Source organism: Rhipicephalus microplus, unplaced genomic scaffold, assembly GCF_043290135.1.
Source record: "Rhipicephalus microplus isolate Deutch F79 unplaced genomic scaffold, USDA_Rmic scaffold_26, whole genome shotgun sequence".
Lineage (NCBI taxonomy): Eukaryota > Metazoa > Arthropoda > Arachnida > Ixodida > Ixodidae > Rhipicephalus > Rhipicephalus microplus.
Window position 1 is genome coordinate 5,415,150 of NW_027464599.1, and position 65,629 is coordinate 5,480,778.

Consider the following 65,629-nt stretch of genomic DNA (forward strand, 5'->3'; position numbering starts at 1 on the left):
TTTGTTGAGTTTGTTGTTGTGGAGTTTCTAGTTGTAGAGTTTTTAGTTGTGGAGTCTCTAGTTGCGGAGATTATAGTTGTGGAGTTTCTAGTTGTGGAGTTTCTAGTTGTACAGTTTCTGGTTGTGGAGTTTCTAGTTGTGGAGTTTCATGTTGTGGAGTTTCTAGTTGTGGAGTCTCAAGCTGTGGAGTTTAAAGTTGGGGAGTTTAAAGTTGGGGAGTCTCTAGTTGTGGAGTTTCTAGTTGTGGAGTATCTAGTTGTGGAGTTTCCAGTTGTGGAGTTTCTATTTGTGGAGTTGCGGAGTCTTTAGTTGTGGAGGTTCTAGTTGTGGAGTTTCGAGTTGTGGAGTTTCTAGGTGCAGAGTCTCTGGTTGTGGAGTTTCTATTTGCGGAGTTTCTAGTTGTAGATTTTCTGGTTGTGGAGTTTCTAGTTGCGAAGTTTAAAGTTGTGGAGTTTCTAGTTGTGGAGTATCAAGTTGTGGAGTTCAAAGTTGTGGAGTTTCAAGTTGGGGAGTCTCTAGTTGTGGAGTTTCTAGTTGTGGAGTATCTAGTTGTGGAGTTTCCAGTTGTGGAGTTTCTAGTTGTGGAAATGCGGAGTCTCTAGTTGTGGAGTTTCTAGTTGTGGAGTTTCTAGTTGTGGAGTTTCGAGTTGCGGAGTTTCTAGTTGCAGAGTCTCTGTTTGTGGAGTTTCCAGTTGTGGAGTATCTAGTTGTGGAGTTTCCGGTTGTGAAGTTTCTAGTTGTGGAGTTTCCAGTTGGAGTATCTAGTTGTGGAGTTTCTAGTTGCGGAGTTTTTAATAGCTGAGTTTTCTAGTTGTGGAGTTTGAAGTTGCGGAGTCTCAAGTTGTGGAGTTTGCAGTTGTGGCGTTTTTAGTTGTGGAGTTTCTAGTTGTTGAGTTTTTAGTTGTGAAGTCTCTAGTTTTGCAGATTCTAGTTGTAAAGTTTTTAGTTGTGGAGTTTCTAGATATGGAATTTCTAGTTGCCGAGTCACTATTTCTGGAGTTTGTAGTTGTGGAGTTTCTAGTTGTGGTGTTTCAAGTTGTGGAGTTTCTAGTTGTGGAGTCTCTAGCTGCGGAGTTTCTAGTTGTGGAGTTTCTAGTTGTGGAGTTTCTAGTTATGGAGTTTCTAGTTGCGGAATCTCTGGCTGTGGATTGTCTAGTTGCGTAACTTAAGGTTGGGAGGTTTCAAGTTGTGGAGTTTCTAGTTGTGGAGTTTCTAGTTGTGGAGTTTCTAGTTGTGGAGTCTCTAGTTGTGTAGTTTCTAGCTGTGCAGTTTCTAGTTGCGGAGTTTCTATTTGTGGAGTTTCTAGCGGTGGAGTTTCTAGTTGCAGAGTCTCTGGTTGTGTAGTTTCTAGTTGTGGAGTTTCTAGTTGTTGAGTTTCTAGTTGTGGAGTTTCTAGTTGCGGAATCTCTAGCTGTGGATTTTCTAGTTGCGTAACTTAAGGTTGTCAGGTTTCAAGTTGTGGAGTTTCTAGTTGTGGAGTTTCTAGTTGTGGAGTTTCTAGTTGTTCAGTTTGTAGTTTTGGTGTTTCTAGTTGTGGAGTTTCTATTTGTGGAGTCTCTAGTTGCAGTTTCTAGTTGTGGAGTTTCCAGTTGTGGAGTTTCTGGTTGTGGAGTTTCTAGTTGTGGAGTCTCAAGTTGTGGAGTTTCAAGTTGTGGAGTTTAAAGTTGTGGAGTCTCTAGTTGTGGAGTTTCTAGTTGCGCAGTATCTAGTTGTGGAGTTTCCAGTTGTGGAGTTTCTAGTTGTGAAGTTGCGGAGTCTCTGGTTGTGGAGTTTCTAGTTTTGGAGTTTCGAGTTGTGGAGTCTTTAGTTGTAGTTGCGGAGTTTCTAGTTGTGGAGTATCTAGTTGTGGTGTTTCCAGTTGTGTAGTTGCTAGCTGCGGAGTTTCTAGTTGCGGAGTTTCTATTTGTGGAGTTTCTAGCTGCGGAGTTTCTAGTTGCAGAGTCTCTGGTTGTGGAGTTTCTAGTTGCGGAGTCTCTAGTTGTGGAGTTTCTAGTTGTGGAGTTTCTAGATATGGAATTTCTAGTTGCCGAGTCTCTATTTGTGGAGTTTGTAGTTGTGGAGTTTCTCGTTGTGGAGTTTCAGGTTGTGGAGTTTCTAGTTGTGGAGTCTCTAGTTCCGGAGTTTCTAGTTGTTGAGTTTCTAGTTGTGGAGTTTCTAGATGTGGAGTTTCTAGTTGCGGAATCTCTAGCTGTGGATTTTCTAGTTGCGTAATTTAAGGTTGTGAGGTTTCAAGTTGTGGAGTTTCTAGTTGTGGAGTCTCTAGTTGTGTAGTTTCTAGCTGCGGAGTTTCTAGTTGCGGAGTTTCTATTTGTGGAGTTTCTAGTTGCAGAATCTCTGGTTGTGGAGTTTCTAGTTGCGGAGTCTCTAGTTGTGGTATTTCTAGTTGTGGGGTTTCTAGTTGTGGAGTTTCCAGTTGTGGAGTTTTTAGTTGTGGACTTTCGAGACATAAAATTTCTTGTAGCCGAGTCTCCATTTGTGGAGTTTGTAGTTGTGGAGTTTCAAGTTGTGGAGTTTCTACTCGTGGAGTTTCTAGCTGTGGAGTTTCTAGTTCAGAGTCTCTAGTTTTGGAGTTTCTAGTTGCGAATTCTCTAGTTGAAGAGTCTCTAGTTGTAGAGTTTCTAGAGTTGGAGTTTCTAGTTTTGGAGTTTCAAGTTGTGGAGTTTCTAGTTGTTGAGTTTCTAGTTTGAAGTCTCTAGTTGTAGTCTCTAGTTGTGGAGTCTCTAGTTTAGGAGTTTCTGGTTGTAGAGTTTTTAGTTGTGGAGTGTCTAGTTGTGGAGTTTCCAGTTGTGGAGTTTCCAGTTGTGGAGTTTCGAGTTGTGGAGTATTGAGTTCTGGAGTTTCTAGTTGTGGAGTTTCTAGTTGCGGAATCTCTAGCTGTGAATTTTCTAGTTGCGGAACTTATGGTTGTGAGGTTTCAAGTTGTGGAGTTTCTAGTTGTGGAGTTTCTAGTTGTGGAGTCTCTAGTTGTGGAGTTTCTAGCTGCGGAGTTTCTAATTGTGGAGTTTCTGTTTGTGGAGTTTCTAGCTGCAGAGTTTCTAGTTGCAGAGTCTCTGGCTGGGGAGTTTCTAGTTGCGGAGTCTCTAGTTGTAGAGTTTCTAGTTGTGGAGTTTCTAGTTGGGGAGTTTTTAGTTGTGGGATTCTTAGTTGTGAAGTTTCTAGATATGAAATTTTTTCTAGTTGCCGAGTCTCTATTTGTAGAGTTTGTTGTTGTGGAGTTTCTAGTTGTGGAGTTTTTAGTTGTGGAGTCTCTAGATGTGGAGTTTCTTGTTGTGGAGTTTCTAGTTGTAGAGTTTCTGGTTGTGGAGTTTCGAGTTTTGGAGTTTCTAGTTGTGGAGTCTCTAGTTATGTAGTTTCTAGCTGCGGAGTTTCTAGTTGCGGAGTTTTCATTTGTTGAGTTTCTAGTTGTGGAGTCTCAAGTTGTGGAGTTTAAAGTTGTGGAGTTTCAAGTTGTGGAGTCTCTAGTTGTAGAGTTACTAGTTGCGGAGTATCTAGTTGTGGAGTTTCCAGTTGTGGAGTTTCTTGTTGTGGAGTGGCGGAGTCTCTGGTTGTGGAGTTTCTAGTTGTTGAGTTTCGAGTTGTGGAGTCTCTAGTTGTGGAGTTTCTAGTTGTGGAGTTTCCAGTTGTGGGGTATCTAGTAGCGGAGTTTTAGGTTGTGGAGTTTCTAGTTGCGGAGTTTCTAGTTGCGGAGTATTTAATAGCGGAGTTTCTACTTGTGAAGTTTCAAGTTGCGGAGTCTCAAGTTGTGGCGTTTCCAGTTGTGGAGTTTTTAGTTGTGGAGTTTCTAGTTGTTGAGTTTCTAGTTGTGAAGTCTCTAGTTTTGCAGTTTCTAGTTGTGGAGTTTCTAGATATAGAATTTCTAGTTGCCGAGTCTCTATTTGTGGAATTTCTAGTTGCCGAGTCTCTAGTTGTGGAGTTTCTAGTTGCAGAGTCGCTAGTTGTGGAATTTCTTGTTGCCGAGTCTCTATTTGTGGAATTTCTAGTTGCCGAGTCTCCATTTGTGGAGTTTGTAGTTGTGGAGTTTCAAGTTGTGGAGTTTCTATTTGCAGAGTTTCTAGTTGTGGAGTTTCAAGTTGTGGAGTCTCTAGATGTGGAGTTTCTAGTTGTCGAGTTTCCAGTTGTGGCGTATCTAGTAGTGGAGTTTCCAGTTGTGGAGTTTCTAGTTGTGGAGTTTCTAGTTGCGGAGTCCCTAGTTGTGGAGTTTCTAATTGCGGAGTTTCTAGTTGTGGAGTTTCAAGTTGTGGAGTTTCAAGTTGCGGAGTCTCAAGCTGTGCAGTTTCTAGTTGTTGAGTTTTTAGTTGTGGAGTTTTTAGTTGTTGAGTTTCTAGTTTGAAGTCTCTACTTGTAGATTCTCTAGTTGTGGAGTCTCAAGTTTAGGAGTTTCTAGTTGAAGAGTTTTTAGTTTTGGAGTGTCTAGTTGTGGAGTTTCCAGTTGTGGAGTTTCGAGTTTTGGAGTTTCTAGTTGTGGAGTCTCTATTTGTGTAGTTTCTAGCTGCGGAGTTTCTAGTTGTGGAGTTTTCATTTGTTGAGTTTCTAGTTGTGGAGTCTCAAGTTGTGGAGTTTAAAGTTGTGGAGTTTCAAGTTGTGGAGTCTCTAGTTGTAGAGTTACTAGTAGCGGACTATCTAGTTGTGGAGTTTCCAGTTGTGGAGTTTCTTGTTGTGGAGTTGCGGAGTCTCTGGTTGTGGAGTTTCTTGTAGTTGAGTTTCGAGTTGTGGAGTCTCTAGTTGTGGAGTTTCTAGTTGCGGAGTTTCCAGTTGTGGAGTATCTAGTTGTGGAGTTTCCAGTTGTGAAGTATCTAGTTGTGGAGTTTCCAGTTGTGGAGTATCTAGTTGTGGAGTTTTAAGTTGTAGAGTTTCTATTTGCGGAGTTTCTAGTTGCGGAGTATTTAATAGCGGAGTTTCTAGTTGTGAAGTTTCAAGTTGCGGAGTCTCAAGTTGTGGAGTTTCCAGTTGCGGAGTTTTTAGTTGTGGAGTTTCTAGTTGTTGAGTTTCAAGTTGTGTAGTTCCTATTTGCGCAGTTCCTAGTTGCGGAGTTTCTATCTGTGGAGTTTCTAGCTGCGGAGTTTCTAGTTGCAGAGTCTCTGGTTGTGGAGTTTCTAGTTGCGGAGTTTCTAGTTGTTGAGTTTCTAGTTGTGGAGTTTCTAGTTGCGGAATCTCTAGCTGTGGATTTTCTAGTTGCGTAACTTAAGGTTGTGAGGTTTCAAGTTGTGGAGTTTCTAGTTGTGGAGTTTCTAGTTGTGGAGTTTCTAGTCGTGGAGTTTCTATTTGTGGAGTCTCTAGTTGCAGAGTTTCTAGTTGTGGAGTTTCAAGTTGTGGAGTTTCTAGTTGTGGAGTTTCAAGTTGTGGAGTTTCTATTTGTGGAGTTGCGGAGTCTCTAGTTGTGGAGTTTCTAGTTGTGGAGTTTCGAGTTGTGGAGTTTCTAGGTGCAGAGTCTCTGGTTGTGGAGTTTCTAGTTGCGGAGTTTCTAGTTGTAGATTTTCTGGTTGTGGAGTTTCTAGTTGCGAAGTTTAAAGTTGTGGAGTTTCTAGTTGTGGAGTATCAAGTTGTGGAGTTCAAAGTTGTGGAGTTTCAAGTTGGGGAGTCTCTAGTTGTGGAGTTTCTAGTTGTGGAGTTTCTAGTTGTGGAGTATCTAGTTGTGGAGTTTCCAGTTGTGGAGTTTCTAGTTGTGGAAATGCGGAGTCTCTAGTTGTGGAGTTTCTAGTTGTGGAGTTTCTAGTTGTGGAGTTTCGAGTTGCGGAGTTTCTAGTTGCAGAGTCTCTGTTTGTGGAGTTTCCAGTTGTGGAGTATCTAGTTGTGGAGTTTCCAGTTGTGAAGTTTCTAGTTGTGGAGTTTCCAGTTGGAGTATCTAGTTGTGGAGTTTCTAGTTGCGGAGTTTTTAATAGCTGAGTTTTCTAGTTGTGGAGTTTGAAGTTGCGGAGTCTCAAGTTGTGGAGTTTGCAGTTGTGGCGTTTTTAGTTGTGGAGTTTCTAGTTGTTGAGTTTTTAGTTGTGAAGTCTCTAGTTTTGCAGATTCTAGTTGTAAAGTTTTTAGTTGTGGAGTTTCTAGATATGGAATTTCTAGTTGCCGAGTCTCTATTTCTGGAGTTTGTAGTTGTGGAGTTTCTAGTTGTGGAGTTTCAAGTTGTGGAGTTTCTAGTTGTGGAGTCTCTAGCTGCGGAGTTTCTAGTTGTGGAGTTTCTAGTTGTGGAGATTCTAGTTATGGAGTTTCTAGTTGCGGAATCTCTGGCTGTGGATTTTCTAGTTGCGTAACTTAAGGTTGGGAGGTTTCAAGTTGTGGAGTTTCTAGTTGTGGAGTTTCTAGTTGTGGAGTCTCTAGTTGTGTAGTTTCTAGCTGCGGAGTTTCTAGTTGCGGAGTTTCTATTTGTGGAGTTTCTAGCTGCGGAGTTTCTAGTTGCAGAGTCTCTGGTTGTGGAGTTTCTAGTTGCGGAGTCTCTAGTTGTGGAGTTTCTAGTTGCGGAATCTCTAGCTGTGGATTTTCTAGTTGCGTAACTTAAGGTTGTGAGGTTTCAAGTTGTGGAGTTTCTAGTTGTGGAGTTTCTAGTTGTGGAGTTTCTAGTTGTGGAGTCTCTAGTTGTGTAGTTTCTAGCTGCGCAGTTTCTAGTTGCGGAGTTTCTATTTGTGGAGTTTCTAGCGGTGGAGTTTCTAGTTGCAGAGTCTCTGGTTGTGTAGTTTCTAGTTGCGGAGTTTCTAGTTGTTGAGTTTCTAGTTGTGGAGTTTCTAGTTGCGGAATCTCTAGCTGTGGATTTTCTAGTTGCGTAACTTAAGGTTGTGAGGTTTCAAGTTGTGGAGTTTCTAGTTGTGGAGTTTCTAGTTGTTCAGTTTGTAGTTGTGGTGTTTCTAGTTGTGGAGTTTTTATTTGTGGAGTCTCTAGTTGCAGAGTTTCTAGTTGTGGAGTTTCCAGTTGTGGAGTTTCTGGTTGTGGAGTTTCTAGTTGTGGAGTCTCAAGTTGTGGAGTTTCAAGTTGTGGAGTTTAAAGTTGTGGAGTCTCTAGTTGTGGAGTTTCTAGTTGCGCAGTATCTAGTTGTGGAGTTTCCAGTTGTGGAGTTTCTAGTTGTGAAGTTGCGGAGTCTCTGGTTGTGGAGTTTCTAGTTTTGGAGTTTCGAGTTGTGGAGTCTTTAGTTGTAGTTGTGGAGTTTCTAGTTGTGGAGTATCTAGTTGTGGTGTTTCCAGTTGTGTAGTTCCTAGCTGCGGAGTTTCTAGTTGCGGAGTTTCTATTTGTGGAGTTTCTAGCTGCGGAGTTTCTAGTTGCAGAGTTCTGGTTGTGGAGTTTCTAGTTGCGGAGTCTCTAGTTGTGGAGTTTCTAGTTGTGGAGTTTCTAGATATGGAATTTCTAGTTGCCGAGTCTCTATTTGTGGAGTTTGTAGTTGTGGAGTTTCTCGTTGTGGAGTTTCTAGTTGTGGAGTTGCGGAGTCTCTGGTTGTGGAGTTTCTAGTTTTGGAGTTTCGAGTTGTGGAGTCTTTAGTTGTAGTTGTGGAGTTTCTAGTCGTGGAGTTTCCAGTTGTGGAGTATCTAGTTGTGGAGTTTTCAGTTGTGTAGTTTCTAGCTGGGGAGTTTCTAGTTGCGGAGTTTCTATTTGTGGAGTTTCTAGCTGCGGAGTTTCTAGTTGCAGAGTCTCTGGTTGTGGACTTTCCAGTTGTGGAGTATCTGGTTGTGGAGTTTCCGGTTGTGAAGTTTCTAGTTGTGGAGTTTCCAGTTGGAGTATCTAGTTGTGGAGTTTCTAGTTGTTGAGTTTCTAGTTGTGAAGTCTCTAGTTTTTCAGATTCTAGTTGTAAAGTTTTTAGTTGTGGAGTTTCTAGTAATGGAATATCTAGTTGCCGAGTCTCTATTTGTGGAGTTTGTAGTTGTGGAGTTTCTAGTTGTGGAGTCTCTAGTTGAGGAGTTTCTAGTTGTGGAGTTTCTAGTTGTGGAGTTTCTAGTTATGGAGTTTCTAGTTGCGGAATCTCTAGCTGTGGATTTTCTAGTTGCGTAACTTAAGGTTGGGATGTTTAAAGTTGTGGAGTTTCTAGTTGTGGAGTTTCTATTTGTGGATTTTCTAGTTGTGGAGTCTCTAGTTGTGTAGTTTCTAGCTGCGGAGTTTCTAGTTGCGGAGTTTCTATTTGTGGAGTTTCTAGCTGCGGAGTATCTAGTTGCAGAGTCTCTGGTTGTGGAGTTTCTAGTTGCGGAGTCTCTAGTTGTGGAGTTTTTAGTTGTGAAGTTTAGAGATATGGAATTTCTAGTTGCCGAGTCTCTATTTGTGGAGTTTGTAGTTGTGGACTATCTAGTTGTGGAGTTTCAAGTTGTGGAGTTTGAAGTTGTGGAGTCTCAAGTTGCGGAGTTTCTAGTTGTTGAGTTTCTAGTTGTGGAGTTTCTAGTTGTGGAGTTTCTAGTTGCGGAATCTCTAGCTGAGGATTTTCTAGTTGCGTAACTTAAGGTTTTGAGGTTTCAAGTTGTGGAGTTGCTAGTTGTGGAGTTTCTAGTTGTGGAGTTTCTAGTTGTGGAGTCTCTAGTTGTGTAGTTTCTAGCTGCGCAGTTTCTAGTTGTGGAGTTTCTATTTGTGGAGTTTCTAGTTGTTGAGTTTCTAGTTGTGGAGTTTCTAGTTGTGGAGTTTCTAGTTGCGGAATCTCTAGCTGTGGATTTTCTAGTTGTGGAACTTAAGGTTGTGAGGTTTCAAGTTGTGGAGTTTCTAGTTGTGGAGTTTCTAGTTGTGGAGTTTCTAGTTGTGAAGTTTCTAGCTGTGGAGTGTCTAGTTGAGGAGTTTCTAGCTTCGGAGTTTCTAATTGTGGAGTTTCTGTTTGTAGAGTTTCTAGCTGCAGAGATTCTAGTTGCAGAGTCTCTGGCTGTGGAGTTTCTAGTTGCGGAGTCTCTAGTTGTAGAGTTTCTAGTTGTGGAGTTTCTAGTTGTGGAGTTTTTAGTTGCGGGGTTTTTATTTGAGGAGTTTCTAGATATGGAATTTCTAGTTGCCCAATCTATATTTGTTGAGTTTGTTGTTGTGGAGTTTCTAGTTGTAGAGTTTTTAGTTGTGGAGTCTCTAGTTGCGGAGATTATAGTTGTGGAGTTTCTAGTTGTGGAGTTTCTAGTTGTACAGTTTCTGGTTGTGGAGTTTCTAGTTGTGGAGTTTCATGTTGTGGAGTTTCTAGTTGTGGAGTCTCAAGCTGTGGAGTTTAAAGTTGGGGAGTTTAAAGTTGGGGAGTCTCTAGTTGTGGAGTTTCTAGTTGTGGAGTATCTAGTTGTGGAGTTTCCAGTTGTGGAGTTTCTATTTGTGGAGTTGCGGAGTCTTTAGTTGTGGAGGTTCTAGTTGTGGAGTTTCGAGTTGTGGAGTTTCTAGGTGCAGAGTCTCTGGTTGTGGAGTTTCTATTTGCGGAGTTTCTAGTTGTAGATTTTCTGGTTGTGGAGTTTCTAGTTGCGAAGTTTAAAGTTGTGGAGTTTCTAGTTGTGGAGTATCAAGTTGTGGAGTTCAAAGTTGTGGAGTTTCAAGTTGGGGAGTCTCTAGTTGTGGAGTTTCTAGTTGTGGAGTATCTAGTTGTGGAGTTTCCAGTTGTGGAGTTTCTAGTTGTGGAAATGCGGAGTCTCTAGTTGTGGAGTTTCTAGTTGTGGAGTTTCTAGTTGTGGAGTTTCGAGTTGCGGAGTTTCTAGTTGCAGAGTCTCTGTTTGTGGAGTTTCCAGTTGTGGAGTATCTAGTTGTGGAGTTTTCGGTTGTGAAGTTTCTAGTTGTGGAGTTTCCAGTTGGAGTATCTAGTTGTGGAGTTTCTAGTTGCGGAGTTTTTAATAGCTGAGTTTTCTAGTTGTGGAGTTTGAAGTTGCGGAGTCTCAAGTTGTGGAGTTTGCAGTTGTGGCGTTTTTAGTTGTGGAGTTTCTAGTTGTTGAGTTTTTAGTTGTGAAGTCTCTAGTTTTGCAGATTCTAGTTGTAAAGTTTTTAGTTGTGGAGTTTCTAGATATGGAATTTCTAGTTGCCGAGTCACTATTTCTGGAGTTTGTAGTTGTGGAGTTTCTAGTTGTGGTGTTTCAAGTTGTGGAGTTTCTAGTTGTGGAGTCTCTAGCTGCGGAGTTTCTAGTTGTGGAGTTTCTAGTTGTGGAGTTTCTAGTTATGGAGTTTCTAGTTGCGGAATCTCTGGCTGTGGATTGTCTAGTTGCGTAACTTAAGGTTGGGAGGTTTCAAGTTGTGGAGTTTCTAGTTGTGGAGTTTCTAGTTGTGGAGTTTCTAGTTGTGGAGTCTCTAGTTGTGTAGTTTCTAGCTGTGCAGTTTCTAGTTGCGGAGTTTCTATTTGTGGAGTTTCTAGCGGTGGAGTTTCTAGTTGCAGAGTCTCTGGTTGTGTAGTTTCTAGTTGTGGAGTTTCTAGTTGTTGAGTTTCTAGTTGTGGAGTTTCTAGTTGCGGAATCTCTAGCTGTGGATTTTCTAGTTGCGTAACTTAAGGTTGTGAGGTTTCAAGTTGTGGAGTTTCTAGTTGTGGAGTTTCTAGTTGTGGAGTTTCTAGTTGTTCAGTTTGTAGTTTTGGTGTTTCTAGTTGTGGAGTTTCTATTTGTGGAGTCTCTAGTTGCAGTTTCTAGTTGTGGAGTTTCCAGTTGTGGAGTTTCTGGTTGTGGAGTTTCTAGTTGTGGAGTCTCAAGTTGTGGAGTTTCAAGTTGTGGAGTTTAAAGTTGTGGAGTCTCTAGTTGTGGAGTTTCTAGTTGCGCAGTATCTAGTTGTGGAGTTTCCAGTTGTGGAGTTTCTAGTTGTGAAGTTGCGGAGTCTCTGGTTGTGGAGTTTCTAGTTTTGGAGTTTCGAGTTGTGGAGTCTTTAGTTGTAGTTGCGGAGTTTCTAGTTGTGGAGTATCTAGTTGTGGTGTTTCCAGTTGTGTAGTTGCTAGCTGCGGAGTTTCTAGTTGCGGAGTTTCTATTTGTGGAGTTTCTAGCTGCGGAGTTTCTAGTTGCAGAGTCTCTGGTTGTGGAGTTTCTAGTTGCGGAGTCTCTAGTTGTGGAGTTTCTAGTTGTGGAGTTTCTAGATATGGAATTTCTAGTTGCCGAGTCTCTATTTGTGGAGTTTGTAGTTGTGGAGTTTCTCGTTGTGGAGTTTCAGGTTGTGGAGTTTCTAGTTGTGGAGTCTCTAGTTCCGGAGTTTCTAGTTGTTGAGTTTCTAGTTGTGGAGTTTCTAGATGTGGAGTTTCTAGTTGCGGAATCTCTAGCTGTGGATTTTCTAGTTGCGTAATTTAAGGTTGTGAGGTTTCAAGTTGTGGAGTTTCTAGTTGTGGAGTCTCTAGTTGTGTAGTTTCTAGCTGCGGAGTTTCTAGTTGCGGAGTTTCTATTTGTGGAGTTTCTAGTTGCAGAATCTCTGGTTGTGGAGTTTCTAGTTGCGGAGTCTCTAGTTGTGGTATTTCTAGTTGTGGGGTTTCTAGTTGTGGAGTTTCCAGTTGTGGAGTTTTTAGTTGTGGACTTTCGAGACATAAAATTTCTTGTAGCCGAGTCTCCATTTGTGGAGTTTGTAGTTGTGGAGTTTCAAGTTGTGGAGTTTCTACTCGTGGAGTTTCTAGCTGTGGAGTTTCTAGTTCAGAGTCTCTAGTTTTGGAGTTTCTAGTTGCGAATTCTCTAGTTGAAGAGTCTCTAGTTGTAGAGTTTCTAGAGTTGGAGTTTCTAGTTTTGGAGTTTCAAGTTGTGGAGTTTCTAGTTGTTGAGTTTCTAGTTTGAAGTCTCTAGTTGTAGTCTCTAGTTGTGGAGTCTCTAGTTTAGGAGTTTCTGGTTGTAGAGTTTTTAGTTGTGGAGTGTCTAGTTGTGGAGTTTCCAGTTGTGGAGTTTCCAGTTGTGGAGTTTCGAGTTGTGGAGTATTGAGTTCTGGAGTTTCTAGTTGTGGAGTTTCTAGTTGCGGAATCTCTAGCTGTGAATTTTCTAGTTGCGGAACTTATGGTTGTGAGGTTTCAAGTTGTGGAGTTTCTAGTTGTGGAGTTTCTAGTTGTGGAGTCTCTAGTTGTGGAGTTTCTAGCTGCGGAGTTTCTAATTGTGGAGTTTCTGTTTGTGGAGTTTCTAGCTGCAGAGTTTCTAGTTGCAGAGTCTCTGGCTGGGGAGTTTCTAGTTGCGGAGTCTCTAGTTGTAGAGTTTCTAGTTGTGGAGTTTCTAGTTGGGGAGTTTTTAGTTGTGGGATTCTTAGTTGTGAAGTTTCTAGATATGAAATTTTTTCTAGTTGCCGAGTCTCTATTTGTAGAGTTTCTTGTTGTGGAGTTTCTAGTTGTAGAGTTTCTGGTTGTGGAGTTTCGAGTTTTGGAGTTTCTAGTTGTGGAGTCTCTAGTTATGTAGTTTCTAGCTGCGGAGTTTCTAGTTGCGGAGTTTTCATTTGTTGAGTTTCTAGTTGTGGAGTCTCAAGTTGTGGAGTTTAAAGTTGTGGAGTTTCAAGTTGTGGAGTCTCTAGTTGTAGAGTTACTAGTTGCGGAGTATCTAGTTGTGGAGTTTCCAGTTGTGGAGTTTCTTGTTGTGGAGTGGCGGAGTCTCTGGTTGTGGAGTTTCTAGTTGTTGAGTTTCGAGTTGTGGAGTCTCTAGTTGTGGAGTTTCTAGTTGTGGAGTTTCCAGTTGTGGGGTATCTAGTAGCGGAGTTTTAGGTTGTGGAGTTTCTAGTTGCGGAGTTTCTAGTTGCGGAGTATTTAATAGCGGAGTTTCTACTTGTGAAGTTTCAAGTTGCGGAGTCTCAAGTTGTGGCGTTTCCAGTTGTGGAGTTTTTAGTTGTGGAGTTTCTAGTTGTTGAGTTTCTAGTTGTGAAGTCTCTAGTTTTGCAGTTTCTAGTTGTGGAGTTTCTAGATATAGAATTTCTAGTTGCCGAGTCTCTATTTGTGGAATTTCTAGTTGCCGAGTCTCTAGTTGTGGAGTTTCTAGTTGCAGAGTCGCTAGTTGTGGAATTTCTTGTTGCCGAGTCTCTATTTGTGGAATTTCTAGTTGCCGAGTCTCCATTTGTGGAGTTTGTAGTTGTGGAGTTTCAAGTTGTGGAGTTTCTATTTGCAGAGTTTCTAGTTGTGGAGTTTCAAGTTGTGGAGTCTCTAGATGTGGAGTTTCTAGTTGTCGAGTTTCCAGTTGTGGCGTATCTAGTAGTGGAGTTTCCAGTTGTGGAGTTTCTAGTTGTGGAGTTTCTAGTTGCGGAGTCCCTAGTTGTGGAGTTTCTAATTGCGGAGTTTCTAGTTGTGGAGTTTCAAGTTGTGGAGTTTCAAGTTGCGGAGTCTCAAGCTGTGCAGTTTCTAGTTGTTGAGTTTTTAGTTGTGGAGTTTTTAGTTGTTGAGTTTCTAGTTTGAAGTCTCTACTTGTAGATTCTCTAGTTGTGGAGTCTCAAGTTTAGGAGTTTCTAGTTGAAGAGTTTTTAGTTTTGGAGTGTCTAGTTGTGGAGTTTCCAGTTGTGGAGTTTCGAGTTTTGGAGTTTCTAGTTGTGGAGTCTCTATTTGTGTAGTTTCTAGCTGCGGAGTTTCTAGTTGTGGAGTTTTCATTTGTTGAGTTTCTAGTTGTGGAGTCTCAAGTTGTGGAGTTTAAAGTTGTGGAGTTTCAAGTTGTGGAGTCTCTAGTTGTAGAGTTACTAGTAGCGGACTATCTAGTTGTGGAGTTTCCAGTTGTGGAGTTTCTTGTTGTGGAGTTGCGGAGTCTCTGGTTGTGGAGTTTCTTGTAGTTGAGTTTCGAGTTGTGGAGTCTCTAGTTGTGGAGTTTCTAGTTGCGGAGTTTCCAGTTGTGGAGTATCTAGTTGTGGAGTTTCCAGTTGTGAAGTATCTAGTTGTGGAGTTTCCAGTTGTGGAGTATCTAGTTGTGGAGTTTTAAGTTGTAGAGTTTCTATTTGCGGAGTTTCTAGTTGCGGAGTATTTAATAGCGGAGTTTCTAGTTGTGAAGTTTCAAGTTGCGGAGTCTCAAGTTGTGGAGTTTCCAGTTGCGGAGTTTTTAGTTGTGGAGTTTCTAGTTGTTGAGTTTCAAGTTGTGTAGTTCCTATTTGCGCAGTTCCTAGTTGCGGAGTTTCTATCTGTGGAGTTTCTAGCTGCGGAGTTTCTAGTTGCAGAGTCTCTGGTTGTGGAGTTTCTAGTTGCGGAGTTTCTAGTTGTTGAGTTTCTAGTTGTGGAGTTTCTAGTTGCGGAATCTCTAGCTGTGGATTTTCTAGTTGCGTAACTTAAGGTTGTGAGGTTTCAAGTTGTGGAGTTTCTAGTTGTGGAGTTTCTAGTTGTGGAGTTTCTAGTCGTGGAGTTTCTATTTGTGGAGTCTCTAGTTGCAGAGTTTCTAGTTGTGGAGTTTCAAGTTGTGGAGTTTCTAGTTGTGGAGTTTCAAGTTGTGGAGTTTCAAGTTGTGGAGTCTCAAGTTGTGGAGTTTCTAGTTGCGCAGTATCTAGTTGTGGAGTTTCCAGTTGTGGAGTTTCTAGTTGTGGAGTTGCGGAGTCTCTGGTTGTGGAGTTTCTAGTTTTAGAGTTTCGAGTTGTGGAGTCTTTAGTTGTAGTTGTGGAGTTTCTAGTTGTGGAGTTTCCAGTTGTGGAGTATCTAGTTGTGGAGTTTTCAGTTGTGTAGTTTCTAGCTGGGGAGTTTCTAGTTGCGGAGTTTCTATTTGTGGAGTTTCTAGCTGCGGAGTTTCTAGTTGCAGAGTCTCTGGTTGTGGAGTTTCTAGTTGCGGAGTCTCTAGTTGTGGAGTTTTTTAGTTGTGGAGTTTCTAGATATGGAATTTCTAGTTGCCGAGTCTCTATTTGTGGAGTTTGTAGTTGTGGAGTTTCTATTTGTGGAGTTTCAAGTTGTGGAGTTTCTAGTTGTGGAGTTTCTAGTTCCGGAGTTTCTAGTTGTTGAGTTTCTAGTTGTGGAGTTTCTAGTTGTGAAGTTTCTAGTTGCGGAATCTCTAGCTGTGGATTTTCTAGTTGCGTAACTTAAGGTTGTGAGGTTTCAAGTTGTGGAGTTTCTAGTTGTGGAGTTTCTAGTTGTGGAGTCTCTAGTTGTGTAGTTTCTAGCTGCGGAGTTTCTAGTTGCAGAGTTTCTATTTGTGGAGTTTCTAGCTGCGGAGTTTCTAGTTGCAGTCTCTGGTTGTGGAGTTTCTAGTTGCGGAGTCTCTAGTTGTGGTATTTCTAGTTGTGGGGTTTCTAGTTGTGGAGTTTCCAGTTGTGGAGTTCTTAGTTGTGGACTTTCGATACATGAAATTTCTTGTAGCCGAGTCTCTAGTTGAACAGTCTCTAGTTGTAGAGTTTCTAGTTGTGGAGTTTCTAGTTGTGGAGTTTCAAGTTGTGGAGTTTCTAGTTGTTGAGTTTCTAGTTTGAAGTCTCTAGTTGTAGTCTCTAGTTGTGGAGTCTCTAGTTTAGGAGTTTCTGGTTGTAGAGTTTTTAGTTGTGGAGTGTCTAGTTGTGGAGTTTCCAGTTGTGGAGTTTCCAGTTGTGGAGTTTCGAGTTGTGGAGTTTTGAGTTCTGGAGTTTCTAGTTGTGGAGTTTCCAGTTGTGGAGTTTCTGGTTGTGGAGTTTCTAGTTGTGGAGTCTCAAGTTGTGGTGTTTCAAGTTGTGGAGTTTAAAGTTGTGGAGTCTCTAGTTGTGGAGTTTCTAGTTGCGCAGTATCTAGTTGTGGAGTTTCCAGTTGTGGAGTTTCTAGTTGTGAAGTTGCGGAGTCTCTGGTTGTGGAGTTTCTAGTTTTGGAGTTTCGAGTTGTGGAGTCTTTAGTTGTAGTTGCGGAGTTTCTAGTTGTGGAGTATCTAGTTGTGGTGTTTCCAGTTGTGTAGTTGCTAGCTGCGGAGTTTCTAGTTGCGGAGTTTCTATTTGTGGAGTTTCTAGCTGCGGAGTTTCTAGTTGCAGAGTCTCTGGTTGTGGAGTTTCTAGTTGCGGAGTCTCTAGTTGTGGAGTTTCTAGTTGTGGAGTTTCTAGATATGGAATTTCTAGTTGCCGAGTCTCTATTTGTGGAGTTTGTAGTTGTGGAGTTTCTCGTTGTGGAGTTTCAGGTTGTGGAGTTTCTAGTTGTGGAGTCTCTAGTTCCGGAGTTTCTAGTTGTTGAGTTTCTAGTTGTGGAGTTTCTAGATGTGGAGTTTCTAGTTGCGGAATCTCTAGCTGTGGATTTTCTAGTTGCGTAATTTAAGGTTGTGAGGTTTCAAGTTGTGGAGTTTCTAGTTGTGGAGTCTCTAGTTGTGTAGTTTCTAGCTGCGGAGTTTCTAGTTGCGGAGTTTCTATTTGTGGAGTTTCTAGTTGCAGAATCTCTGGTTGTGGAGTTTCTAGTTGCGGAGTCTCTAGTTGTGGTATTTCTAGTTGTGGGGTTTCTAGTTGTGGAGTTTCCAGTTGTGGAGTTTTTAGTTGTGGACTTTCGAGACATGAAATTTCTTGTAGCCGAGTCTCCATTTGTGGAGTTTGTAGTTGTGGAGTTTCAAGTTGTGGAGTTTCTACTCGTGGAGTTTCTAGCTGTGGAGTTTCTAGTTCAGAGTCTCTAGTTTTGGAGTTTCTAGTTGCGAATTCTCTAGTTGAAGAGTCTCTAGTTGTAGAGTTTCTAGAGTTGGAGTTTCTAGTTTTGGAGTTTCAAGTTGTGGAGTTTCTAGTTGTTGAGTTTCTAGTTTGAAGTCTCTAGTTGTAGTCTCTAGTTGTGGAGTCTCTAGTTTAGGAGTTTCTGGTTGTAGAGTTTTTAGTTGTGGAGTGTCTAGTTGTGGAGTTTCCAGTTGTGGAGTTTCCAGTTGTGGAGTTTCGAGTTGTGGAGTATTGAGTTCTGGAGTTTCTAGTTGTGGAGTTTCTAGTTGCGGAATCTCTAGCTGTGGATTTTCTAGTTGCGGAACTTATGGTTGTGAGGTTTCAAGTTGTGGAGTTTCTAGTTGTGGAGTTTCTAGTTGTGGAGTCTCTAGTTGTGGAGTTTCTAGCTGCGGAGTTTCTAATTGTGGAGTTTCTGTTTGTGGAGTTTCTAGCTGCAGAGTTTCTAGTTGCAGAGTCTCTGGCTGGGGAGTTTCTAGTTGCGGAGTCTCTAGTTGTAGAGTTTCTAGTTGTGGAGTTTCTAGTTGGGGAGTTTTTAGTTGTGGGATTCTTAGTTGTGAAGTTTCTAGATATGAAATTTTTTCTAGTTGCCGAGTCTCTATTTGTAGAGTTTGTTGTTGTGGAGTTTCTAGTTGTGGAGTTTTTAGTTGTGGAGTCTCTAGATGTGGAGTTTCTTGTTGTGGAGTTTCTAGTTGTAGAGTTTCTGGTTGTGGAGTTTCGAGTTTTGGAGTTTCTAGTTGTGGAGTCTCTAGTTATGTAGTTTCTAGCTGCGGAGTTTCTAGTTGCGGAGTTTTCATTTGTTGAGTTTCTAGTTGTGGAGTCTCAAGTTGTGGAGTTTAAAGTTGTGGAGTTTCAAGTTGTGGAGTCTCTAGTTGTAGAGTTACTAGTTGCGGAGTATCTAGTTGTGGAGTTTCCAGTTGTGGAGTTTCTTGTTGTGGAGTGGCGGAGTCTCTGGTTGTGGAGTTTCTAGTTGTTGAGTTTCGAGTTGTGGAGTCTCTAGTTGTGGAGTTTCTAGTTGTGGAGTTTCCAGTTGTGGAGTATCTAGTTGGGGAGTTTACAGTTGTGAAGTATCTAGTTGTGGAGTTTCCAGTTGTGGGGTATCTAGTAGTGGAGTTTTAGGTTGTGGAGTTTCTAGTTGCGGAGTTTCTAGTTGCGGAGTATTTAATAGCGGAGTTTCTACTTGTGAAGTTTCAAGTTGCGGAGTCTCAAGTTGTGGCGTTTCCAGTTGTGGAGTTTTTAGTTGTGGAGTTTCTAGTTGTTGAGTTTCTAGTTGTGAACTCTCTAGTTTTGCAGTTTCTAGTTGTGGAGTTTCTAGATATAGAATTTCTAGTTGCCGAGTCTCTATTTGTGGAATTTCTAGTTGCCGAGTCTCTAGTTGTGGAGTTTCTAGTTGCAGAGTCGCTAGTTGTGGAATTTCTTGTTGCCGAGTCTCTATTTGTGGAATTTCTAGTTGCCGAGTCTCCATTTGTGGAGTTTGTAGTTGTGGAGTTTCAAGTTGTGGAGTTTCTATTTGCAGAGTTTCTAGTTGTGGAGTTTCAAGTTGTGGAGTCTCTAGATGTGGAGTTTCTAGTTGTCGAGTTTCCAGTTGTGGCGTATCTAGTAGTGGAGTTTCCAGTTGTGGAGTTTCTAGTTGTGGAGTTTCTAGTTGCGGAGTCCCTAGTTGTGGAGTTTCTAATTGCGGAGTTTCTAGTTGTGGAGTTTCAAGTTGTGGAGTTTCAAGTTGCGGAGTCTCAAGCTGTGCAGTTTCTAGTTGCTGAGTTTTTAGTTGTGGAGTTTTTAGTTGTTGAGTTTCTAGTTTGAAGTCTCTACTTGTAGATTCTCTAAATGTGGAGTCTCAAGTTTAGGAGTTTCTAGTTGAAGAGTTTTTAGTTTTGGAGTGTCTAGTTGTGGAGTTTCCAGTTGTGGAGTTTCGAGTTTTGGAGTTTCTAGTTGTGGAGTCTCTATTTGTGTAGTTTCTAGCTGCGGAGTTTCTAGTTGTGGAGTTTTCATTTGTTGAGTTTCTAGTTGTGGAGTCTCAAGTTGTGGAGTTTAAAGTTGTGGAGTTTCAAGTTGTGGAGTCTCTAGTTGTAGAGTTACTAGTAGTGGACTATCTAGTTGTGGAGTTTCCAGTTGTGGAGTTTCTTGTTGTGGAGTTGCGGAGTCTCTGGTTGTGGAGTTTCTTGTAGTTGAGTTTCGAGTTGTGGAGTCTCTAGTTGTGGAGTTTCTAGTTGCGGAGTTTCCAGTTGTGGAGTATCTAGTTGTGGAGTTTCCAGTTGTGAAGTATCTAGTTGTGGAGTTTCCAGTTGTGGAGTATCTAGTTGTGGAGTTTTAAGTTGTAGAGTTTCTATTTGCGGAGTTTCTAGTTGCGGAGTATTTAATAGCGGAGTTTCTAGTTGTGAAGTTTCAAGTTGCGGAGTCTCAAGTTGTGGAGTTTCCAGTTGCGGAGTTTTTAGTTGTGGAGTTTCTAGTTGTTGAGTTTCAAGTTGTGTAGTTCCTATTTGCGCAGTTCCTAGTTGCGGAGTTTCTATCTGTGGAGTTTCTAGCTGTGGAGTTTCTAGTTGCAGAGTCTCTGGTTGTGGAGTTTCTAGTTGCGGAGTTTCTAGTTGTTGAGTTTCTAGTTGTGGAGTTTCTAGTTGCGGAATCTCTAGCTGTGGATTTTCTAGTTGCGTAACTTAAGGTTGTGAGGTTTCAAGTTGTGGAGTTTCTAGTTGTGGAGTTTCTAGTTGTGGAGTTTCTAGTCGTGGAGTTTCTATTTGTGGAGTCTCTAGTTGCAGAGTTTCTAGTTGTGGAGTTTCAAGTTGTGGAGTTTCTAGTTGTGGAGTTTCAAGTTGTGGAGTTTCAAGTTGTGGAGTCTTAAGTTGTGGAGTTTCTAGTTGCGCAGTATCTAGTTGTGGAGTTTCCAGTTGTGGAGTTTCTAGTTGTGGAGTTGCGGAGTCTCTGGTTGTGGAGTTTCTAGTTTTAGAGTTTCGAGTTGTGGAGTCTTTAGTTGTAGTTGTGGAGTTTCTAGTTGTGGAGTTTCCAGTTGTGGAGTATCTAGTTGTGGAGTTTTCAGTTGTGTAGTTTCTAGCTGGGGAGTTTCTAGTTGCGGAGTTTCTATTTGTGGAGTTTCTAGCTGCGGAGTTTCTAGTTGCAGAGTCTCTGGTTGTGGAGTTTCTAGTTGCGGAGTCTCTAGTTGTGGAGTTTTTAGTTGTGGAGTTTCTAGATATGGAATTTCTAGTTGCCGAGTCTCTATTTGTGGAGTTTGTAGTTGTGGAGTTTCTATTTGTGGAGTTTCAAGTTGTGGAGTTTCTAGTTGTGGAGTTTCTAGTTCCGGAGTTTCTAGTTGTTGAGTTTCTAGTTGTGGAGTTTCTAGTTGTGAAGTTTCTAGTTGCGGAATCTCTAGCTGTGGATTTTCTAGTTGCGTAACTTAAGGTTGTGAGGTTTCAAGTTGTGGAGTTTCTAGTTGTGGAGTTTCTAGTTGTGGAGTCTCTAGTTGTGTAGTTTCTAGCTGCGGAGTTTCTAGTTGCAGAGTTTCTATTTGTGGAGTTTCTAGCTGCGGAGTTTCTAGTTGCAGTCTCTGGTTGTGGAGTTTCTAGTTGCGGAGTCTCTAGTTGTGGTATTTCTAGTTGTGGGGTTTCTAGTTGTGGAGTTTCCAGTTGTGGAGTTCTTAGTTGTGGACTTTCGATACATGAAATTTCTTGTAGCCGAGTCTCTAGTTGAACAGTCTCTAGTTGTAGAGTTTCTAGTTGTGGAGTTTCTAGTTGTGGAGTTTCAAGTTGTGGAGTTTCTAGTTGTTGAGTTTCTAGTTTGAAGTCTCTAGTTGTAGTCTCTAGTTGTGGAGTCTCTAGTTTAGGAGTTTCTGGTTGTAGAGTTTTTAGTTGTGGAGTGTCTAGTTGTGGAGTTTCCAGTTGTGGAGTTTCCAGTTGTGGAGTTTCGAGTTGTGGAGTTTTGAGTTCTGGAGTTTCTAGTTGTGGAGTTTCTAGTTGCGGAATCTCTAACTGTGGATTTTCTAGTTGCGGAACTTAAGGTTGTGAGGTTTCAAGTTGTGGAGTTTCTAGTTGTGGTGTTTCTAGTTGTGGAGTTTCTAGTTGTGGAGTCTCTAGTTGTAGAGTTTCTAGCTGCAGAGTTTCTAATTGTGGAGTTTCTGTTTGTGGAGTTTCTAGCTGCAAAGTTTCTAATTGTGGAGTTTCTGTTTGTGGAGTTTCTAGCTGCAGAGTTTCTAGTTGCAGAGTCTCTGGCTGTGGAGTTTCTAGTGGCGGAGTCTCTAGTTGTAGAGTTTCTAGTTGTGGAGTTTCTAGTTGTGGAGTTTTTAGTTGTGGGGTTTTTAGTTGTGAAGTTTCTAGATATGGAATTTTTTGTAGTTGCCGAGCCTCTATTTGTGGAGTTTGTTGTTGTGGAGTTTCCAGTTGTGGAGTTTCTTGTTGTGGAGTTGCGGAGTCTCTGGTTGTGGAGTTTCTAGTTGTTGAGCTTCGAGTTGTGGAGTCTCTAGTTGTGGAGTTTCTAGTTGTGGAGTTTCCAGTTGTGGAGTATCTAGTTGTGGAGTTTACAGTTGTGAAGTATCTAGTTGTGGAGTTTCCAGTTGTGGAGTATCTAGTTGTGGAGTTTTAAGTTGTGGAGTTTCTAGTTGCGCAGTTTCTAGTTGCGGAGTATTTAATAGCGGAGTTTCTACTTGTGAAGTTTCAAGTTTCGGAGTCTCAAGTTGTGGAGTTTCCAGTTGTGGAGTTTCTAGTTGTTGATTTTCTAGTTGTGAAGTCTCTAGTTTTGCAGTTTCTAGTTGTGCAGTTTCTAGATATAGAATTTCTAGTTGCCGAGTCTCTATTTGTGGAATTTCTAGTTGCCGAATCTCTAGTTGTGGAGTTTATAGTTGCAGAGTCTCTAGTTGTGGAGTTTGTAGTTGTGGAGTTTCTAGTTGTGGAGATTTAGTTGTTGAGCTTCTAGTTTGAAGTCTCTACTTGTAGATTCTCTCGTTGTGGATTCTCAAGTTTAGGAGTTTCTAGTTGAAGAGTTTTTAGTTGTGGAGTGTCTAGTTGTGGAGTTTCTAGTTGTGGAGTTTCTAGTTTTGGAGTTTCAAGTTGTGGAGTCTCTAGTTGTAGAGTTACTAGTTGCGGAGTATCTAGTTGTGCAGTTTCCAGTTGTGGAGTTTCTAGTTGTGAAGTCTCTAGTTTTGCAGTTTCTAGTTGTGGAGTTTCTAGATATAGAATTGCTAGTTGCCGAGTCTCTATTTGTGGTATTTCTAGTTCCCGAGTATCTAGTTGTGGAGTTTCTAGTTGCAGAGTCTCTAGTTGTGGAATTTCTAGTTGCCGAGTCTCTAGTTGTGTTGTTTCTAGCTGCAACGTTTCTAGTTGCGGAGTTTCTATTTGTGGAGTTTCTAGCTGCGGAGTTTCTAGTTGCGGAGTTTCTAGTTGTTGAGTTTCTAGTTGTGGAGTTTCTAGTTGTGGAGTTTCTAGTTGCGGAATCTCTAGCTGGGGATTTTCTAGTTGCGTAACTTAAGGTTGTCAGGTTTCAAGTTGTGGAGTTTCTAGTTGTGGAGTTTCTAGTTGTGGATTTTCTAGTTGTGGAGTCTCAAGTTGTGTAGTTTCTAGCTGTGCAGTTTCTAGTTGCGGAGTTTCTATTTGTGGAGTTTCTAGCTGCGGAGTTTCTAGTTGCAGAGTCTCTGGTTGTGGAGTTTCTAGTTGCGGAGTTTCTAGTTGTTGAGTTTCTAGTTGTGGTGTTTCTAGTTGTGGAGTTTCTAGTTGCGGAATTTCTAGCTGTGGATTTTCTAGTTGCGTAACTTAAGGTTGTGAGGTTTCAAGTTGTGGAGTTTCTAGTTGTGGAGTTTCTAGTTGTGGACTTTCTAGTTGTGGAGTTTGTAGTTGTGGAGTTTCTAGTTGTGGAGTTTCTATTTGTGGAGTCTCTAGTTGCAGAGTTTCTAGTTGTGGAGTTTCTAGTTGGGGAGTTTCTGGTTGTGGAGTTTCTAGTTGTGGATTTTCAAGTTGTGGAGTTTCTAGTTGTGGAGTCTCTGGTTGTGGAGTTTGTAGTTGCGGAGTCTCTAGTTGTGGAGTTTTTAGTTGTGGAGTTTCTAGATATGAAATTTCCAGTTGCCGAGTCTCTATTTGTGGAGTTTCTATTTGTGGAGTTTCTAGTTGTGGAGTTTCTAGTTGCGGAATCTCTAGCTGTGGATTTTCTAGTTGCGTAACTTAAGGTTGTGAGGTTTCAAGTTGTGGAGTTTCTAGTTGTGGAGTTTCTAGTTGTGGAGTCTCTAGTTGTGTAGTTTCTAGCTGCGGAGTTTCTAGTTGCGGAGTTTCTATTTGTGGAGTTTCTAGCTGCAAAGTTTCTAGTTGCAGAGTCTCTAGTTGTTGGGTTTCTAGTTGTGGAGTTTCTAGTTGTGGAGTTTCAAGTTGTGGAGTTTCTAGTTATTGAGTTTCTAGTTTGAAGTCTCTAGTTGTAGTGTCTAGTTGTGGAGTCTCTAGTTTAGGAGTTTCTGGTTGTAGAGTTCTTAGTTGTGGAGTGTCTGGTTGTGGAGTTTCCAGTTGTGGAGTTTCGAGTTGTGGAGTTTTGAGTTGTGGAGTTTCTAGTTGTGGAGTTTCTAGTTGCGGAATCTCTAGCTGTGGATTTTCTAGTTGCGGAACTTAAGGTTGTGAGGTTTCAAGTTGTGGAGTTTCTAGTTGGGGAGTTTCTAGTTGTGGAGTTTCTAGTTGTGGAGTTTCTAGCTGCGGAGTTTTTAATTGTGGAGTTTCTGTTTGTGGAGTTTCTAGCTGCAGAGTTTCTAGTTGCAGAGTCTCTGGCTGTGGAGTTTCTAGTGGCGGAGTCTCTAGTTGTAGAGTTTCTAGTTGTGGAGTTTCTAGTTGTGGAGTTTTTAGTTGTGGGGTTTTTAGTTGTGAAGTTTCTAGATATGGAATTTTTTGTAGTTGCCGAGCCTCTATTTGTGGAGTTTGTTGTTGTGGAGTTTCTAGTTGTGGAGTCTCTAGTTGTAGAGTTACTTGTTGCGGAGTATCTAGTTGTGGAGTTTCCAGTTGTGGAGTTTCTTGTTGTGGAGTTGCGGAGTCTCTGGTTGTGGAGTTTCTAGTTGTTGAGCTTCGAGTTGTGGAGTCTCTAGTTGTGGAGTTTCTAGTTGTGGAGTTTCCAGTTGTGGAGTATCTAGTTGTGGAGTTTACAGTTGTGAAGTATCTAGTTGTGGAGTTTCCAGTTGTGGAGTATCTAGTTGTGGAGTTTTAAGTTGTGGAGTTTCTAGTTGCGCAGTTTCTAGTTGCGGAGTATTTAATAGCGGAGTTTCTACTTGTGAAGTTTCAAGTTTCGGAGTCTCAAGTTGTGGAGTTTCCAGTTGTGGAGTTTTTAGTTGTGGAGTTTCTAGTTGTTGATTTTCTAGTTGTGAAGTCTCTAGTTTTGCAGTTTCTAGTTGTGCAGTTTCTAGATATAGAATTTCTAGTTGCCGAGTCTCTATTTGTGGAATTTCTAGTTGCCGAATCTCTAGTTGTGGAGTTTCTAGTTGCAGAGTCTCTAGTTGTGGAATTTCTAGTTGCCGAGTCTCTATTTGTGGAATTTCTAGTTGCCGAGTCTCTATTTGTGGAGTTTGTAGTTGTGGAGTTTCTAGTTGTGGAGATTTAGTTGTTGAGCTTCTAGTTTGAAGTCTCTACTTGTAGATTCTCTCGTTGTGGATTCTCAAGTTTAGGAGTTTCTAGTTGAAGAGTTTTTAGTTGTGGAGTGTCTAGTTGTGGAGTTTCTAGTTGTGGAGTTTCTAGTTTTGGAGTTTCAAGTTGTGGAGTCTCTAGTTGTAGAGTTACTAGTTGCGGAGTATCTAGTTGTGCAGTTTCCAGTTGTGGAGTTTCTAGTTGTGAAGTCTCTAGTTTTGCAGTTTCTAGTTGTGGAGTTTCTAGATATAGAATTGCTAGTTGCCGAGTCTCTATTTGTGGAATTTCTAGTTGCCGAGTATCTAGTTGTGGAGTTTCTAGTTGCAGAGTCTCTAGTTGTGGAATTTCTAGTTGCCGAGTCTCTAGTTGTGTTGTTTCTAGCTGCAACGTTTCTAGTTGCGGAGTTTCTATTTGTGGAGTTTCTAGCTGCGGAGTTTCTAGTTGCGGAGTTTCTAGTTGTTGAGTTTCTAGTTGTGGAGTTTCTAGTTGTGGAGTTTCTAGTTGCGGAATCTCTAGCTGGGGATTTTCTAGTTGCGTAACTTAAGGTTGTCAGGTTTCAAGTTGTGGAGTTTCTAGTTGTGGAGTTTCTAGTTGTGGATTTTCTAGTTGTGGAGTCTCAAGTTGTGTAGTTTCTAGCTGTGCAGTTTCTAGTTGCGGAGTTTCTATTTGTGGAGTTTCTAGCTGCGGAGTTTCTAGTTGCAGAGTCTCTGGTTGTGGAGTTTCTAGTTGCGGAGTTTCTAGTTGTTGAGTTTCTAGTTGTGGTGTTTCTAGTTGTGGAGTTTCTAGTTGCGGAATTTCTAGCTGTGGATTTTCTAGTTGCGTAACTTAAGGTTGTGAGGTTTCAAGTTGTGGAGTTTCTAGTTGTGGAGTTTCTAGTTGTGGACTTTCTAGTTGTGGAGTTTGTAGTTGTGGAGTTTCTAGTTGTGGAGTTTCTATTTGTGGAGTCTCTAGTTGCAGAGTTTCTAGTTGTGGAGTTTCTAGTTGGGGAGTTTCTGGTTGTGGAGTTTCTAGTTGTGGATTTTCAAGTTGTGGAGTTTCTAGTTGTGGAGTCTCTGGTTGTGGAGTTTGTAGTTGCGGAGTCTCTAGTTGTGGAGTTTTTAGTTGTGGAGTTTCTAGATATGAAATTTCCAGTTGCCGAGTCTCTATTTGTGGAGTTTCTAGTTGTGGAGTTTCTAGTTGTGGAGTTTCTAGTTGCGGAATCTCTAGCTGTGGATTTTCTAGTTGCGTAACTTAAGGTTGTGAGGTTTCAAGTTGTGGAGTTTCTAGTTGTGGAGTTTCTAGTTGTGGAGTCTCTAGTTGTGTAGTTTCTAGCTGCGGAGTTTCTAGTTGCGGAGTTTCTATTTGTGGAGTTTCTAGCTGCAAAGTTTCTAGTTGCAGAGTCTCTAGTTGTTGGGTTTCTAGTTGTGGAGTTTCTAGTTGTGGAGTTTCAAGTTGTGGAGTTTCTAGTTATTGAGTTTCTAGTTTGAAGTCTCTAGTTGTAGTGTCTAGTTGTGGAGTCTCTAGTTTAGGAGTTTCTGGTTGTAGAGTTTTTAGTTGTGGAGTGTCTGGTTGTGGAGTTTCCAGTTGTGGAGTTTCGAGTTGTGGAGTTTTGAGTTCTGGAGTTTCTAGTTGTGGAGTTTCTAGTTGCGGAATCTCTAGCTGTGGATTTTCTAGTTGCGGAACTTAAGGTTGTGAGGTTTCAAGTTGTGGAGTTTCTAGTTGGGGAGTTTCTAGTTGTGGAGTCTCTAGTTGTGGAGTTTCTAGCTGCGGAGTTTTTAATTGTGGAGTTTCTGTTTGTGGAGTTTCTAGCTGCAGAGTTTCTAGTTGCAGAGTCTCTGGCTGTGGAGTTTCTAGTTGCGGAGTCTCTAGTTGTAGAGTTTCTAGTTGTGGAGTTTCTAGTTGTGGAGTTTTTAGTTGTGGGGTTTTTAGTTGTGAAGTTTCTATATATGGAATTTTTTTCTAGTTGCCGAGTCTCTATTTGTGGAGTTTGTTGTTGTGGAGTTTCTAGTTGTGGAGTTTTTTGTTGTGGAGTCTCTAGTTGCGAAGTTCCTTTTTGTGGAGTTTCTAGTTGTGGAGTTTCTAGTTGTAGAGTTTCTGGTTGTGGAGTTTCTAGTTGTGGAGTTTCAAGTTGTGGAGTTTCTAGTTGTGGAGTTTCTAGTTGCGGAGTTTCTAGTTGTGGAGTTTCAAGTTGTGGAGTTTCAAGTTGCGGAGTCTCAAGCTGTGCAGTTTCTAGTTCTTGAGTTTTTAGTTGTGAAGTTTTTAGTTGTTGATTTTCTAGTTTGAAGTCTCTATTTGTAGATTCTCTAGTTGTGGAGTCTCAAGTTTAGGATTTTGTAGTTGAAGAGTTTTTAGTGGTGGAGTGTCTAGTTGTGGAGTTTCCAGTTGTGAAGTTTCGAGTTTTGGAGGTTCTAGTTGTGGAGTCTCTAGTTGTGTAGTTTCTAGCTGCGGAGTTTCTAGTTGCGGAGTTTTCATTTGTTGAGTTTCTAGTTGTGGAGTCTCAAGTTGTGGAGTTTAAAGTTGTGGAGTTTCAAGTTGTGGAGTTTTTAGCTGTGGGGTTTTTAGTTGTGAAGTTTCCATATATGGAATTTTTTTCTAGTTGCCGAGTCTCTATTTGTGGAGTTTGTTGTTGTGGAGTTTCTAGTTGTGGAGTTTTTTGTTGTGGAGTCTCTAGTTGCGAAGTTTCTTTTTGTGGAGTTTCTAGTTGTGGAGTATCTAGTTGTGGAGTTTCCAGTTGTGGAGTTTCTAGTTGTGGAGTTTCCAGTTGTGGAGTATCTAGTTGTGGAGTTTTAAGTTGTGGAGTTTCTAGTTGCGGAGTTTCTAGTTGCGGAGTATTTAATAGCGGAGTTTCTACTTGTGAAGTTTCAAGTTGCGGAGTCTCAAGTTGTGGCGTTTCCAGTTGTGGAGTTTTTAGTTGTGGAGTTTTTAGTTGAGTTTCTAGTTGTGAAGTCTCTAGTTTTGCAGTTTCTAGTTGTGGAGTTTCTAGATATAGAATTTCTAGTTGCCGAGTCTCTATTTGTGGAATTTCTAGTTGCCGAGTCTCTAGTTGTGGAGTTTGTAGTTGTGGAGTTTCAAGTTGTGGAGTTTCTATTTGCAGAGTTTCTAGTTGTGGAGTTTCAAGTTGTGGAGTCTCTAGATGTGGAGTTTCTAGTTGTCGAGTTTCCAGTTGTGGCGTATCTAGTAGTGGAGTTTCCAGTTGTGGAGTTTCTAGTTGTGGAGTTTCTAGTTGCGGAGTCCCTAGTTGTGGAGTTTCTAGTTGCGGAGTTTCTCGTTGTGGAGTTTCAAGTTGTGGAGTTTCAAGTTGCGGAGTCTCAAGCTGTGCAGTTTCTAGTTGTTGAGTTTTTAGTTGTGGAGTTTTTATTTGTTGAGTTTCAAGTTTGAAGTCTCTACTTGTAGATTCTCTAGTTGTGGAGTCTCAAGTTTAGGAGTTTCTAGTTGAAGAGTTTTTAGTTGTGGAGTGTCTAGTTGTGGAGTTTCCAGTTGTGGAGTTTCGAGTTTTGGAGTTTCTAGTTGTGGAGTCTCTAGTTGTGTAGTTTCTAGCTGCGGAGTTTCTAGTTGCGGAGTTTTCATTTGTTGAGTTTCTAGTTGTGGAGTCTCAAGTTGTGGAGTTTAAAGTTGTGGAGTTTCAAGTTGTGGAGTCTCTAGTTGTAGAGTTACTAGTAGCGGAGTATCTAGTTGTGGAGTTTCCAGTTGTGGAGTTTCTTGTTGTGGAGTTGCGGAGTCTCTGGTTGTGGAGTTTCTAGTAGTTGAGTTTCGAGTTGTGGAGTCTCTAGTTGTGGAGTTTCTAGTTGTGAAGTTTCCAGTTGTGGAGTATCTAGTTGTGGAGTTTCCAGTTGTGAAGTATCTAGTTGTGGAGTTTCCAGTTGTGGAGTATCTAGTTGTGGAGTTTTAAGCTGTAAAGTTTCTATTTGCGGAGTTTCTAGTTGCGGAGTATTTAATAGCAGAGTTTCTAGTTGTGAAGTTTCAAGTTGTGTAGTTCCTAGCTGCGCAGTTTCTAGTTGCGGAGTTTCTATCTGTGGAGTTTCTAGCTGCGGAGTTTCTAGTTGCAGAGTCTCTGGTTGTGGAGTTTCTAGTTGCGGAGTTTCTAGTTGTTGAGTTTCTAGTTGTGGAGTTTCTAGTTGCGGAATCTCTAGCTGTGGATTTTCTAGTTGCGTAACTTAAGGTTGTGAGGTTTCAAGTTGTGGAGTTTCTAGTTGTGGAGTTTCTAGTTGTGGAGTTTCTAGTCGTGGAGTTTCTATTTGTGGAGTCTCTAGTTGCAGAGTTTCTAGTTGTGGAGTTTCAAGTTGTGGAGTTTCAAGTTGTGGAGTCTCAAGTTGTGGAGTTTCTAGTTGCGCAGTATCTAGTTGTGGAGTTTCCAGTTGTGGAGTTTCTAGTTGTGGAGTTGCGGAGTCTCTGGTTGTGGAGTTTCTAGTTTTAGAGTTTCGAGTTGTGGAGTCTTTAGTTGTAGTTGTGGAGTTTCTAGTTGTGGAGTTTCCAGTTGTGGAGTATCTAGTTGCGGAGTTTCTATTTGTGGAGTTTCTAGCTGCGGAGTTTCTAGTTGCAGAGTCTCTGGTTGTGGAGTTTCTAGTTGCGGAGTCTCTAGTTGTGGAGTTTTTAGTTGTGGAGTTTCTAGATATGGAATTTCTAGTTGCCGAGTCTCTATTTGTGGAGTTTGTAGTTGTGGAGTTTCTATTTGTGGAGTTTCAAGTTGTGGAGTTTCTAGTTGTGGAGTTTCTAGTTGTGGAGTCTCTAGTTGCGGAGTTTCTAGTTGTGCAGTTTCTAGATATGGAATTTCTAGTTGCTGAGTCTCTATTTGTGGAGTTTGTAGTTGTGGAGTTTGTAGTTGTGGAGTTTGTAATTGTGGAGTCTCTAGTGGCGGGGTTTCTAGTTGTGGAGTTTCTAGTTGTGGAGTCTCTAGTTGCGTAGTTTCTCGTTGTGGAGTTTCTAGTTGTGGAGTTTCTGGTTGTGGAGTTTCTAGTTGTGGATTTTCAAGTTGTGGAGTTTCTTGTGGCAGAGTCTCAAGTTGTCGAGTTTCTAGTTGTGGAGTTTCAAGTTGTGGAGTTTTGAGTTGTGGAGTTTCAAGTTGTGGAGTTTCTAGTTGTGGAGTTTCGAGTTGTGGAGTTTCTAGTTGTGGAGTTTCTAGCTGCGGAGTTTTTAGGTGCAGAGTCTCTACTTTTGGAGTTTCTAGTTGCGAATTCTCTAGTTGAGGAGTCTCTAGTTGTAGAGTTTTTAGTTGTGGAGTTTCTAGTTGTGAAGTTTCAAGTTGTGGAGTTTCTAGTTGCGGCGTCTCAAGTTGTGGAGTCTCAAGTTGTGGAGTTTCCAGTTGTGGAGTTTTTAGTTGTGGACTTTCTAGACATGAAATATCTTGTAGCCGAGTCTCTATTTGTGGAGTTTGTAGTTGTGGAGTTTCTAGTTGTAGAGTTTCTATTTGTGGAGTCTCTAGTTGCAGAGTTTCTAGTTGTGGAGTTTCTAGTTGCGGAGTTTATGGTTGTGGAGTTTCCGGTTTTGGAGTTTCTAGTTGTGGAGTTTCATGTTGTGGAGTTTCTAGTTGTGGAGTCTCAAGTTGTGGAGTTTAAAGTTGTCGAGTTTCAAGTTGTGGAGTCTCTAGTTGTGGAGTTTCTAGTTGCGGAGTATCTAGTTGTGGAGTTTCCAGTTGTGGAGTTTCTAGTTGTGAAGTCTCTAGTTTTGCAGTTTCTAGTTGTGGAGTTTGTAGTTGTGGAGTTTCTAGTTGTGGAGTTTCTAGTTGTGGAGTCTCTAGTTGCGAAGTTTCTAGTTGTGGAGTTTCTAGTTGTGGAGTTTCTAGTTGTGAAGTTTCTGGTTGTGGAGTTTCTAGTTCTGGAGTTTCAAGTTGTGGAGTTTCTAGTTGTGGAGTCTCTGGGGTGCGATTTTCTAGTTGGGTAGTTTCTAGTTGTGGAGGTTCTAGTTGTGGAATTTCTAGTTGTGGAGTCTCAAGTTGTGCAGTTTAAGCTTGTGGAGTTTCAAGTTGTGGAGTTTCTAGTTGTGGTTTTTCTAGTTGTGGAGTATCTAGATTGGATTTTCCAGTTGTAGAGTTTCTAGTTGTGGAGTTGCGGAGTCTCAAGTTGTGGAGTTTCTAGTTGCAGAGTCTCTAATTGTGGAGTTTCAAGTTGTGGAGTCTCTAGATGTGGAGTTTCTAGTTGTCGAGTGTCCAGTTGTGGAGTATCTAGTAGTGGAGTTTCCAGTTGTGGAGTTTCTAGTTGCGGAGTTTCTAGTTGCGGAGTCCCTAGTTGTGGAGTTTCTAGTTGCGTAGTTTCTAGTTGTGGAGTTTCAAGTTGCGGAGTCTCGAGCTCTGGCGTTTCTAGTTGTTGAGTTTTTAGTTGTGGAGTTTCTAGTGGTTGAGTTTCTAGTTTGAAGTCTCTAGTTGTAGATTCTCTAGTTGTGGAGTCTCTAGTTTAGGAGTTTCTAGTTGAAGACTGTCTAGTTGTGGAGTTTCCAGTTGTGGTGTTTCGAGTTGTGAAAGTTCGAGTTTTGGAGTTTCTAGTTGGAGTTTTGAGTTGTGGAGTTTCAAGTTGTGGAGTTTCTAGTTGTAGAGTTTCTAGTTGTGGAGTGTTTAATTCTGAAGTTTCTAGCTTCAGAGTTTCTAGTTGCGGAGTTTCAAGTTGCGGAGTCTCGAGCTCTGGCGTTTCTAGTTGTTGAGTTTTTAGTTGTGGAGTTTCTAGTGGTTGAGTTTCTAGTTTGAAGTCTCTAGTTGTAGATTCTCTAGTTGTGGAGTCTCTAGTTTAGGAGTTTCTAGTTGAAGACTGTCTAGTTGTGGAGTTTCCAGTTGTGGTGTTTCGAGTTGTGAAAGTTCGAGTTTTGGAGTTTCTAGTTGGAGTTTTGAGTTCCGGAGTTTCTAGTTGTTGAGTTTCTAGTTGTGGAGTTTCTAGTTGTGAAGTTTCTAGTTGCGGAATCTCTAGCTGTGGATTTTCTAGTTGCGTAACTTAAGGTTGTGAGGTTTCAAGTTGTGGAGTTTCTAGTTGTGGAGTTTCTAGTTGTGGAGTCTCTAGTTGTGTAGTTTCTAGCTGCGGAGTTTCTAGTTGCGGAGTTTCTATTTGTGGAGTTTCTAGCTGCGGAGTTTCTAGTTGCAGTCTCTGGTTGTGGAGTTTCTAGTTGCGGAGTCTCTAGTTGTGGTATTTCTAGTTTTGGGGTTTCTAGTTGTGGAGTTTCCAGTTGTGGAGTTCTTAGTTGTGGACTTTCGATACATGAAATTTCTTGTAGCCGAGTCTCTAGTTGAACAGTCTCTAGTTGTAGAGTTTCTAGTTGTGGAGTTTCTAGTTGTGGAGTTTCAAGTTGTGGAGTTTCTAGTTGTTGAGTTTCTAGTTTGAAGTCTCTAGTTGTAGTCTCTAGTTGTGGAGTCTCTAGTTTAGGAGTTTCTGGTTGTAGAGTTTTTAGTTGTGGAGTGTCTAGTTGTGGAGTTTCCAGTTGTGGAGTTTCCAGTTGTGGAGTTTCGAGTTGTGGAGTTTTGAGTTCTGGAGTTTCTAGTTGTGGAGTTTCTAGTTGCGGAATCTCTAACTGTGGATTTTCTAGTTGCGGAACTTAAGGTTGTGAGGTTTCAAGTTGTGGAGTTTCTAGTTGTGGTGTTTCTAGTTGTGGAGTTTCTAGTTGTGGAGTCTCTAGTTGTAGAGTTTCTAGCTGCAGAGTTTCTAATTGTGGAGTTTCTGTTTGTGGAGTTTCTAGCTGCAAAGTTTCTAATTGTGGAGTTTCTGTTTGTGGAGTTTCTAGCTGCAGAGTTTCTAGTTGCAGAGTCTCTGGCTGTGGAGTTTCTAGTGGCGGAGTCTCTAGTTGTAGAGTTTCTAGTTGTGGAGTTTCTAGTTGTGGAGTTTTTAGTTGTGGGGTTTTTAGTTGTGAAGTTTCTAGATATGGAATTTTTTGTAGTTGCCGAGCCTCTATTTGTGGAGTTTGTTGTTGTGGAGTTTCTAGTTGTGGAGTCTCTAGTTGTAGAGTTACTTGTTGCGGAGTATCTAGTTGTGGAGTTTCCAGTTGTGGAGTTTCTTGTTGTGGAGTTGCGGAGTCTCTGGTTGTGGAGTTTCTAGTTGTTGAGCTTCGAGTTGTGGAGTCTCTAGTTGTGGAGTTTCTAGTTGTGGAGTTTCCAGTTGTGGAGTATCTAGTTGTGGAGTTTACAGTTGTGAAGTATCTAGTTGTGGAGTTTCCAGTTGTGGAGTATCTAGTTGTGGAGTTTTAAGTTGTGGAGTTTCTAGTTGCGCAGTTTCTAGTTGCGGAGCATTTAATAGCGGAGTTTCTACTTGTGAAGTTTCAAGTTTCGGAGTCTCAAGTTGTGGAGTTTCCAGTTGTGGAGTTTTTAGTTGTGGAGTTTCTAGTTGTTGATTTTCTAGTTGTGAAGTCTCTAGTTTTGCAGTTTCTAGTTGTGGAGTTTCTAGATATAGAATTTCTAGTTGCCGAGTCTCTATTTGTGGAATTTCTAGTTGCCGAATCTTTAGTTGTGGAGTTTCTAGTTGCAGAGTCTCTAGTTGTGGAATTTCTAGTTGCCGAGTCTCTATTTGTGGAATTTCTAGTTGCCGAGTCTCTATTTGTGGAGTTTGTAGTTGTGGAGTTTCTAGTTGTGGAGATTTAGTTGTTGAGCTTCTAGTTTGAAGTCTCTACTTGTAGATTCTCTCGTTGTGGATTCTCAAGTTTAGGAGTTTCTAGTTGAAGAGTTTTTAGTTGTGGAGTGTCTAGTTGTGGAGTTTCTAGTTGTGGAGTTTCTAGTTTTGGAGTTTCAAGTTGTGGAGTCTCTAGTTGTAGAGTTACTAGTTGCGGAGTATCTAGTTGTGCAGTTTCCAGTTGTGGAGTTTCTAGTTGTGAAGTCTCTAGTTTTGCAGTTTCTAGTTGTGGAGTTTCTAGATATAGAATTGCTAGTTGCCGAGTCTCTATTTGTGGAAATTCTAGTTGCCGAGTATCTAGTTGTGGAGTTTCTAGTTGCAGAGTCTCTAGTTGTGGAATTTCTAGTTGCCGAGTCTCTAGTTGTGTTGTTTCTAGCTGCAACGTTTCTAGTTGCAGAGTTTCTATTTGTGGAGTTTCTAGCTGCGGAGTTTCTAGTTGCGGAGTTTCTAGTTGTTGAGTTTCTAGTTGTGGAGTTTCTAGTTGTGGAGTTTCTAGTTGCGGAATCTCTAGCTGGGGATTTTCTAGTTGCGTAACTTAAGGTTGTCAGGTTTCAAGTTGTGGAGTTTCTAGTTGTGGAGTTTCTAGTTGTGGATTTTCTAGTTGTGGAGTCTCAAGTTGTGTAGTTTCTAGCTGCGGAGTTTCTAGTTGCGGAGTTTCTATTTGTGGAGTTTCTAGCTGCGGAGTTTCTAGTTGCAGAGTCTCTGGTTGTGGAGTTTCTAGTTGCGGAGTTTCTAGTTGTTGAGTTTCTAGTTGTGGTGTTTCTAGTTGCGGAGTTTCTAGTTGCGGAATTTCTAGCTGTGGATTTTCTAGTTGCGTAACTTAAGGTTGTGAGGTTTCAAGTTGTGGAGTTTCTAGTTGTGGAGTTTCTAGTTGTGGACTTTCTAGTTGTGGAGTTTGTAGTTGTGGAGTTTCTAGTTGTGGAGTTTCTATTTGTGGAGTCTCTAGTTGCAGAGTTTCTAGTTGTGGAGTTTCTAGTTGGGGAGTTTCTGGTTGTGGAGTTTCTAGTTGTGGAGTTTCAAGTTGTGGAGTTTCTAGTTGTGGAGTCTCTGGTTGTGGAGTTTGTAGTTGCGGAGTCTCTAGTTGTGGAGTTTTTAGTTGTGGAGTTTCTAGATATGAAATTTCCAGTTGCCGAGTCTCTATTTGTGGAGTTTCTAGTTGTGGAGTTTCTAGTTGTGGAGTTTCTAGTTGCGGAATCTCTAGCTGTGGATTTTCTAGTTGCGTAACTTAAGGTTGTGAGGTTTCAAGTTGTGGAGTTTCTAGTTGTGGAGTTTCTAGTTGTGGAGTCTCTAGTTGTGTAGTTTCTAGCTGCGGAGTTTCTAGTTGCGGAGTTTCTATTTGTGGAGTTTCTAGCTGCGGAGTTTCTAGTTGCAGAGTCTCTAGTTGTTGGGTTTCTAGTTGTGGAGTTTCTAGTTGTGGAGTTTCAAGTTGTGGAGTTTCTAGTTATTGAGTTTCTAGTTTGAAGTCTCTAGTTGTAGTGTCTAGTTGTGGAGTCTCTAGTTTAGGAGTTTCTGGTTGTAGAGTTTTTAGTTGTGGAGTGTCTGGTTGTGGAGTTTCCAGTTGTGGAGTTTCGAGTTGTGGAGTTTTGAGTTCTGGAGTTTCTAGTTGTGGAGTTTCTAGTTGCGGAATCTCTAGCTGTGGATTTTCTAGTTGCGGAACTTAAGGTTGTGAGGTTTCAAGTTGTGGAGTTTCTAGTTGGGGAGTTTCTAGTTGTGGAGTCTCTAGTTGTGGAGTTTCTAGCTGCGGAGTTTTTAATTGTGGAGTTTCTGTTTGTGGAGTTTCTAGCTGCAAAGTTTCTAGTTGCAGAGTCTCTGGCTGTGGAGTTTCTAGTTGCGGAGTCTCTAGTTGTAGAGTTTCTAGTTGTGGAGTTTCTAGTTGTGGAGTTTTTAGTTGTGGGGTTTTTAGTTGTGAAGTTTCTATATATGGAATTTTTTTCTAGTTGCCGAGTCTCTATTTGTGGAGTTTGTTGTTGTGGAGTTTCTAGTTGTGGAGTTTTTTGTTGTGGAGTCTCTAGTTGCGAAGTTTCAATAATACTCGTTGTTGGGCTAGTTGGTGCATTGCTTCAGATGAAAAAAAAAAAAACTTCCGGCCAATAAAATAACGCACACAGGAAACGAAGAAGCAGACAGGAAAGAGGCCAGACTACCAACTGTTTATTCACATATGCGTGGCTCAAGTATATATACTCATACGGTCACATGGTGAAGCTAAGTGCTCTTTAAAAAAATAACCAAAAATTGCCCAAAGTAATAAACTGACTCATAACCATTCAAAGCTTTCTTCGCTCTACTAATCGCTACAGATTACAAACAAGATTCTAGGAACGTGTTTTCCTTCCTGCGCAGTGTCACGGAGCTATCGCTGCAGCATGCTTCACCACTCTTTGCAATATGAAAAGCTTCCAAAATTTCCCGTGCCAATTTTTCATGGCTTTTGCCTAAAATCTTGATTTCGTTCAGCAGTGGCTTACAATTGCACTGTTTACAATGAAGGGCTAGATTGGAGCCTGTGCCTTTCTCAAGTGATTTGAAATGTTCCCAGGCCCTAAAATTCACACAACGCCCTGTTTGGCCTATGTATAACATCCCGCACGTCAATGGAATTGCATACACCACGCCAACAACACACTTCACAAAAACCTTCCCATGCTTCGCCTCACACTGAAACTTCTTCTTTTTCCCGATGCGTGCACACAAACCACCCAATTTCCTTGGTGCGGAAAATACCACGGACACTCCAAACCTGAACGCCACTTTTTTCAAGCCATGCGCTACACGGTGCGTATAGGGCAACACCTGTGGTATCCTCTGCTCTGGACCTGTCTGTTTGGTTTTCTTTTTTCCTTTCATTTTTTGTAGTAACGTTTCAGCAACAGCTGACAAAACAGAACTGGGAAAGCCAGCGTTTTTTAGTCTCTCTATCTGGGCGGTGAAGCTCGTCTCAAGCATGTGCTCACATGACTTTGTCAGGCATGTGCTCACATGACTTTGTCAGGAAGACTAAAGCGATAGCTATGTGCAACGGGATGCAGCTTCCTAGGTTAGCCAGTGACATCAGGAAATGCAAGAAAGGAACTCTGGACGTATTCTTCGTGGTGAAGACACACAAGCCACACATGCCATTCAGGTGTATCGTCAGTGAACGCGGTACTTGGTTACAACAAGTTAGCTCTTTTTTATTTGACCACTTGCGGGGGCTCGAGTTGCGGGACCCATTCTTAACAAAGAATTCGACAGATGTCATTGCTTTTCTAAAGAAGCAGAAGGAAATAGGTTTTTTATTTTCTATTGATGTCGAGGATTTGTTCTACTCTGTACCGCATACAGAGCTGTTTAAGTCTGTCCGAGAGTGCATTGAGTGTAATGGAACTGTTGCATTTCAAAATTCTGTGGGCATTAGTGTGGACAAGTTTATGTCGCTCCTCGAGTTTTACCTTCGGGCGACGGTTGTTTCCTTTGACTCAGGCTTGTTTGTTCAAAAGAAAGGGATATGCATTGGATCTTGCGTTGCCCCTGTGCTGTGTAATATTTTTTTATCTTCCATTGACCGGGATTTAGAATCCACGTTTGACAAAGGCACTGTCCTGCAAATTTTTAGATACGTGGATGACTTTTTGGTAGTTTTAGCAGCTGATTTTAATCTGACTTATGACAACACCGTACAAAGCGTATTATGCTACTTTAAAAACCTAGGGAAAGGCCTGAGTTTTACGCATGAGGTGCCGCTGAACAATAGCCTCCAATTTTTAGACATAAACATTAGATGTTGTGATGGAAACGTGTGTTGGATGTATTCGCCAAGAGCAAAGAAAGAGCTGTTACCGTATAACTCTTCACACTCTAAAACGGTAAAGAGGGCCATCGGTTCTCTTTGCCTTGAATCTGCCCTGACAAAGTCATGTGAGCACATGCTTGAGACGAGCTTCACCGCCCAGATAGAGAGACTAAAAAACGCTGGCTTTCCCAGTTCTGTTTTGTCAGCTGTTGCTGAAACGTTACTACAAAAAATGAAAGGAAAAAAGAAAACCAAACAGACAGGTCCAGAGCAGAGGATACCACAGGTGTTGCCCTATACGCACCGTGTAGCGCATGGCTTGAAAAAAGTGGCGTTCAGGTTTGGAGTGTCCGTGGTATTTTCCGCACCAAGGAAATTGGGTGGTTTGTGTGCACGCATCGGGAAAAAGAAGAAGTTTCAGTGTGAGGCGAAGCATGGGAAGGTTTTTGTGAAGTGTGTTGTTGGCGTGGTGTATGCAATTCCATTGACGTGCGGGATGTTATACATAGGCCAAACAGGGCGTTGTGTGAATTTTAGGGCCTGGGAACATTTCAAATCACTTGAGAAAGGCACAGGCTCCAATCTAGCCCTTCATTGTAAACAGTGCAATTGTAAGCCACTGCTGAACGAAATCAAGATTTTAGGCAAAAGCCATGAAAAATTGGCACGGGAAATTTTGGAAGCTTTTCATATTGCAAAGAGTGGTGAAGCATGCTGCAGCGATAGCTCCGTGACACTGCGCAGGAAGGAAAACACGTTCCTAGAATCTTGTTTGTAATCTGTAGCGATTAGTAGAGCGAAGAAAGCTTTGAATGGTTATGAGTCAGTTTATTACTTTGGGCAATTTTTGGTTATTTTTTTAAAGAGCACTTAGCTTCACCATGTGACCGTATGAGTATATATACTTGAGCCACGCATATGTGAATAAACAGTTGGTAGTCTGGCCTCTTTCCTGTCTCCTTCTTCGTTTCCTGTGTGCGTTATTTTATTGGCCGGAAGTTTTTCATCTGTTGCGAAGTTTCTTTTTGTGGAGTTTCTAGTTGTGGAGTTTCTAGTTGTAGAGTTTCTGGTTGTGGAGTTTCTAGTTGTGGAGTTTCAAGTTGTGGAGTTTCTAGTTGTGGAGTTTCTAGTTGCGGAGTTTCTAGTTGTGGAGTTTCAAGTTGTGGAGTTTCAAGATGTGGAGTTTTTAGCTGTGGGGTTTTTAGTTGTGAAGTTTCCATATATGGAATTTTTTTCTAGTTGCCGAGTCTCTATTTGTGGAGTTTGTTGTTGTGGAGTTTCTAGTTGTGGAGTTTTTTGTTGTGGAGTCTCTAGTTGCGAAGTTTCTTTTTGTGGAGTTTCTAGTTGTGGAGTATCTAGTTGTGGAGTTTCCAGTTGTGGAGTTTCTTGTTGTGGAGTTGCGGAGTCTCTGGTTGTGGAGTGTCTAGTTGTTGAGTTTCGAGTTGTGGAGTCTCTAGTTGTGAAGTTTCTAGTTGTGGAGTTTCCAGTTGTGGAGTATCTAGTTGTGGAGTTTACAGTTGTGAAGTATCTAGTTGTGGAGTTTCCAGTTGTGGAGTATCTAGTTGTGGAGTTTTAAGTTGTGGAGTTTCTAGTTGCGGAGTTTCTAGTTGCGGAGTATTTAATAGCGGAGTTTCTACTTGTGAAGTTTCAAGTTGCGGAGTCTCAAGTTGTGGCGTTTCCAGTTGTGGAGTTTTTAGTTGTGGAGTTTCTAGTTGAGTTTCTAGTTGTGAAGTCTCTAGTTTTGCAGTTTCTAGTTGTGTAGTTTCTAGATATAGAATTTCTAGTTGCCGAGTCTCTATTTGTCGAATTTCTAGTTGCCGAGTCTCTAGTTGTGGAGTTTGTAGTTGTGGAGTTTCAAGTTGTGGAGTTTCTATTTGCAGAGTTTCTAGTTGTGGAGTTTCAAGTTGTGGAGTCTCTAGATGTGGAGTTTCTAGTTGTCGAGTTTCCAGTTGTGGCGTATCTAGTAGTGGAGTTTCCAGTTGTGGAGTTTCTAGTTGTGGAGTTTCTAGTTGCGGAGTCCCTAGTTGTGGAGTTTCTAGTTGCGGAGTTTCTCGTTGTGGAGTTTCAAGTTGTGGAGTTTCAAGTTGCGGAGTCTCAAGCTGTGCAGTTTCTAGTTGTTGAGTTTTTAGTTGTGGAGTTTTTAGTTGTTGAGTTTCTAGTTTGAAGTCTCTACTTGTAGATTCTCTAGTTGTGGAGTCTCAAGTTTAGGAGTTTCTAGTTGAAGAGTTTTTAGTTGTGGAGTGTCTAGTTGTGGAGTTTCCAGTTGTGGAGTTTCGAGTTTTGGAGTTTCTAGTTGTGGAGTCTCTAGTTGTGTAGTTTCTAGCTGCGGAGTTTCTAGTTGCGGAGTTTTCATTTGTTGAGTTTCTAGTTGTGGAGTCTCAAGTTGTGGAGTTTAAAGTTGTGGAGTTTCAAGTTGTGGAGTCTCTAGTTGTAGAGTTACTAGTAGCGGAGTATCTAGTTGTGGAGTTTCCAGTTGTGGAGTTTCTTGTTGTGGAGTTGCGGAGTCTCTGGTTGTGGAGTTTCTAGTAGTTGAGTTTCGAGTTGTGGAGTTTCTAGTTGTGGAGTTTCTAGTTCCGGAGTTTCTAGTTGTTGAGTTTGTAGTTGTGGAGTTTCTAGTTGTGGAGTCTCTAGTTTTGTAGTTTCTAGCTGCGGAGTTTCTAGTTGCGGAGTTTCTATTTGTGGAGTTTCTAGCTGCGGAGTTTCTAGTTGCAGAGTCTCTGGTTGTGGAGTTTCTAGTTGCGGAGTCTCTAGTTGTGGTATTTCTAGTTGTGGGGTTTCTAGTTGTGGAGTTTCCAGTTGTGGAGTTCTTAGTTGTGGACTTTCGAGACATGAAATTTCTTGTAGCCGAGTCTCTGATTGTGGAGTTTGTAGTTGTGGAGTTTGTAGTTGTGGAGTTTCGAGTTGTGGAGTTTCTACTTGTGGAGTTTCTAGCTGCGAAGTTTCTAGTTCAGTCTTTAGTTTTGGAGTTTCTAGTTGCGAATTCTCTAGTCGAACAGTCTCTAGTTGTAGAGTTTCTAGTAGTGGAGTTTCTAGTTGTGGAGTTTCTAGTTGTGGAGTTTCTAGCTGCGGAGTTTCTAATTGTGAAGTTTCTGTTTGTGGAGTTTCTAGCTGCAGAGTTTCTAGTTGCAGAGTCTCTGGCTGTGGAGTTTCTAGTTGCGGAGTCTCTAGTTGTAGAGTTTCTAGTTGTGGAGTTTCTAGTTGTGGAGTTTTTAGTTGTGGGGTTTTTAGTTGAGGAGTTTCTAGATATGGAATTTCTAGTTGCCGAGTCTATATTTGTTGAGTTTGTTGTTGTGGAGTTTCTAGTTGTAGAGTTTTTAGTTGTGGAGTCTCTAGTTGCGGAGATTCTAGTTGTGGAGTTTCTAGTTGTGGAGTTTCTAGTTGTACAGTTTCTGGTTGTGGAGTTTCTAGTTGTGGAGTTTCAAGTTGTGGAATTTCTATTTGTGGAGTATCAAGTTGTGGAGTTCAAAGTTGTGGAGTTTCAAGTTGGGGAGTCTCTAGTTGTGGAGTTTCTAGTTGTGGAGTATCTAGTTGTGGAGTTTCCAGTTGTGGAGTTTCTAGTTGTGGGAATGCGGAGTCTCTAGTTGTGGAGTTTCTAGTTGTGGAGTTTCTAGTTGTGGAGTTTCGAGTTGCGGAGTTTCTAGTTGCAGAGTCTCTGTTTGTGGAGTTTCCAGTTGTGGAGTATCTAGTTGTGGAGTTTCCGGTTGTGAAGTTTCTAGTTGTGGAGTTTCCAGTTGGAGTATCTAGTTGTGGAGTTTCTAGTTGCGGAGTTTTTAATAGCTGAGTTTCTAGTTGTGGAGTTTCTAGTTGTGGAGTTTCAAGTTGTGGAGTTTCTAGTTGTGGAGTCTCTAGCTGCGGAGTTTCTAGTTGTGGAGTTTCTAGTTGTGGAGTTTCTAGTTATGGAGTTTCTAGTTGCGGAATCTCTGGCTGTGGCATTTCTAGTTGCGTAACTTAAGGTTGTGAGGTTTCAAGTTGTGGAGTTTCTAGTTGTGGAGTTTCTAGTTGTTGAGTTTGTAGTTGTGGTGTTTCTAGTTGTGGAGTCTCTAGTTGTGGAGTTTCTAGTTGCGCAGTATCTAGTTGTGGAGTTTCCAGTTGTGGAGTTTCTAGTTGTGGAGTTGCGGAGTCTCTGGTTGTGGAGTTTCTAGTTTTGGAGTTTCGAGTTGTGGAGTCTTTAGTTGTAGTTGTGGAGTTTCTAGTTGTGGTGTTTCCAGTTGTGGAGTATCTAGTTGTGGAGTTTCCAGTTGTGTAGTTTCTAGCTGCGGAGTTTCTAGTTGCCGAGTTTCTATTTGTGGAGTTTCTAGCTGCGAAGTTTCTAGTTGCAGAGTCTCTGGTTGTGGAGTTTCTAGTTGCGGAGTCTCTAGTTGTGGAGTTTCTGGTTGTGGAGTTTCTAGATATGGAATTTCTAGTTGCCGAGTCTCTATTTGTGGAGTTTGTAGTTGTGGAGTTTCTAGTTGTGGAGTTTCATGTTGTGGAGTTTCTAGTTGTGGAGTCTCTAGTTCCGGAGTTTCTAGTTGTTGAGTTTCTAGTTGTGGAGTTTCTAGTTGTGGAGTTTCTAGTTGCGGAATCTCTAGCTGTGGATTTTCTAGTTGCGTAATTTAAGGTTGTGAGGTTTCAAGTTGTGGAGTTTCTAGTTGTGGAGTTTCTATTTGTGGAGTTTCTAGCTGCGGAGTTTCTAGTTGCAGAGTCTCTGGTTGTGGAGTTTCTAGTTGCGGAGTCTCTAGTTGTGGTATTTCTAGTTGTGGGGTTTCTAGTTGTGGAGTTTCCAGTTGTGGAGTTTTTAGTTGTGGACTTTCGAGACATGAAATTTCTTGTAGCCGAGTCTCTATTTGTGGAGTTTGTAGTTGTGGAGTTTCAAGTTGTGGAGTTTCTACTTGTGGAGTTTCTAGCTGCGGAGTTTCTAGTTCAGAGTCTCTAGTTTTGGAGTTTCTAGTTGCGAATTCTCTAGTTGAAGAGTCTCTAGTTGTAGAGTTTCTAGTTGTGGAGTTTCTAGTTGTGGGGTTTCAAGTTGTGGAGTTTCTAGTTGTTGAGTTTCTAGTTTGAAGTCTCTAGTTGTAATCTCTAGTTGTGGAGTCTCTAGTTTAGGAGTTTCTGGTTGTAGAGTTTTTAGTTGTGGAGTGTCTAGTTGTGGAGTTTCCAGTTGTGGATTTTTCAGTTGTGGAGTTTCGAGTTGTGGAGTATTGAGTTCTGGAGTTTCTAGTTGTGGAGTTTCTAGTTGCGGAATCTCTAGCTGTGGATTTTCTAGTTGCGGAACTTAAGGTTGTGAGGTTTCAAGTTGTGGAGTTTCTAGTTGTGGAGTTTCTAGTTGTGGAGTTTCTAGCTGTGGAGTCTCTAGTTGTGGAGTTTCTAGCTGCAGAGTTACTAATTGTGGAGTTTCTGTTTGTGGAGTTTCTAGCTGCAGAGTTTCTAATTGCAGAGTCTCTGGCTGTGGAGTTTCTAGTTGCGGAGTCTCTAGTTGTAGAGTTTGTAGTTGTGGAGTTTCTAGTTGTGGAGTTTTTAGTTGTGGGGTTTTAGTTGTGAAGTTTCTAGTTATGGAATTTTTTCTAGTTGCCGAGTCTCTATTTGTAGAGTTTGTTGTTGTGGAGTTTCTAGTTGTGGAGTTTTTAGTTGTGGAGTCTCTAGATGCGGAGTTTCTTGTTGTGGAGTTTCTAGTTGTAGAGTTTCTGGTTGTGGAGTTTCTAGTTGTGGAGTTTCAAGTTGTGGAGTTTCTAGTAGTGGAGTTTCCAGTTGTGGAGTTTCTAGTTGTGAAGTTTCTAGTTGCGGAGTTTCTAGTTGTGGAGTTTCAAGTTGTGGAGTTTCAAGTTGCGGAGTCTCAAGCTGTGCAGTTTCTAGTTGTTGAGTTTTTAGTTGTGGAGTTTCTAGTTTGAAGTCTCTATTTGTAGATTCTCTAGTTGTGGAGTCTCAAGTTTAGGAGTTTTTAGTTGAAGAGTTTTTAGTTGTGGAGTGTCTAGTTGTGGAGTTTCCAGTTGTGGAGTTTCGAGTTTTGGAGTTTCTAGTTGTGGAGTCTCTAGTTATGTAGTTTCTAGCTGCGGAGTTTCTAGTTGCGGAGTGTTCATTTGTTGAGTTTCTAGTTGTGGAGTCTCAAGTTGTGGAGTTTAAAGTTGTGGAGTTTCAAGTTGTGGAGTCTCTAGTTGTAGAGTTACTAGTTGCGGAGTATCTAGTTGTGGAGTTTCCAGTTGTGGAGTTTCTTGTTGTGGAGTTGCGGAGTCTCTGGTTGTAGAGTTTCTAGTTGTTGAGTTTCGAGTTGTGGAGTCTCTAGTTGTGGAGTTTCTAGTTGTGGAGTTTCCAGTTGTGGAGTATCTAGTGTTGGAGTTTTAAGTTGTGGAGTTTCTAGTTGCGAAGTTTCTAATTGCGGAGTATTTAATAGCGGAGTTTCTACTTGTGAAGTTTCAAGTTGCGGAGTCTCAAGTTGTGGAGTTTCCAGTTGTGTAGTTTCTAGTTGTTGAGTTTCTAGTTGTGAAGTCTCTAGTTTTGCAGTTTCTAGTTGTGGAGTTTCTAGATATAGAATTTCTAGTTGCCGAGTCTCTATTAGTGGAATTTCTTGTTGCCGAGTCTCTAGTTGTGGAGTTTCTAGTTGCAGAGTCTCTAGTTGTAGAATTTCTAGTTGCCGATTCTCTATTTGTGGAATTTCTAGTTGCCGAGTCTCTATTTGTGGAGTTTGTAGTTGTGGAGTTTCTAGTTGTGGAGTTTGTAGTTGTGGAGTTTCTAGTTGCAGAGTTTCTAGTTGTGGAGTTTCAAGTTGTGGAGTCTCTAGATGTGAAGTTTCTAGTTGTCGAGTTTCCAGTTGTGGCGTATCTAGTAGTGGAGTTTCCAGTTCTGGAGATTCTAGTTGTGGAGTTTCTAGTTGCGGAGTCCCTAGTTGTGGAGTTTCTAGTTGCGGAGTCTCTAGTTGTAGAGTTTCTAGTTGTGGAGTTTCTAGTTGTGGAGTTTTTAGTTGTGGGGTTTTTAGTTGAGGAGTTTCTAGATATGGAATTTCTAGTTGCCGAGTCTATATTTGTTGAGTTTGTTGTTGTGGAGTTTCTAGTTGTAGAGTTTTTAGTTGTGGAGTTTCTAGTTGTGGAGTATCAAGTTGTGGAGTTCAAAGTTGTGGAGTTTCAAGTTGGGGAGTCTCTAGTTGTGGAGTTTCTAGTTGTGGAGTATCTAGTTGTGGAGTTTCCAGTTGTGGAGTTTCTAGTTGTGGAAATGCGGAGTCTCTAGTTGTGGAGTTTCTAGTTGTGGAGTTTCGAGAGTCGGAGTTTCTAGTTGCAGAGTCTCTGTTTGTGGAGTTTCCAGTTGTGGAGTATCTAGTTGTGGAGTTTCCAGTTGTGAAGTTTCTAGTTGTGGAGTTTCCAGTTGGAGTATCTAGTTGTGGAGTTTCTAGTTGCGGAGTTTTTAATAGCTGAGTTTCTAGTTGTGGAGTTTCTAGTTGTGGAGTTTCAAGTTGTGGAGTTTCTAGTTGTGGAGTCTCTAGCTGCGGAGTTTCTAGTTGTGGATTTTCTAGTTGTGGAGTTTCTAGTTATGGAGTTTCTAGTTGCGGAATCTCTGGCTGTGGATTTTCTAGTTGCGTAACTTGAGGTTGTGAGGTTTCAAGTTGTGGAGTTTCTAGTTGTGGAGTTTCTAGTTGTTGAGTTTGTAGTTGTGGTGTTTCTAGTTGTGGAGTTTCTATTCGTGGAGTCTCTAGTTGCAGAGTTTCTAGTTGTGGAGTTTCTAGTTGTGGAGTTTCTGGTTGTGCAGTTTCTAGTTGTGGAGTTTCAAGTTGTGGAGTTTCTAGTTGTGGAGTCTCAAGTTGTGGAGTTTCAAGTTGTGGAGTTTAAAGTTGGGGAGTCTCTAGTTGTGGAGTTTCTAGTTGCGCAGTATCTAGTTGTGGAGTTTCCAGTTTTGGAGTTTCTAGTTGTGGAGTTGCGGAGTCTCTGGTTGTGGAGTTTCTAGTTTTGGAGTTTCGAGTTGTGGAGTCTTTAGTTGTAGTTGTGGAGTTTCTAGTTGTGGTGTTTCCAGTTGTGGAGTATCTAGTTGTGGAGTTTCCAGTTGTGTAGTTTCTAGCTGCGGAGTTTCTAGTTGCGGAGTTTCTATTTGTGGAGTTTCTAGCTGCGGAGTTTCTAGTTGCAGAGTCTCTGGTTGTGGAGTTTCTAGTTGCGGAGTCTCTAGTTGTGGAGTTTCTAGTTGTGGAGTTTCTAGATATGGAATTTCTAGTTGCCGAGTCTCTATTTGTGGAGTTTGTAGTTGTGGAGTTTCTAGTTGTGGAGTTTCATGTTGTGGAGTTTCTAGTTGTGGAGTCTCTAGTTCCGGAGTTTCTAGTTGTTAAGTTTCTAGTTGTGGAGTTTCTAGTTGCGGAATCTCTAGCTGTGGATTTTCTAGTTGCGTAATTTAAGGTTGTGAGGTTTCAAGTTGTGGAGTTTCTAGTTGTGGAGTTTCTATTTGTGGAGTTTCTAGCTGCGGAGTTTCTAGTTGCAGAGTCTCTGGTTGTGGAGTTTCTAGTTGCGGAGTCTCTAGTTGTGGTATTTCTAGTTGTGGGGTTTCTAGTTGTGGAGTTTCCAGTTGTGGAGTTTTTAGTTGTGGACTTTCGAGACATGAAATTTCTTGTAGCCGAGTCTCTATTTGTGGAGTTTGTAGTTGTGGAGTTTCAAGTTGTGGAGTTTCTACTTGTGGAGTTTCTAGCTGCGGAGTTTCTAGTTGAGAGTCTCTAGTTTTGGAGTTTCTAGTTGCGAATTCTCTAGTTGAAGAGTCTCTAGTTGTAGAGTTTCTAGTTGTGGAGTTTCTAGTTGTGGGGTTTCAAGTTGTGAAGTTTCTAGTTGTTGAGTTTCTAGTTTGAAGTCTCTAGTTGTAATCTCTAGTTGTGGAGTCTCTAGTTTAGGAGTTTCTGGTTGTAGAGTTTTTAGTTGTGGAGTGTCTAGTTGTGGAGTTTCCAGTTGTGGAGTTTTCAGTTGTGGAGTTTCGAGTTGTGGAGTATTGAGTTCTGGAGTTTCTAGTTGTGGAGTTTCTAGTTGCGGAATCTCTAGCTGTGGATTTTCTAGTTGCGGAACTTAAGGTTGTGAGGTTTCAAGTTGTGGAGTTTCTAGTTGTGGAGTTTCTAGTTGTGGAGTTTCTAGCTGTGGAGTCTCTAGTTGTGGAGTTTCTAGCTGCAGAGTTTCTAATTGTGGAGTTTCTGTTTTTGGAGTTTCTAGCTGCAGAGTTTCTAGTTGCAGAGTCTCTGGCTGTGGAGTTTCTAGTTGCGGAGTCTCTAGTTGTAGAGTTTGTAGTTGTGGAGTTTCTAGTTGTGGAGTTTTTAGTTGTGGGGTTTTTAGTTGTGAAGTTTCTAGTTATGGAATTTTTTCTAGTTGCCGAGTCTCTATTTGTAGAGTTTGTTGTTGTGGAGTTTCTAGTTGTGGAGTTTTTAGTTGTGGAGTCTCTAGATGAGGAGTTTCTTGTTGTGGAGTTTCTAGTTGTAGAGTTTCTGGTTGTGGAGTTTCTAGTTGTGGAGTTTCAAGTTGTGGAGTTTCTAGTAGTGGAGTTTCCAGTTGTGGAGTTTCTAGTTGTGGAGTTTCTAGTTGCGGATTTTCTAGTTGTGGAGTTTCAAGTTGTGGAGTTTAAAGTTGCGGAGTCTAGAGCTGTGCAGTTTCTAGTTGTTGAGTTTTTAGTTGTGGAGTTTCTAGTTTGAAGTCTCTACTTGTAGATTCTCTAGTTGTGGAGTCTCAAGTTTAGGAGTTTTAGTTGAAGAGTTTTTAGTTGTGGAGTGTCTAGTTGTGGAGTTTCCAGTTGTGGAGTTTCGAGTTTTGGAGTTTCTAGTTGTGGAGTCTCTAGTTATGTAGTTTCTAGCTGCGGAGTTTCTAGTTGCGGAGTGTTCATTTGTTGAGTTTCTAGTTGTGGAGTCTCAAGTTGTGGAGTTTAAAGTTGTGGAGTTTCAAGTTGTGGAGTCTCTAGTTGTAGAGTTACTAGTTGCGGAGTATCTAGTTGTGGAGTGTCCAGTTGTGGAGTTTCTTGTTGTGGAGTTGCGGAGTCTCTGGTTGTAGAGTTTCTAGTTGTTGAGTTTCGAGTTGTGGAGTCTCTAGTTGTGGAGTTTCTATTTGTGGAGTTTCCAGTTGTGGAGTGTCTAGTTGTGGAGTTTTAAGTTGTGGAGTTTCTAGTTGCGAAGTTTCTAATTGCGGAGTATTTAATAGCGGAGTTTCTACTTGTGAAGTTTCAAGTTGCGGAGTCTCAAGTTGTGGAGTTTCCAGTTGTGGAGTTTTTAGTTGTGGAGTTTCTAGTTGTTGAGTTTCTAGTTGTGAAGTCTCTAGTTTTGCAGTTTCTAGTTGTGGAGTTTCTAGATATAGAATTTCTAGTTGCCGAGTCTCTATTTGTGGAATTTCTAGTTGCCGAGTCTCTAGTTGTGGAGTTTCTAGTTGCAGAGTCTCTAGTTGTAGAATTTCTAGTTGCCGAGTCTATTTGTGGAATTTCTAGTTGCCGGTTCTCTATTTGTGGAGTTTGTAGTTGTGGAGTTTCTAGTTGTGGAGTTTCTAGTTGTGGAGTTTCTAGTTGCAGAGTTTCTAGTTGTGGAGTTTCAAGTTGTGGAGTCTCTAGATGTGAAGTTTCTAGTTGTCGAGTTTCCAGTTGTGGCGTATCTAGTAGTGGAGTTTCCAGTTGTGGAGATTCTAGTTGTGGAGTTTCTAGTTGCGGAGTCCCTAGTTGTGGAGTTTCTAGTTGCGGAGTTTCTAGTTGGGGAGTTTCAAGTTGTGGAGTTTCAAGTTGCGGAGTCTCAAGCTGTGCAGTTTCTAGTTGTACAGTTTCTGGTTGTGGAGTTTCTAGCTGTGGAGTTTCTAGTTGTAGATTTTCTGGTTGTGGAGTTTCTAGTTGTGGAGTTTCGAGTTGTGGAGTTTCTAGTTGTGGAAATGCGGAGTCTCTAGTTGTGGAGATTCTAGTTGTGGAGTTTCGAGTTGTGGAGTTTCGAGTAGCGGAGTTTCTAGTTGCAGAGTCTCTGGTTGTGGAGTTTCCAGTTGTGGAGTATCTGGTTGTGGAGTTTCCGGTTGTGAAGTTTCTATTTGTGGAGTTTCCAGTTGGAGTATCTACTTGTGGAGTTTCTAGTTGTTGAGTTTCTAGTTGCGAAGTCTCTAGTTTTGCAGATTCTAGTTGTAAAGTTTTTAGTTGTGGAGTTTCTAGATATGGAATATCTAGTTGCCGAGTCTCTATTTGTGGAGTTTGTAGTTGTGGAGTTTATAGTTGTGGAGTTTCAAGTTGTGGAGTTTCTAGTTGTGGAGTCTCTAGTTGCGGAGTTTCTAGTTGTGGAGTTTCTAGTTGTGGAGTTTCTAGTTATGGAGTTTCTAGTTGCGGAATCTCTAGCTGTGGATTTTCTAGTTGCGTAACTTAAGGTTGGGATGTTTAAAGTTGTGGAGTTTTTAGTTGTGGAGTTTCTATTTGTGAATTTTCTAGTTGTGGAGTCTCTAGTTGTGTAGTTTCTAGCTGCGGAGTTTCTAAATGCGGAGTTTCTATTTGTGGAGTTTCTAGCTGCGGAGTTTCTAGTTGCAGAGTCTCTGGTTGTGGAGTTTCTAGTTGCGGAGTCTCTAGTTGTGGAGTTTTTAGTTGTGAAGTTTAGAGATATGGAATTTCTAGTTGCCGAGTCTCTATTTGTGGAGTTTGTAGTTGTGGAGTATCTAGTTGCGGAGTTTCAAGTTGTGGAGTTTGAAGTTGTGGAGTCTCAAGTTGCGGAGTTTCTAGTTGTTGAGTTTCTAGTTGTGGAGTTTCTAGTTGTGGAGTTTCTAGTTGCGGAATCTCTAGCTGTGGATTTTCTAGTTGCGTAACTTAAGGTTTTGAGGTTTCAAGTTGTGGAGTTGCTAGTTGTGGAGTTTCTAGTTGTGGAGTTTCTAGTTGTGGAGTCTCTAGTTGTGTAGTTTCTAGCTGCGCAGTTTCTAGTTGTGGAGTTTCTATTTGTGGAGTTTCTAGTTGTTGAGTTTCTAGTTGTGGAGTTTCTAGTTGTAGAGTTTCTAGTTGCGGAATCTCTAGCTGTGGATTTTCTAGTTGTGGAACTTAAGGTTGTGAGGTTTCAAGTTGTGGAGTTTCTACTTGTGGAGTTTCTAGTTGTGGAGTTTCTAGTTGTGGAGTTTCTAGCTGTGGAGTGTCTAGTTGAGGAGTTTCTAGCTGCGGAGTTTCTAATTGTGGAGTTTCTGTTTGTGGAGTTTCTAGCTGCAGAGTTTCTAGTTGCAGAGTCTCTGGCTGTGGAGTTTCTAGTTGCGGAGTCTCTAGTTGTAGAGTTTCTAGTTGTGGAGTTTCTAGTTGTGGAGTTTTTAGTTGTGGGGTTTTTAGTTGAGGAGTTTCTAGATATGGAATTTCTAGTTGCCGAGTCTATATTTGTTGAGTTTGTTGTTGTGGAGTTTCTTGTTGTAGAGTTTTTAGTTGTGGAGTCTCTAGTTTCGGAGATTATAGTTGTGGAGTTTCTACTTGTGGAGTTTCTAGTTGTACAGTTTCTGGTTGTGGAGTTTCTAGTTGTGGAGTTTCAAGTTGTGGAGTTTCTAGTTGTGGAGTCTCAAGCTGTGGAGTTTAAAGTTGTGGAGTTTCAAGTTGGGGAGTCTCTAGTTGTGGAGTTTCTAGTTGCGGAGTATCTAGTTGTGGAGTTTCCAGTTGTGGAGTTTCTATTTGTGGAGTTGCAGAGTCTCTAGTTGTGGAGTTTCTAGTTGTGGAGTTTCGAGTTGTGGAGTTTCTAGGTGCAGAGTCTCTGGTTGTGGAGTTTCTAGTTGCGGAGTTTCTAGTTGTAGATTTTCTGGTTGTGGAGTTTCTAGTTGTGAAGTTTAAAGTTTTTGAGTTTCTAGTTGTGGAGTATCAAGTTGTGGAGTTCAAAGGTTTGGAGTTTCAAGTTGGGGAGTCTCTAGTTGTGGAGTTTGTAGTTGTGGAGTATCTAGTTGTGGAGTTTCCAGTTGTGGAGTTTCTAGTTGTGGAAATGCGGAGTCTCTAGTTGTGGAGTTTCTAGTTGTGGAGTTTCTAGTTGTGGAGTTTCAAGTTGTGGAGTTTCTAGTTGTGGAGTCTCTAGCTGCGGAGTTTCTAGTTGTGGATTTTCTAGTTGTGGAGTTTCTAGTTATGGAGTTTCTAGTTGCGGAATCTCTGGCTGTGGATTTTCTAGTTGCGTAACTTAAGGTTGTGAGGTTTCAAGTTGTGGAGTTTCTAGTTGTGGAGTTTCTAGTTGTTGAGTTTGTAGTTGTGGTGTTTCTAGTTGTGGAGTTTCTATTCGTGGAGTCTCTAGTTGCAGAGTTTCTAGTTGTGGAGTTTCTAGTTGTGGAGTTTCTGGTTGTGCAGTTTCTAGTTGTGGAGTTTCAAGTTGTGGAGTTTCTAGTTGTGGAGTCTCAAGTTGTGGAGTTTCAAGTTGTGGAGTTTAAAGTTGGGGAGTCTCTAGTTGTGGAGTTTCTAGTTGCGCAGTATCTAGTTGTGGAGTTTCCAGTTTTGGAGTTTCTAGTTGTGGAGTTGCGGAGTCTCTGGTTGTGGAGTTTCTAGTTTTGGAGTTTCGAGTTGTGGAGTCTTTAGTTGTAGTTGTGGAGTTTCTAGTTGTGGTGTTTCTAGTTGTGGAGTATCTAGTTGTGGAGTTTCCAGTTGTGTAGTTTCTAGGTGCGGAGTTTCTAGTTGCGGAGTTTCTATTTGTGGAGTTTCTAGCTGCGGAGTTTCTAGTTGCAGAGTCTCTGGTTGTGGAGTTTCTAGTTGCGGAGTCTCTAGTTGTGGAGTTTCTAGTTGTGGAGTTTCTAGATATGGAATTTCTAGTTGCCGAGTCTCTATTTGTGGAGTTTGTAGTTGTGGAGTTTCTAGTTGTGGAGTTTCATGTTGTGGAGTTTCTAGTTGTGGAGTCTCTAGTTCCGGAGTTTCTAGTTGTTGAGTTTCTAGTTGTGGAGTTTCTAGTTGTGGAGTTTCTAGTTGCGGAATCTCTAGCTGTGGATTTTCTAGTTGCGTAATTTAAGGTTGTGAGGTTTCAAGTTGTGGAGTTTCAAGTTGTGGAGTTTCTACTTGTGGAGTTTCTAGCTGCGGAGTTTCTAGTTCAGAGTCTCTAGTTTTGGAGTTTCTAGTTGCGAATTCTCTAGTTGAAGAGTCTCTAGTTGTAGAGTTTCTAGTTGTGGAGTTTCTAGTTGTGGGGTTTCAAGTTGTGGAGTTTCTAGTTGTTGAGTTCTAGTTTGAAGTCTCTAGTTGTAATCTCTAGTTGTGGAGTCTCTAGTTTAGGAGTTTCTGGTTGTAGAGTTTTTAGTTGTGGATTGTCTAGTTGTGGAGTTTCCAGTCGTGGAGTTTTCAGTTGTGGAGTTTCGAGTTGTGGAGTATTGAGTTCTGGAGTTTCTAGTTGTGGAGTTTCTAGTTGCGGAATCTCTAGCTGTGGATATTCTAGTTGCGGAACGTAAGGTTGTGAGGTTTCTAGTTGTGGAGTCTCTAGTTATGTAGTTTCTAGCTGCGGAGTTTCTAGTTGCGGAGTGTTCATTTGTTGAGTTTCTAGTTGTGGAGTCTCAAGTTGTGGAGTTTAAAGTTGTGGAGTTTCAAGTTGTGGAGTCTCTAGTTGTAGAGTTACTAGTTGCGGAGTATCTAGTTGTGGAGTGTCCAGTTGTGGAGTTTCTTGTTGTGGAGTTGCGGAGTCTCTGGTTGTAGAGTTTCTAGTTGTTGAGTTTCGAGTTGTGGAGTCTCTAGTTGTGGAGTTTCTAGTTGTGGAGTTTCCAGTTGTGGAGTGTCTAGTTGTGGAGTTTTAAGTTGTGGAGTTTCTAGTTGCGAAGTTTCTAATTGCGGAGTATTTAATAGCGGAGTTTCTACTTGTGAAGTTTCAAGTTGCGGAGTCTCAAGTTGTGGAGTTTCCAGTTGTGGAGTTTTTAGTTGTGGAGTTTCTAGTTGTTGAGTTTCTAGTTGTGAAGTCTCTAGTTTTGCAGTTTCTAGTTGTGGAGTTTCTAGATATAGAATTTCTAGTTGCCGAGTCTCTATTTGTGGAATTTCTAGTTGCCGAGTCTCTAGTTGTGGAGTTTCTAGTTGCAGAGTCTCTAGTTGTAGAATTTCTAGTTGCCGAGTCTCTATTTGTGGAATTTCTAGTTGCCGATTCTCTATTTGTGGAGTTTGTAGTTGTGGAGTTTCTAGTTGTGGAGTTTTTAGTTGTGGAGTTTCTAGTTGCAGAGTTTCTAGCTGTGGAGTTTCAAGTTGTGGAGTCTCTAGATGTGAAGTTTCTAGTTGTCGAGTTTCCAGTTGTGGCGTATCTAGTAGTGGAGTTTCCAGTTGTGGAGATTCTAGTTGTGGAGTTTCTAGTTGCGGAGTCCCTAGTTGTGGAGTTTCTAGTTGCGGAGTTTCTAGTTGGGGAGTTTCAAGTTGTGGAGTTTCAAGTTGCGGAGTCTCAAGCTGTGCAGTTTCTAGTTGTACAGTTTCTGGTTGTGGAGTTTCTAGCTGTGGAGTTTCTAGTTGTAGATTTTCTGGTTGTGGAGTTTCTAGTTGTGGAGTTTCGAGTTGTGGAGTTTCTAGTTGTGGAAATGCGGAGTCTCTAGTTGTGGAGATTCTAGTTGTGGAGTTTCTAGTTGTGGAGTTTCGAGTTGCGGAGTTTCTAGTTGCAGAGTCTCTGGTTGTGGAGTTTCCAGTTGTGGAGTATCTGGTTGTGGAGTTTCCGGTTGTGAAGTTTCTAGTTGTGGAGTTTCCAGTTGGAGTATCTACTTGTGGAGTTTCTAGTTGTTGAGTTTCTAGTTGCGAAGTCTCTAGTTTTGCAGATTCTAGTTGTAAAGTTTTTAGTTGTAGAGTTTCTAGATATGGAATATCTAGTTGCCGAGTCTCTATTTGCGGAGTTTGTAGTTGTGGAGTTTCTAGTTGTGGAGTTTCAAGTTGTGGAGTTTCTAGTGTTGGAGTCTCTAGTTGCGGAGTTTCTAGTAGTGGAGTTTCCAGTTGTGGAGTTTCTAGTTGTGGAGTTTCTAGTTGCGGAGTTTCTAGTTGTGGAGTTTCAAGTTGTGGAGTTTCAAGTTGCGGAGTCTAGAGCTGTGCAGTTTCTAGTTGTTGAGTTTTTAGTTGTGGAGTTTCTAGTTTGAAGTCTCTACTTGTAGATTCTCTAGTTGTGGAGTCTCAAGTTTAGGAGTTTTAGTTGAAGAGTTTTTAGTTGTGGAGTGTCTAGTTGTGGAGTTTCCAGTTGTGGAGTTTCGAGTTTTGGAGTTTCTAGTTGTGGAGTCTCTAGTTATGTAGTTTCTAGCTGCGGAGTTTCTAGTTGCGGAGTGTTCATTTGTTGAGTTTCTAGTTGTGGAGTCTCAAGTTGTGGAGTTTAAAGTTGTGGAGTTTCAAGTTGTGGAGTCTCTAGTTGTAGAGTTACTAGTTGCGGAGTATCTAGTTGTGGAGTGTCCAGTTGTGGAGTTTCTTGTTGTGGAGTTGCGGAGTCTCTGGTTGTAGAGTTTCTAGTTGTTGAGTTTCGAGTTGTGGAGTCTCTAGTTGTGGAGTTTCTATTTGTGGAGTTTCCAGTTGTGGAGTGTCTAGTTGTGGAGTTTTAAGTTGTGGAGTTTCTAGTTGCGAAGTTTCTAATTGCGGAGTATTTAATAGCGGAGTTTCTACTTGTGAAGTTTCAAGTTGCGGAGTCTCAAGTTGTGGAGTTTCCAGTTGTGGAGTTTTTAGTTGTGGAGTTTCTAGTTGTTGAGTTTCTAGTTGTGAAGTCTCTAGTTTTGCAGTTTCTAGTTGTGGAGTTGTTAGATATAGAATTTCTAGTTGCCGAGTCTCTATTTGTGGAATTTCTAGTTGCCGAGTCTCTAGTTGTGGAGTTTCTAGTTGCAGAGTCTCTAGTTGTAGAATTTCTAGTTGCCGAGTCTATTTGTGGAATTTCTAGTTGCCGATTCTCTATTTGTGGAGTTTGTAGTTGTGGAGTTTCTAGTTGTGGAGTTTCTAGTTGTGGAGTTTCTAGTTGCAGAGTTTCTAGTTGTGGAGTTTCAAGTTGTGGAGTCTCTAGATGTGAAGTTTCTAGTTGTCGAGTTTCCAGTTGTGGCGTATCTAGTAGTGGAGTTTCCAGTTGTGGAGATTCTAGTTGTGGAGTTTCTAGTTGCGGAGTCCCTAGTTGTGGAGTTTCTAGTTGCGGAGTTTCTAGTTGGGGAGTTTCAAGTTGTGGAGTTTCAAGTTGCGGAGTCTCAAGCTGTGCAGTTTCTAGTTGTACAGTTTCTGGTTGTGGAGTTTCTAGCTGTGGAGTTTCTAGTTGTAGATTTTCTGGTTGTGGAGTTTCTAGTTGTGGAGTTTCGAGTTGTGGAGTTTCTAGTTGTGGAAATGCGGAGTCTCTAGTTGTGGAGATTCTAGTTGTGGAGTTTCGAGTTGTGGAGTTTCGAGTTGCGGAGTTTCTAGTTGCAGAGTCTCTGGTTGTGGAGTTTCCAGTTGTGGAGTATCTGGTTGTGGAGTTTCCGGTTGTGAAGTTTCTAGTTGTGGAGTTTCCAGTTGGAGTATCTACTTGTGGAGTTTCTAGTTGTTGAGTTTCTAGTTGCGAAGTCTCTAGTTTTGCAGATTCTAGTTGTAAAGTTTTTAGTTGTGGAGTTTCTAGATATGGAATATCTAGTTGCCGAGTCTCTATTTGTGGAGTTTGTAGTTGTGGAGTTTATAGTTGTGGAGTTTCAAGTTGTGGAGTTTCTAGTTGTGGAGTCTCTAGTTGCGGAGTTTCTAGTTGTGGAGTTTCTAGTTGTGGAGTTTCTAGTTATGGAGTTTCTAGTTGCGGAATCTCTAGCTGTGGATTTTCTAGTTGCGTAACTTAAGGTTGGGATGTTTAAAGTTGTGGAGTTTCTAGTTGTGGAGTTTCTATTTGTGAATTTTCTAGTTGTGGAGTCTCTAGTTGTGTAGTTTCTAGCTGCGGAGTTTCTAAATGCGGAGTTTCTATTTGTGGAGTTTCTAGCTGCGGAGTTTCTAGTTGCAGAGTCTCTGGTTGTGGAGTTTCTAGTTGCGGAGTCTCTAGTTGTGGAGTTTTTAGTTGTGAAGTTTAGAGATATGGAATTTCTAGTTGCCGAGTCTCTATTTGTGGAGTTTGTAGTTGTGGAGTATCTAGTTGCGGAGTTTCAAGTTGTGGAGTTTGAAGTTGTGGAGTCTCAAGTTGCGGAGTTTCTAGTTGTTGAGTTTCTAGTTGTGGAGTTTCTAGTTGTGGAGTTTCTAGTTGCGGAATCTCTAGCTGTGGATTTTCTAGTTGCGTAACTTAAGGTTTTGAGGTTTCAAGTTGTGGAGTTGCTAGTTGTGGAGTTTCTAGTTGTGGAGTTTCTAGTTGTGGAGTCTCTAGTTGTGTAGTTTCTAGCTGCGCAGTTTCTAGTTGTGGAGTTTCTATTTGTGGAGTTTCTAGTTGTTGAGTTTCTAGTTGTGGAGTTTCTAGTTGTAGAGTTTCTAGTTGCGGAATCTCTAGCTGTGGATTTTCTAGTTGTGGAACTTAAGGTTGTGAGGTTTCAAGTTGTGGAGTTTCTACTTGTAGAGTTTCTAGTTGTGGAGTTTCTAGTTGTGGAGTTTCTAGCTGTGGAGTGTCTAGTTGAGGAGTTTCTAGCTGCGGAGTTTCTAATTGTGGAGTTTCTGTTTGTGGAGTTTCTAGCTGCAGAGTTTCTAGTTGCAGAGTCTCTGGCTGTGGAGTTTCTAGTTGCGGAGTCTCTAGTTGTAGAGTTTCTAGTTGTGGAGTTTCTAGTTGTGGAGTTTTTAGTTGTGGGGTTTTTAGTTGAGGAGTTTCTAGATATGGAATTTCTAGTTGCCGAGTCTATATTTGTTGAGTTTGTTGTTGTGGAGTTTCTTGTTGTAGAGTTTTTAGTTGTGGAGTCTCTAGTTTCGGAGATTATAGTTGTGGAGTTTCTAGTTGTGGAGTTTCTAGTTGTACAGTTTCTGGTTGTGGAGTTTCTAGTTGTGGAGTTTCAAGTTGTGGAGTTTCTAGTTGTGGAGTCTCAAGCTGTGGAGTTTAAAGTTGTGGAGTTTCAAGTTGGGGAGTCTCTAGTTGTGGAGTTTCTAGTTGCGGAGTATCTAGTTGTGGAGTTTCCAGTTGTGGAGTTTCTATTTGTGGAGTTGCGGAGTCTCTAGTTGTGGAGTTTCTAGTTGTGGAGTTTCTAGTTGTGGAGTTTCGAGTTGTGGAGTTTCTAGGTGCAGAGTCTCTGGTTGTGGAGTTTCTAGTTGCGGAGTTTCTAGTTGTAGATTTTCTGGTTGTGGAGTTTCTAGTTGTGAAGTTTAAAGTTGTGGAGTTTCTAGTTGTGGAGTATCAAGTTGTGGAGTTCAAAGGTTTGGAGTTTCAAGTTGGGGAGTCTCTAGTTGTGGAGTTTGTAGTTGTGGAGTATCTAGTTGTGGAGTTTCCAGTTGTGGAGTCTCTAGTTGTGGAAATGCGGAGTCTCTAGTTGTGGAGTTTCTAGTTGTGGAGTTTCTAGTTGTGGAGTTTCAAGTTGTGGAGTTTCTAGTTGTGGAGTCTCTAGCTGCGGAGTTTCTAGTTGTGGATTTTCTAGTTGTGGAGTTTCTAGTTATGGAGTTTCTAGTTGCGGAATCTCTGGCTGTGGATTTTCTAGTTGCGTAACTTAAGGTTGTGAGGTTTCAAGTTGTGGAGTTTCTAGTTGTGGAGTTTCTAGTTGTTGAGTTTGTAGTTGTGGTGTTTCTAGTTGTGGAGTTTCTATTCGTGGAGTCTCTAGTTGCAGAGTTTCTAGTTGTGGAGTTTCTAGTTGTGGAGTTTCTGGTTGTGCAGTTTCTAGTTGTGGAGTTTCAAGTTGTGGAGTTTCTAGTTGTGGAGTCTCAAGTTGTGGAGTTTCAAGTTGTGGAGTTTAAAGTTGGGGAGTCTCTAGTTGTGCAGTTTCTAGTTGCGCAGTATCTAGTTGTGGAGTTTCCAGTTTTGGAGTTTCTAGTTGTGGAGTTGCGGAGTCTCTGGTTGTGGAGTTTCTAGTTTTGGAGTTTCGAGTTGTGGAGTCTTTAGTTGTAGTTGTGGAGTTTCTAGTTGTGGTGTTTCCAGTTGTGGAGTATCTAGTTGTGGAGTTTCCAGTTGTGTAGTTTCTAGGTGCGGAGTTTCTAGTTGCGGAGTTTCTATTTGTGGAGTTTCTAGCTGCGGAGTTTCTAGTTGCAGAGTCTCTGGTTGTGGAGTTTCTAGTTGCGGAGTCTCTAGTTGTGGAGTTTCTAGTTGTGGAGTTTCTATATATGGAATTTCTAGTTGCCGAGTCTCTATTTGTGGAGTTTGTAGTTGTGGAGTTTCTAGTTGTGGAGTTTCATGTTGTGGAGTTTCTAGTTGTGGAGTCTCTACTTCCGGAGTTTCTAGTTGTTGAGTTTCTAGTTGTGGAGTTTCTAGTTGTGGAGTTTCTAGTTGCGGAATCTCTAGCTGTGGATTTTCTAGTTGCGTAATTTAAGGTTGTGAGGTTTCAAGTTGTGGAGTTTCAAGTTGTGGAGTTTCTACTTGTGGAGTTTCTAGCTGCGGAGTTTCTAGTTCAGAGTCTCTAGTTTTGGAGTTTCTAGTTGCGAATTCTCTAGTTGAAGAGTCTCTAGTTGTAGAGTTTCTAGTTGTGGAGTTTCTAGTTGTGGGGTTTCAAGTTGTGGAGTTTCTAGTTGTTGAGTTATAGTTTGAAGTCTCTAGTTGTAATCTCTAGTTGTGGAGTCTCTAGTTTAGGAGTTTCTGGTTGTAGAGTTTTTAGTTGTGGAGTGTCTAGTTGTGGAGTTTCCAGTCGTGGAGTTTTCAGTTGTGGAGTTTCGAGTTGTGGAGTATTGAGTTCTGGAGTTTCTAGTTGTGGAGTTTCTAGTTGCGGAATCTCTAGCTGTGGATATTCTAGTTGCGGAACGTAAGGTTGTGAGGTTTCAAGTTGTGGAGTTTCTAGTTGTGGAGTTTCTAGTTGTGGAGTTTCTAGCTGTGGAGTCTCTAGTTGTGGAGTTTCTAGCTGCAGAGTTTCTAATTGTGGAGTTTCTGTTTTTGGAGTTTCTAGCTGCAGAGTTTCTAGTTGCAGAGTCTCTGTCTGTGGAGTTTCTAGTTGCGGAGTCTCTAGTTGTAGAGTTTGTAGTTGTGGAGTTTTTAGTTGTGGGGTTTTTAGTTGTGAAGTTTCTAGTTATGGAATTTTTTCTAGTTGCCGAGTCTCTATTTGTAGAGTTTGTTGTTGTGGAGTTTCTAGTTGTGGAGTTTTTAGTTGTGGAGTCTCTAGATGAGGAGTTTCTTGTTGTGGAGTTTCTAGTTGTAGAGTTTCTGGTTGTGGAGTTTCTAGTTGTGGAGTTTCAAGTTGTGGAGTTTCTAGTAGTGGAGTTTCCAGTTGTGGAGTTTCTAGTTGTGGAGTTTCTAGTTGCGGAGTTTCTAGTTGTGGAGTTTCAAGTTGTGGAGTTTCAAGTTGCGGAGTCTGGAGCTGTGCAGTTTATAGTTGTTGAGTTTTTAGTTGTGGAGTTTCTAGTTTGAAGTCTCTACTTGTAGATTCTCTAGTTGTGGAGTCTCAAGTTTAGGAGTTTTTAGTTGAAGAGTTTTTAGTTGTGGAGTGTCTAGTTGTGGAGTTTCCAGTTGTGGAGTTTCGAGTTTTGGAGTTTCTAGTTGTGGAGTCTCTAGTTATGTAGTTTCTAGCTGCGGAGTTTCTAGTTGCGGAGTGTTCATTTGTTGAGTTTCTAGTTGTGGAGTCTCAAGTTGTGGAGTTTAAAGTTGTGGAGTTTCAAGTTGTGGAGTCTCTAGTTGTAGAGTTACTAGTTGCGGAGTATCTAGTTGTGGAGTGTCCAGTTGTGGAGTTTCTTGTTGTGGAGTTGCGGAGTCTCTGGTTGTAGAGTTTCTAGTTGTTGAGTTTCGAGTTGTGGAGTCTCTAGTTGTGGAGTTTCTAGTTGTGGAGTTTCCAGTTGTGGAGTGTCTAGTTGTGGAGTTTTAAGTTGTGGAGTTTCTAGTTGCGAAGTTTCTAATTGCGGAGTATTTATTAGCGGAGTTTCTACTTGTGAAGTTTCAAGTTGCGGAGTCTCAAGTTGTGGAGTTTCCAGTTGTGGAGTTTTTAGTTGTGGAGTTTCTAGTTGTTGAGTTTCTAGTTGTGAAGTCTCTAGTTTTGCAGTTTCTAGTTGTGGAGTTTCTAGATATAGAATTTCTAGTTGCCGAGTCTCTATTTGTGGAATTTCTAGTTGCCGAGTCTCTAGTTGTGGAGTTTCTAGTTGCAGAGTCTCTAGTTGTAGAATTTCTAGTTGCCGAGTCTCTATTTGTGGAATTTCTAGTTGCCGATTCTCTATTTGTGGAGTTTGTAGTTGTGGAGTTTCTAGTTGTGGAGTTTCTAGTTGTGGAGTTTCTAGTTGCAGAGTTTCTAGCTGTGGAGTTTCAAGTTGTGGAGTCTCTAGATGTGAAGTTTCTAGTTGTCGAGTTTCCAGTTGTGGCGTATCTAGTAGTGGAGTTTCCAGTTGTGGAGATTCTAGTTGTGGAGTTTCTAGTTGCGGAGTCCCTAGTTGTGGAGTTTCTAGTTGCGGAGTTTCTAGTTGGGGAGTTTCAAGTTGTGGAGTTTCAAGTTGCGGAGTCTCAAGCTGTGCAGTTTCTAGTTGTACAGTTTCTGGTTGTGGAGTTTCTAGCTGTGGAGTTTCTAGTTGTAGATTTTCTGGTTGTGGAGTTTCTAGTTGTGGAGTTTCGAGTTGTGGAGTTTCGAGTTGTGGAGTTTCTAGTTGTGGAAATGCGGAGTCTCTAGTTGTGGAGATTCTAGTTATGGAGTTTCTAGTTGTGGAGTTTCGAGTTGCGGAGTTTCTAGTTGCAGAGTCTCTGGTTGTGGAGTTTCCAGTTGTGGAGTATCTGGTTGTGGAGTTTCCGGTTGTGAAGTTTCTAGTTGTGGAGTTTCCAGTTGGAGTATCTACTTGTGGAGTTTCTAGTTGTTGAGTTTCTAGTTGCGAAGTCTCTAGTTTTGCAGATTCTAGTTGTAAAGTTTTTAGTTGTGGAGTTTCTAGATATGGAATATCTAGTTGCCGAGTCTCTATTTGTGGAGTTTGTAGTTGTGGAGTTTCTAGTTGTGGAGTTTCTAGTTGTGGAGTCTCTAGTTGCGGAGTTTCTAGTTGTGGAGTTTCTAGTTGTGGAGTTTCTAGTTATGGAGTTTCTAGTTGCGGAATCTCTAGCTGTGGATTTTCTAGTTGCGTAACTTAAGGTTGGGATGTTTAAAGTTGTGGAGTTTCTAGTTGTGGAGTTTCTATTTGTGAATTTTCAAGTTGTGGAGTCTCTAGTTGTGTAGTTTCTAGCTGCGGAGTTTCTAGTTGCGGAGTTTCTATTTGTGGAGTTTCTAGCTGCGGAGTTTCTAGTTGCAGAGTCTCTGGTTGTGGAGTTTCTAGTTGCGGAGTCTCTAGTTGTGGAGTTTTTAGTTGTGAAGTTTAGAGATATGGAATTTCTAGTTGCCGAGTCTCTATTTGTGGAGTTTGTAGTTGTGGAGTATCTAGTTGTGGAGTTTCAAGTTGTGGAGTTTGAAGTTGTGGAGTCTCAAGTTGCGGAGTTTCTAGTTGTTGAGTTTCTAGTTGTGGAGTTTCTAGTTGTGGAGTTTCTAGTTGCGGAATCTCTAGCTGTGGATTTTCTAGTTGCGTAACTTAAGGTTTTGAGGTTTCAAGTTGTGGAGTTGCTAGTTGTGGAGTTTCTAGTTGTGGAGTTTCTAGTTGTGGAGTCTCTAGTTGTGTAGTTTCTAGCTGCGCAGTTTCTAGTTGTGGAGTTTCTATTTGTGGAGTTTCTAGTTGTTGAGTTTCTAGTTGTGGAGTTTCTAGTTGTGGAGTTTCTAGTTGCGGAATCTCTAGCTGTGGATTTTCTAGTTGTGGAACTTAAGGTTGTGAGGTTTCAAGTTGTGGAGTTTCTACTTGTGGAGTTTCTAGTTGTGGAGTTTCTAGTTGTGGAGTTTCTAGCTGTGGAGTGTCTAGTTGAGGAGTTTCTAGCTGCGGAGTTTCTAATTGTGGAGTTTCTGTTTGTGGAGTTTCTAGCTGCAGAGTTTCTAGTTGCAGAGTCTCTGGCTGTGGAGTTTCTAGTTGTGGAGTTTCTAGTTGTACAGTTTCTGGTTGTGGAGTTTCTAGTTGTGGAGTTTCAAGTTGTGGAGTTTCTAGTTGTGGAGTCTCAAGCTGTGGAGTTTAAAGTTGTGGAGTTTCAAGTTGGGGAGTCTCTAGTTGTGGAGTTTCTAGTTGCGGAGTATCTAGTTGTGGAGTTTCCAGTTGTGGAGTTTCTATTTGTGCAGTTGCGGAGTCTCTAGTTGTGGAGTTTCTAGTTGTGGAGTTTCTAGTTGTGGAGTTTCGAGTTGTGGAGTTTCTAGGTGCAGAGTCTCTGGTTGTGGAGTTTCTAATTGCGGAGTTTCTAGTTGTAGATTTTCTGGTTGTGGAGTTTCTAGTTGTGAAGTTTAAAGTTGTGGAGTTTCTAGTTGTGGAGTATCAAGTTGTGGAGTTCAAAGGTTTGGAGTTTCAAGTTGGGGAGTCTCTAGTTGTGGAGTTTGTAGTTGTGGAGTATCTAGTTGTGGAGTTTCCAGTTGTGGAGTTTCTAGTTGTGGAAATGCGGAGTCTCTAGTTGTGGAGTTTCTAGTTGTGGAGTTTCTAGTTGTGGAGTTTCGAGTTGCGGAGTTTCTAGTTGCAGAGTCTCTGTTGGTGGAGTTTCCAGTTGTGGAGTATCTAGTTGTGGAGTTTCCGGTTGTGAAGTTTCTAGTTGTGGAGTTTCCAGTTGGAGTATCTAGTTGTGGAGTTTCTAGTTGCGGAGTTTTTAATAGCTGAGTTTTCTAGTTGTGGAGTTTGAAGTTGCGGAGTCTCAAGTTGTGGAGTTTCCAGTTGTGGCGTTTTTAGTTGTGGAGTTTCTAGTTGTTGAGTTTCTAGTTGTGAAGTCTCTAGTTTTGCAGATTCTAGTTGTAAAGTTTTTAGTTGTGGAGTTTCTAGATATGGAATTTCTAGTTGCCGAGTCTCTATTTCTGGAGTTTGTAGTTGTGGAGTTTCTAGTTGTGGAGTTTCAAGTTGTGGAGTTTCTAGTTGTGGAGTCTCTAGCTGCGGAGTTTCTAGTTGTGGAGTTTCTAGTTGTGGAGTTTCTAGTTATGGAATTTCTAGTTGCGGAATCTCTGGCTGTGGATTTTCTAGTTGCGTAACTTAAGGTTGGGAGGTTTCAAGTTGTGGAGTTTCTAGTTGTGGAGTTTCTAGTTGTGGAGTTTCTAGTTGTGGAGTCTCTAGTTGTGTAGTTTCTAGCTGCGGAGTTTCTAGTTGCGGAGTTTCTATTTGTGGAGTTTCTAGCTGCGGAGTTTCTAGTTGCAGAGTCTCTGGTTGTGGAGTTTCTAGTTGCGGAGTCTCTAGTTGTGGAGTTTCTAGTTGCGGAATCTCTAGCTGTGGATTTTCTAGTTGCGTAACTTAAGGTTGTGAGGTTTCAAGTTGTGGAGTTTCTAGTTGTGGAGTTTCTAGTTGTGGAGTTTCTAGTTGTTGAGTTTGTAGTTGTGGTGTTTCTAGTTGTGGAGTTTCTATTTGTGGAGTCTCTAGTTGCAGAGTTTCTAGTTGTGGAGTTTCTAGTTGTGGAGTTTCTGGTTGTGGAGTTTCTAGTTGTGGAGTCTCAAGTTGGGGAGTTTCAAGTTGTGGAGTTTAAAGTTGTGGAGTCTCCAGTTGTGGAGTTTCTAGTTGCGCAGTATCTAGTTGTGGAGTTTCCAGTTGTGGAGTTTCTAGTTGTGGAGTTGTGGAGTCTCTGGTTGTGGAGTTTCTAGTTTTGGAGTTTCGAGTTGTGGAGTCTTTAGTTGTAGTTGTGGAGTTTCTAGTTGTGGAGTATCTAGTTGTGGTGTTTCCAGTTGTGTAGTTTCTAGCTGCGGAGTTTCTAGTAACGGAGTTTCTATTTGTGGAGTTTCTAGCTGCGGAGTTTCTAGTTGCAGAGTCTCTGGTTGTGGAGTTTCTAGTTGCGGAGTCTCTAGTTGTGGAGTCTCTAGTTGTGGAGTTTCTAGATATGGAATTTCTAGTTGCCGAGTCTCTATTTGTGGAGTTTGTAGTTGTGGAGTTTCTCGTTGTGGAGTTTCAGGTTGTGGAGTTTCTAGTTGTGGAGTCTCTAGTTCCGGAGTTTCTAGTTGTTGAGTTTCTAGTTGTGGAGTTTCTAGTTGTGGAGTTTCTAGTTGCGGAATCTCTAGCTGTGGATTTTCTAGTTGCGTAATTTAAGGTTGTGAGGTTTCAAGTTGTGGAGTTTCTAGTTGTGGAGTTTCTAGTTGTGGAGTCTCTACTTGTGTAGTTTCTAGCTGCGGAGTTTCTAGTTGCGGAGTTTCTATTTGTGGAGTTTCTAGTTGCAGAGTCTCTGGTTGTGGAGTTTCTAGTTGCGGAGTCTCTAGTTGTGGTATTTCTAGTTGTGGGGTTTCTAGTTGTGGAGTTTCCAGTTGTGGAGTTTTTAGTTGTGGACTTTCGAGACATGAAATTTCTTGTAGCCGAGTCTCCATTTGTGGAGTTTGTAGTTGTGGAGTTTCAAGTTGTGGAGTTTCTACTCGTGGAGTTTCTAGCTGTGGAGTTTCTAGTTCAGAGTCTCTAGTTTTGGAGTTTCTAGTTGCGAATTCTCTAGTTGAAGAGTCTCTAGTTGTAGAGTTTCTAGTTGTGGAGTTTCTAGTTTTAGAGTTTCAAGTTGTGGAGTTTCTAGTTGTTAAGTTTCTAGTTTGAAGTCTCTAGTTGTAGTCTCTAGTTGTGGAGTCTCTAGTTTAGGAGTTTCTGGTTGTAGAGTTTTTAGTTGTGGAGTGTCTAGTTGTGGAGTTTCCAGTTGTGGAGTTTCCAGTTGTGGAGTTTCCAGTTGTGGAGTTTTGAGTTGTGGAGTATTGAGTTCTGGAGTTTCTAGTTGTGGAGTTTCTAGTTGCGGAATCTCTAGCTGTGGATTTTCTAGTTGCGGAACTTATGGTTGTGAGGTTTCAAGTTGTGGAGTTTCTAGTTGTGGAGTTTCTAGTTGTGGAGTCTCTAGTTGTGGAGTTTCTAGCTGCGGAGTTTCTAATTGTGGAGTTTCTGGTTGTGGAGTTTCGAGTTTTGGAGTTTCTAGTTGTGGAGTCTCTAGTTATGTAGTTTCTAGCTGCGGAGTTTCTAGTTGCGGAGTTTTCATTTGTTGAGTTTCTAGTTGTGGAGTCTCAAGTTGTGGAGTTTAAAGTTGTGGAGTTTCATGTTGTGGAGTCTCTAGTTGTAGAGTTAGTAGTTGCGGAGTATCTAGTTGTGGAGTTTCCAGTTGTGGAGTTTCTTGTTGTGGAGTGGTGGAGTCTCTGGTTGTGGAGTTTCTAGTTGTTGAGTTTCGAGTTGTGGAGTCTCTAGTCGTGGAGTTTCTAGTTGTGGAGTTTCCAGTTGTGGAGTATCTAGTTGGGGAGTTTACAGTTGTGAAGTATCTAGTTGTGGAGTTTCCAGTTGTGGAGTATCTAGTAGTGGAGTTTTAAGTTGTGGAGTTTCTAGTTGCGGAGTTTCTAGTTGCGGAGTATTTAATAGCGGAGTTTCTACTTGTGAAGTTTCAAGTTGCGGAGTCTCAAGTTGTGGCTTTTCCAGTTGTGGAGTTTTTAGTTGTGGAGCTTCTAGTTGTTGAGTTTCTAGTTGTGAAGTCTCTAGTTTTGCAGTTTCTAGTTGTGGAGTTTTTCGATATAGAATTTCTAGTTGCCGAGTCTCTATTTGTGGAATTTCTAGTTGCCAAGTCTCTAGTTGTGGAGTTTCTAGTTGCAGAGTCGCTAGTTGTGGAATTTCTTGTTGCCGAGTCTCTATTCCTGGAATTTCTAGTTGCCGAGTCTCCATTTGTGGAGTTTGTAGTTGTGGAGTTTCAAGTTGTGGAGTTTCTATTTGCAGAGTTTCTAGTTGTGGAGTTTCAAGTTGTGGAGTCTCTAGATGTGGAGTTTCTAGTTGTCGAGTTTCCAGTTGTGGCGTATCTAGTAGTGGAGTTTCCAGTTGTGGAGTTCCTAGTTGTGGAGTTTCTAGTTGCGGAGTCCCTAGTTGTGGAGTTTCTAATTGCGGAGTTTCTAGATGTGGAGTTTCAAGTTGTGGAGTTTCCAGTTGCTGAGTCTCAAGCTGTGCAGTTTCTAGTTGTTGAGTTTTTAGTTGTGGAGTTTTTAGTTGTTGAGTTTCTAGTTTGAAGTCTCTACTTGTAGATTCTCTAGTTGTGGAGTCTCAAGTTTAGGAGTTTCTAGTTGAAGAGTTTTTAGTTGTGGAGTGTCTAGTTGTGGAGTTTCCAGTTGTGGAGTTTCGAGTTTTGGAGTTTCTAGTTGTGGAGTCTCTAGTTGTGTAGTTTCTAGCTGCGGAGTTTCTAGTTGTGGAGTTTTCATTTGTTGAGTTTCTAGTTGTGGAGTCTCAAGTTGTGGAGTTTAAAGTTGTGGAGTTTCAAGTTGTGGAGTCTCTAGTTGTGGAGTTTCTTGTTGTGGAGTTGCGGAGTCTCTGGTTGTGGAGTTTCTAGTAGTTGAGTTTCGAGTTGTGGAGTCTCTAGTTGTGGAGTTTCTAGTTGCGGAGTTTCCAGTTGTGGAGTATCTAGTTGTGGAGTTTCCAGTTGTGAAGTATCTAGTTGTGGAGTTTCCAGTTGTGGAGTATCTAGTTGTCGAGTTTTAAGTTGTAGAGTTTCTATTTGCGGAGTTTCTAGTTGCGGAGTATTTAATAGCGGAGTTTCTAGTTGTGAAGTTTCAAGTTGCGGAGTCTCAAGTTGTGGAGTTTCCAGTTGTGGAGTTTTTAGTTGTGGAGTTTCTAGTTGTTGAGTTTCAAGTTGTGTAGTTCCTAGCTGCGCAGTTCCTAGTTGCGGAGTTTCTATCTGTGGAGTTTCTAGCTGCGGAGTTTCTAGTTGCAGAGTCTCTGGTTGTGGAGTTTCTAGTTGCGGAGTTTCTAGTTGTTGAGTTTCTAGTTGTGGAGTTTCTAGTTGTGGAGTTTCAGGTTGCGGAATCTCTAGCTGTGGATTTTCTAGTTGCGTAACTTAAGGTTGTGAGGTTTCAAGTTGTGGAGTTTCTAGTTGTGGAGTTTCTAGTTGTGGAGTTTCTAGTTGTGGAGTTTCTATTTGTGGAGTTTCTAGTTGCGCAGTATCTAGTTGTGGAGTTTCCAGTTGTGGAGTTTCTAGTTGTGGAGTTGCGGAGTCTCTGGTTGTGGAGTTTCTAGTTTTGGAGTTTCGAGTTGTGGAGTCTTTAGTTGTAGTTGTGGAGTTTCTAGTTGTGGAGTTTCCAGTTGTGGAGTATCTAGTTGTGGAGTTTTCAGTTGTGTAGTTTCTGGCTGCGGAGTTCCTAGTTGCGGAGTTTCTATTTGTGGAGTTTCTAGCTGCGCAGTTTCTAGTTGCAGAGTCTCTGTTTTTGGAGTTTCTAGTTGCGGAGTCTCTAGTTGTGGAGTTTTTAGTTGTGGAGTTTCTAGATATAGAATTTCTAGATGCCGAGTCTCTATTCGTGGAGTTTGTAGTTGTGGAGTTTCTATTTGTGGAGTTTCAAGTTGTGGAGTTTCTAGTTGTGGAGTTTCTAGTTCCGGAGTTTCTAGTTGTTGAGTTTCTAGTTGTGGAGTTTCTAGTTGTGAAGTTTCTAGTTGCGGAATCTCTAGCTGTGGATTTTCTAGTTGCGTAACTTAAGGTTGTGAGGTTTCAAGTTGTGGAGTTTCTAGTTGTGGAGTTTCTAGTTGTGGAGTCTCTAGTTGTGGAGTCTCTAGTTGCGGAGTTTCTAGTTGCGGAGTTTCTATTTGTGGAGTTTCTAGCTGCG